Source organism: Phaenicophaeus curvirostris, chromosome 6 (genome assembly GCF_032191515.1).
Source record: "Phaenicophaeus curvirostris isolate KB17595 chromosome 6, BPBGC_Pcur_1.0, whole genome shotgun sequence".
NCBI classification, from domain to species: Eukaryota; Metazoa; Chordata; class Aves; order Cuculiformes; family Cuculidae; genus Phaenicophaeus; species Phaenicophaeus curvirostris.
The window spans coordinates 17,694,854-17,755,801 of NC_091397.1; the positions used below are offsets into that span (position 1 = coordinate 17,694,854).

The following is a 60,948-nucleotide window of genomic DNA, read 5'->3' on the forward strand; positions in this document are numbered from 1 at the left end:
CATAAAGTCTCTGTTAGATGCCTTTTTAACTCTCCCTCATCTGATTTCACCCCAAACACCCAAACTCATCTTTCTCCTCTTCTGACTTTGTAAGGGAAACACAGCACTGGATGAGCCAGGTGAGTTCATATACAGTTAATTTTTTTCCCTGGTTGTGGGACTCAACTCTTTCAAAAAAAGACATCAAAAAACCCACTATGCTGAGAAGAAACAGTTTATTCTGCTGTTCTTGAAAGCTCAAATTCTGCTCTCCATTCCACAGCTGTATATTTCAGACAATCAGTTTTCTAATTTCTGAGGTTATTAGGAGTTATTTAATGATTTCTTAACCAAATTAACCAAAATCTCTGATGTTGTTTCTAGGCTGATGCATAAATGGCTAGTTTGAGGCTGATCTGAGAATTTCCGTATTTCGTACGTATCTCAAGGGTGCTTTTGTCAGTACTGGTACCATTATCACCCCCTGGCAGAGCAGAACATGGGTTCATCAAGTGAACTAGGAATGCACTAGTGCATTCGCACAATTACCATCTGAACACAACAAATGCTAATCCTTATTTTGATGTATTGGATAGGTATTAGAAAGAATATTTAAATGAATACTGCACAACTGTGGCCAAAAATTTCAATGCAAGTTAAAACAATCTGAACCCTAGTGACCCAAACACAATACAAACAATTGGAACTAGTGCAGTACTCTTAAAGAAAGTGCTGTTAATGTCATTAATTCAAAATATAAGACTGTTTTACAGTTACCAAGTGCGTTGCCTGGGTATCGATGCCTTACACTACTCTCATCATGGCTGGAGAATATTAATAAACCCATAGTAAAGCAATGGTTGCTCAATTCTTCTGAGAAATACCGGTAACAGAACTATGAATAAAGTATGGAAGCACATGTTGCAATAATGGATTGAAACTATTACTTCTGACATAGGCAGTCTATTTATAACCAAACCGTAAGAAGCTGGTTTGTCATCAAGTTTAGTATCACAGAGTGAAAGAATCACTAGATTGGAAAAGACCCACTGGATCATTGAGTCCAGTATGTATTTAATATAAGTTTAAAAGTTAAAAGTTCAAAATGGAAAAAAAAAAATCACTTGTTATATGGGAGGCACTACTTCTATTTTGTTTCTCATGTCATTACAGTGCCCACCTCTGAGCCAACCTTTGGTTTTTCTTAACCAAATCTACGTCTGATAATTCTGAAGGATAAATAAAGTATGTGTGTATTTCAAACTGACAATTACATCCTGGCAAGACTCAGATATAGGTAAATAGCTGTTCACTTGCCTAGTCTTCATTATTTCAACCAAGTTTTCCCTCTCTTCTGGTAGGAAAACATGCATGAGTGAAGTTTCTGTGGGACTGGATTTATTTCGGAGACAACACAGAGAAAAGGCAAAAAATAAAGTTTCTTGAAAGGTTTTTAGTTCCAGGTAGATATTAGGACAACAGTATTTGTGGATTCCCTGTTTCCATCAGGACACAAGAAGAATTCCAACGCAAATCACTCGAAGTTTTTTCTTCACTGAAGTAGTGCACTGACCAGCTAGGAGGTGGTGACACAAATATCTCATTCTGCATTATTGTGAAAACCTAGTAAGAAAAGGCACTGGTTCTTGGGCAAACCATTTTTTAAAAAGTCACTTCTCTAAAATAGCTTCATACATAATGATAATTAATGGATATTTGTGTGTCATTGAATAAAAGAGCAGTATTTACTTTTTTCATTCTACATCTATGAAGCTTTCCAGTATATTATTTTTATCACTGTTGTTATAGCATTGATATACAAGCACTGCTATGCCAGGAGCCATACTAATACATGTGGAGGAGAATGGCCTCATCAAAGGCCTCTGGCCTGGACAGGCGCACACTCTCCTGGGTGGAAAACTGGTTGGATGGCCGGGCCCAGAGAGTGGTGGGAAATGGTGTGAAATCCAGCTGGAGGCCAGTGACAAGTGGGGTTCCCCAGGGCTCAGTGCTGGGTCCAGCCCTGTTCAATGTCTTTATCAATGACCTGGATGAAGGCATTGAGTGCACCCTTAGCAAGTTTGCGGACGACACTAAGCTAGGTGGAAGTGTCGATCTGCTGGAGGGTCGGGAGGCTCTGCAAAGGGATCTGAACAGGCTGGACCGCTGGGCTGAGACCAATGGCATGAGGTTCAACAAGACCAAATCCTGGGTCCTGCACTTGGGCAGTGCTATAGACTAGGAGAAGTCTGGCTGGAAAGCTGCCAGGAAGAGAAGGACCTGGGGGTGTTGGTTGACAGCCGACTGACCATGAGCCAGCAGTGTGCCCAGGTGGCCAAGAAGGCCAATGGCATCTTGGCTTGTATCAGAAACGGCGTGACCAGCAGGTCCAGGGAGGTTATTCTCCCTCTGTACTCAGCACTGGTGAGACCGCTGCTCGAATACTGTGTTCAGTTCTGGGCCCCTCACCATAAGAAGGATGTTGAGGCTCTGGAGTGAGTCCAGAGAAGAGCAATGAAGCTGGTGAAGGGGCTGGAGAACAAGTCTTACAAGGAGAAGCTGAGGGAGCTGGGGTTGTTTAGCCTGGAGAAGAGGAGGCTGAGGGGAGACCTCATTGCTCTCTACAACTACCTGAAAGGAGGTTGTGGAGAGCAGGGAGGTGGCCTCTTCTCCCAAGTGACAGGGGACAGGACAAGAGGGAATGGCCTCAAGCTCCACCAGGGGAGATTTAGGCTGGACATTAGGAAAAAATATTTCACAGAAAGGGTCATTGGGCACTGGAACAGGCTACCCAGGGAGGTGGTTGATTCACCTTCCCTGGAGGTGTTTAAGGCACGGGTGGATGAGGTGCTAAGGGGCATGGTTTAGTGCTTGATAGGAATGGTTGGACTCGATCCAGTGGGTCTCTTCCAACCTGATTATTCTATGATTCTATGAAAGAGAGTAATGTGTGTGACCACCCCTAGTTCTTTATATTAGGTTCCAGTACTCTGCACTATGGAGCTAGTTAATAGGAACAAAAGGAAGAATCAAAGAATTATAGAATAGTTTGGGTTGAAAGGGACCTTAAAGATCATCTAGTTCTAATACCCCTGCCATAGGCAGCCACACATCCCACTGGATCAGGCTGCCCAAGGCCCCATCTAACCTGGCCTTGAACACCTCCACGGATGGGGCATCCAAAGCTTCCCTAGGCAACCCGTTCCAGTGCCTCACCACTCTCATGGTGAAGAAAATCTTCCTAATGTCCAGTCTAAATCTTCCCTTCTCCAGTTTATATCCCTTGCTCCTCGTCCTACCATCTTCATGGCCCTTCGCTGGATTCTCTACAGGGCATCTAGTTGTACTGGAAAGAACAAAACTGGACACAGCACTCTAGGTGTGGCCTCACCAGTGCTGAGTAGAGGGGAAGAATCACTCCCCTCGACCTGCTAGCAATACTTGGCTTAATGCAGCCCAGATACCATTTGCCTCCTTTGCCATAAGGGCATAATGCTGGCTTATTAATAGGGATAATTTCATTTAACCTGAACTATCTAAACATTAGGCACTATAGTCTATGCTAGCCATCTCACTTACTTTTTCAAAGAAAACAGACAAAAAGCCTGCAGTGGGAAAATCAGGTCAATTTAGATGGTTAAAGTTAGATAAAACCGCTTTCACTGATGAATGCAGCAGAAGAATAATTTCCCCGTAACTAGTCTATTCTCTTCTATATGTGCAGGGATGCCATTAATTATTTTTAGCATGCACTTAATATGAGATCTGACATAAGCTGGTTATCTAACAAGACTAAGAGTTTTCTCATCAGAATCACTACTTCTCGGAAAGAAATACCACATCCTGTCAAAACCCACAACTTTCTCTATTCCTGATACGTAACATTCCTTTTAGCTATTTCAAAACATTCCCCTGGCACTTCTGCTATTGAGTAATAGTATCTGGAATCAGCACTTAAACTGAGGTCTTTAACTGTTATTTTTAAAAAAAAACAGAACATAAGTGTGCCTAAATTAGTACACTTAAAAAAAAAAAAAAGAAGCAAAACTAGCCTTGGACCATTGGGAAAAGTTACACGTAGCCTCTACAGTAAATACAAACATTTTTCTTAATATTCAAGAGCAGATAATTATGCTTTTTTCCCAATATTAAATTATTGAACAATTAAGATTCGTACTGCAAAAACAAAAAAAAATTTAAATCTAGCCTGTAACCAAAACAGTAGTAAGTATAGCATAAGTTCTCTGTCTGACAGTTGACAAATTCTGGTCTAAGGCCTCAACTAACAGCTCAATCAACTCAAAAGTGTTTCTATTAAGAAAGGCTGGTTTTCTTCCTGGCTCCTATAGAACTGTTAAGAGCCTTCAGCTAAAGATCAGTTATCACCCTTTGCAGACTGGTCGAGGCCAACTGTTAGAGGATTACCAACAGCAAACAAGCTTCCACAGAAATTGCATTTCTGGCATTACATAAGGGTCTTACGCAAGTGGTAAGGCAACCATATAACTCTGTTTAAATATATGTATGTATTACCGAAGGGAGTTTCTGAAGGGAGTGCTTTGCTGATCTTGTAAGCAGCAATATTATATTTCACTATTTTAAGAAATTTCACATACAAGATACACACAGCCCCGAACAAACACCACCTCATGAAGTGCAAAAGTCTAATGTTAGCCAACAGAGAGGCAACTAAAGTCAAAGAAATCATAGTAATCCACTTGCAGGATCTCATATACATCAAGTTCACATATTTACAGTTAAAAAAAAAAAAAAGCAGTCAGTGAACATGTAACTAGACGTGTACATAAACACTCCACTGTAGTGATACCAAAAATGTTGGCAAATAAAACTCTCTAAGACTCATTTTTGAGTTTTAGAAAGCAAGCATCCTTTATCATGCCCAGGCAACATGTGGGAATGATCTCCATCAATCATGTGCAATGAGACAAAGGCTAATTACAGAACATATTTCCCACTTACATGCATATGTATAAGTTTTCCCAGAAATCTTATGTAAATTCTATTACTTTCCAAGGTCTAATTTTAATGTTATGAAACTTTGCAACAGTTAAAACTCTTGCTAATTTGAAGCTAGCTCCAGCTGTCTGCTTGACCTTGACTTTCAGATTAGGCAGGATTCCAAACAGAGGTGATTATAGAAGAAGAGAGATAGAGACATCTGTGTAGCACAATACGTTCCTCACACAATATGTTATAATTTTCAAGGAACAAACAATGTCTAGAAAACACTATTGTAAAGAAACTTGCCGCCAGAGGGACATTCTGTCTAACTTTCAAAAACCACAACTGCTTAGACAAAATGTAACTGTACTTCAGCTTAAATTGAAATATTCCACTTTGAAATACTCTACATATTGTATCAGTAGAGACACATCTGGGACTAAGAAGAAGGCAGACAAAGAGACAGAGTTTCTCACCAGTAAAATAATTCCTAAGATGTATTATGTGTTATAGGCTTCTAGCCTATAAAAATAAAATAAGATTCACCTCAGAATATTGCAGTTCAGGGCACACTTCCAGCATTTATTTATCACGCTTAACAGCGCTGTCTCCAGCACATGGAACAAACAGGTAAACAACAGCCCAGAAGAAAGACTATTGATGAAACTACCACTCACTTGTGGGCTCGTCTCCCTGATTTCTTGCCTCCCTGCAAGCACAACTTAGTGCCATGTTAACAAAAGATGTAGGAAATACAAATTTTCATAGAATCACAGAATAGTTCATGATGGAAAGGACCTCTAGAGATCACTGGCTCAATCAGGTACACCTAAAGTTAAAGCTAGTCAGCAAAGTTCTATGTAAACAGGAAAGTAGAAATAAGGTTCCAAAACACATTAGTAATCGGAGTAGAAAAAAATTTTACTTACCTAAAAAAGACATTACATGATGTAGATACCTGCATGCAATGAACCTTTCATTTTCTACACTCCATGCTGAAATTCCAACAAAGATTATTTTTAGTTTTGATTAAAAACATCTTACAAGCACATGTTCTCCTATTGTCAACAGGAAGACAACACAGACCAGATTCAAATAAAGATTTCAAGAGCCACCTTAGGATTTCAGTGAAAAATTTACAAATTTAATTTCAACAAAAACAAACCAACCAACCAAACAAACAAACGAAACAAACAAAAAAACCCCTCAAACTTGCTCACCAGCAGTCATCTAATCTGGAAGGCGAATTGGCAAGATGCCTCTATTTTCAACTTAAAAGATTCCTGAACACCTGTGGTTGCCGTCCTGTTCACACTCACAAATGCTGTGAGCTGAAAGAGCTGAAAGAGCAAGCAATGCATTCTAGACAAGGCTATGAGGTTCTAGACAGACACACTAGACACAGTGTCCTTCTATGAATTCAGTCTGGTTTAGCAGGCCCAGAGCATGCCAGTCTCAAACAACATGAGTGGGTTATTTCAAAACACAACACTGATGACAATCATTTAGCTTTGTTGCAATTGACACTGGTGATGATGACACTCGATTCTAGCCATTAGCCAGAGTCAATAAACTGTTTACCATAATGAGGTTCCAAGTCATCTGTCCTGCAATGCTTCTCTAGGCACCACAGAATCACTAGGGAGATTTGGACCTTCTACACTGAATTATTTCAATATTTCAGTCAGTAACTGTTTCAGATAAAACCCTGGGGACTAGGAACCAGAATCAATCACTCCCACCTCCTAAAGGCACACCCTAGCCTCTAGGATCCTCTGTGCTTGGCCTCTTGTTATCCTCTTCATTCTCCAGCCACTCAGCTTAAGGGAATCATGCTCGGCTCTACCCTTCCTGCACAGAGGCTGCAACCAACAGGATGCTATTGAAGAAGCAGCTGGCACCACTTCACCTTGTTGCTGTTCACTTCTTTTTAATTCCAGGTACACAGAAGTACATATCTACAGCCTGCACAATGGGAGATGATTGGTGCCACCCAGAGTGGTCACTTCCTCTTGCTTACTAGCAGGACTTCTTCCCACTCCTTAATCTTTGCATTTGTTGTTGTTCAGCCTTCTGAGCCTCCTGTCTTGCATCCAACTGGGGACCACAGCCACCTACCTCTAGCTTTGGAATTCATTGCTAATGGCTATAAACTTATCACAGCTAGGTAAGCGTCCACCTCCCAAGTCTTCAAGTGGACCTATCCAACAAATAACAGTCTATCCCTCTTTCTGGATGTAGTCTTCCTTATAAATCCATAGTTCTCTTCAGCAAGCAAGGTCAAAATGACACTGGACCCAAAGGTTTCAAGCTACCCCTCACTTCTCTCAGTAGAATCAGTGGAGTACTACCAAAGAATCCACACAGTGCTGGGAATATCTGGAAATTTCTACTGTGTCAGAAGAAAAAATACAACAAACAAACAAAATAGGAGGCCTGCAATATATCATGGTTCCAGAGGAGCAAATTATCCCCTTACTGACTCCACACCAGGCCAAGATGACCACTGGTGCCTCAGTCACCTCCTTCTTCCTGCAGGACCTCCTTGGCCCAAAGAGTAAGGCATGTTTTTCTGCCCCATACACAGAGAAGCTGTATGCAAATCGATAGAGGACACTGATCAGGTACAGTTAGGGAGCAATTCCTCCAGAAATTCCCAGTTCACTATATTCGTTTTGGCAGGGATATAGCTAAATTTCTTCATAGTAGCTTGTAAGGAGCTGTGTTTTGGATTTGTGCTGAAAACACTGCTGATAACACACTGATTTTTTAGTTACTGCTGAGCAGTGCTTACACAGCATCAAGGTGGTTTATGCTACTCACACTTCCCTGCCAGTGAGTAGGCTGGGGGCATACAAAAAGCTGGGAGAAGACACAGCTGGGAACAGCTGACCCCAGCTAACCAAAGGGATGTCCCATACCATATGATGTCATGCTCAGCAATAAAACTGGAGAGGAGGTTGATGGGGGAGCCACTGCTCAGGGACTGGCCGGGCAGCCGTCTGTTGTTGGTGAGCAATTGCTTTCATTTGAATCATTTGTTTTTCTTGGGGTTTATTTCACTCTCTCTTTGTTGTTTTGTTGGGGTTGTTTTCTTTTCCTTTTTTAGAGTCTTATTAATTATTAAGCTGGTATTGTCTCAACACACAAGCTGCAGTTTCACTTTTACCCTTCTGATTCTCCCCACCGTACCACCAGGACAGAGAACCACCATGTCTGGTGCTACATTGCCAGCCAGGGTTAAACTAAGACATTCACCCTGGGGAGAACACAAAACAACTCACTGAAGTTTTTAAGAAAAAGTTAGTAGTAGTATCTTCTGAATTCTTCAGAAATGGTACAGGCACAGTTGCTCCTACCCCGTGGCAGAGGAATGAACTACTTACCAAAGTCCCCTCTGATGCTAAGATGGTCTGATAATAGTCAAACTCAACACTTTCAGGAGTGGACTGCAATAAAGTGGCCTTTGATTTGACATGCAGTTGCTGTGTGACGTCAGCATTCTAGGGAATGTGCTCCCAGGCTTACAGAAATTCAAGAAGCTGAAATCCTCTACCAATTTTTGGTATGCTGTATGTAAAGCGGGTTACCTGGGTAGCTTGCAAACATTCTGGCTACCTAGAAATGTTTAAAACCATGTCAATAAAAATATATAGACACAGGTAGATCCACACAAGCAGATTTCATACAATTCTGTGTTTGTATGGGCAACGAAAGAAGATATCACACTAACATGCAAAGAGATAACTTCTGCAACATCCTGTTGGCCCAGAAACAAGCATTGTGGAAGGACAATGATTACATTGTTTGTGTGGTTGGCAGAAACATTCAATTTCAGGGACGTATAAAATTACCCTCCCATAAATGAAATGAGGAAAGTTATGAAAGTTACGCAGATAACAGAATAAATGGTCCTGTTCTCCCCTTCAATATTTTTGTTGTGTATCTGAGCTCTGTAGAATCAGAGTTTGTGCGCACATCAGTATTCTCTGACACAGAAATATTCAAAATAATAAGTTAGAATTTCAAAAAATTACAAAGCCCAAACAGACACTGATTGATCAAAGCATGAGTAAGAGAGAGGCATTGTAGACTCACTCTGCAGTTTTTCTCTATAAACAATGTGCACTTACAGAAGATCTTCAAGACCTGATTGACCATTTTACGAAGAAACATTATAAACACGAGTGCAATGAAAAAGCAGCCTACAAAGATAACCTATTCCTTATTAATAAGACACTGATTAAAGGGGCAAACTTTCTACAGTTTTCATGGAAGTAAGTTCTGAAATATTTTCTATGCATTAGGGAAAGAGATATCTTATGGACTTTTTTTCAGGAAGTACGAGTAAAAAAGTCAGTTAGTTTCTTCAGTAGCCACATGTTACGTCATACCCAGAGCACACTGTAGCGATTAAGGCACAGACCCCATCGATGAGGCAACAAGCGAGATCAACTTTACTGAGAGGATGCAAACCTTATATAGTGTTTCTGTATCCAGTAACAGCTATCCCAGTGAATTTCCACCCGTGAGAATCCCGCAGTACAATGGTAGAGCGCAACCCACTATTTTCCACAGATGTGCCCCTTCTCTTCATGTTTTCCGTTTACTGCATTCTTTTCTTATTAACTCACAGGTCTTAATAAAGATTCCAAGGTCTCAACAAGCTAACAAGCATGAGAACGTCGGCTGTTTGTTCTGTGCTTGCTGCTAATATTGCAGGTACACCAAGGCATTGGCCACTTGCCCCAGCATACACGCAATACTGGAATCTTTATGCCCGCATCTGCCCCTTCTTTTGTTTACAAACATCATGAACTATCAATTGCTTGTTGTACCTTTTACAGAAGACATGATAGACACATGATTAGGCATAGAAATATCTTACTACAGATACACAGAAGTATACTAATGCAAAAAAAAAAGCGATTTTGATTAAAGCCTTTATCTACATTTCCAACTTAAGAATCCTTTATAACAAGTTTTTTTAATCATCATTGCCCCGTCCATGAGTGCTGATATAGCCCCAGCATTATTGCTGTCCCTATTAGTATTGCAGTCATCTTTGTCATAATTACTATCTCTGCTTAAATACAGATGGAAACACTGCATCCATTTAGGTCCTTGACCTGTGGAAACACAAGCGTATCCTCAACCCCATGTTATTAACTGATATGGTCCTTCCCATCGGCCTGATTCCAAAGATTTTAATAATACCTTGGCTCCTTCCTTGTTGAGCTGACCCTCTGTTTGTAAAGACAAAAAATGCCTTACTATAGGTGATTGTTCTATTCCCTGATCTTCTCGCAAATTTAAGTAATTCAATACATACAGTGCTTTCCCTAATCTGTTCTGTGGTGTTTCACCATTCATTCCCCCTTTTTGTTTTAATAACGTATTCTTCAGCGTCTGATAGGCTCGCTCTACTATCGCCTGTCCTTGTGTAGAATGTGGTATGCCTGCGACGTGTTATTCCCCAGGTCTGAAAAAACTTCTCAAGTTGGTCACTTACATATCCTGGCCTATTGTCTGTTTTTAACTGTGTGAAAATTTCCAAGGCTGCAAATACCTTGACAAAATGCTTCACTATTTCCTTTAAAGATTCCTCTGTATGTGCTGTTGCTCGTATCACATTTGAATACGTGTCAATTGAAACACGTACATATCTCAATCTTCCATATTCAGGTATGTGAGTAATATCTTTTTGCCAAATTTGTAAAGCGCTTAATCCCCTCAGGTTGGCTCCTCTAGGCTGTAATGGTGTTACTTGTTGACAATCTGGGCATATTTTTTTATGTTCTGGGCTAATTCTAATGAAATTTTAAATTGCCTACGTAGTGCCTTGGCAGACTGGTGATAAAATTATGTGACATTAGTGCTTGTTGAAGGGGGCCTTGGACGGCCCTGCTGCCAGTCTGTCTGCTGTTCTGTTCCCTTCAACTATAAATCCTGGAAGTGATGTGTGACTCTGAATATGCATCACATAGAACTGTACTCTTCTAGTTGTGACTTGAAACTATAACTGCTTTAACATTTAAATCTTCTATACACTGCACTACTCCAGCTACATATTGTGAATCTGTGACTAAATTAAAAGGACTGTGATGCCGTTCAAAGGCCTTTACCACTGCATATAATTACACTATTTGTGTTGATCCTTCTTTTATATACACCTTATTTGCCCACTGTCCATTTTCCTTCCACATTAATACTGTTCTTCCTGTTTTTCCTGAGCCATCAATAAATACTGTAGGGCCTTCAACAGGTCGCTCTCTACATAAGGGCTTCTGTTCTATTTGTAATATTTGTTGAGGAAAACAATTTATGACTCGGTAAGTGGATATCAATATTTCCTGGATAATCTGATAGAGCTACCTGTAAATTCAAACTATTTGCCGTGTACCACTTAACATATTCTTTTGTCATCGGGACATAAATTATCATGGATCCTGGCCTAATAACTGAACATTTCATTTTCCTCCCTTGGTGATTATCATTGTAGTTAGTTTGAGTCTAGTTACTACTGTTTTTTTGAGGTTGATATGGCAAAAATATCCACTCAATAATTCATAATAAATCTTTTAAATTTTCCTCTATCCATTGGCCTAATATTCCTAATGGTTGTTGTGCTGAATTTAATATAAGTAATCAAAGCCCTTCTCCTTCTATGATATGGCAAGCTTGCCATTCCTGTAGCATTGTATCAATTTTATCGAGAGCTTTAGTTGCTTTCCAGGTAAGTCGTCGTGTGGATTGTAGATTGGGATTACCTTTCAACAAATCAAAATGGTTGTAAATCATCACTGGTGATTCCCGATAGTGTTCTCATCCAATTGATGGCCCCCAAAACCTTTTGCAAATCATTCAGTGTTTGAACATCATGTCTTACATGCACTGCCTGGGGCTCAATATGGCTGTCAAATATTTTCCACCCCAAATATTTCCATGGCATGGTTTGTTGAATTTTTTCAGGGGCTACTTTCATGCCCCATTTTTCTATAGCCTTTTTTACACTTTTTACAACCTCTTTCAGTTGAATCATATCAGATCCTGCAACTAATATATCATTCATATAATGATATGTTAGTATATTCAAGTGCTTACATTGAACTCTGACCTCAGAGAATGCCCCTGCTGCATAGGTGTGACAAATTGTGGGGCTGTTTTTCATGCCCTGTGGTAAAACTACTCAATGATATTGCTTTACCAGTTCTTGGACGTTTATCAATGGTACTGAGAAGGCAAACTGTGGGGCGTCCTTTTCATCTAATGGAATGGTAAAAAAAACAGTCTTTTAAATCTATCACCACTATATACCACTCAGCTGGAATCATGGTAGGTGAAGGTAGCCCTGGCTGTAATGTTCCCATATCCTCAATTACTTCATCAACCTTTTGCAAGTCATGTAATGAACGCCATTTCCTGATTTCTTTTTTATCACAAATACAGGTGTGTTCCAAGGACTATTAGTCGGGACTATATGCCTTTGATCTATTTGCTCCTCCACTAACTTTTGCAATGCACCAAAATTTTAACTTATTCATGGTACCAATGCCTATTCGTATTGCATTTAGTACATCTCTCCCCTACAAGATTAGTGGAATGTGCACAACAAAGGGTTGCATTACAGCCATTTTAAGATGTTCTGGCTTTTCCCCTTTTTTAAAATTTAATGTGCACTTCAACATAGGACGCTGAGTTTGTAAGGACTAAACCAAACGTATTTCAGGGATTCCTGTGGACCCAAAACCTTGTGAGCCATGCTCTATAGAGTCAGCTTGGAACACAGCTGCTTTGAACAAAATTAATTGTACTATGCGGCTGTCCTTTGGTATTGATACTAGTGGAGACAGCATCCATATCTGTGCTTGAATTATTCCAGGAAAGCCTGCATCTATGACGCCAGGTAAAACAAAGATTCCCAACCAAGTTATTGATAATCATTCTAATAACAAGGCATTAGAGCCATCCCCCAATGGTCCTTTTACGTTCAGTGGTGTTGTGTGAACTGCAGATGATTGCAGCACTACTGCGATGGTGGTGGTCACATCCACTCCAGCACTGCCGTTGGATCTTGCTCTAAGGTGAGAGCTGCTGCTTGCTGCAGAGGCATTTGTGTCGGCACGCATCTCCAAATCGTGCTCTGCTGCTGGTTTCCCGGTAATGGTCTCCTGTACTTATCAAATTTTGATTTGCAGGAACTGGCAAAATGTTTACCCTTTCCACACCAAGGGCAGATTTTAGGCCCTCTATCCTGGCACTGCATGTGGCAGTCTCTTTTAAAATGTCTCTCCTTGCCACATCTGTAACAAAACGTGTTTCTGTCCTGGTTTACAGTCAGGGCAGCAGCCATCAGTCATGCTTGATAGGTAAGTGATCCCAGCTGCTGTTTTAGGATTTTTCAGACTGCACCATATCTTTCTATATTCATTAGGATTTTTTATCGCTGATCGTAAAATTAAGGCTTCTTTAACTGCTCAGTTGTCTACCTGCTTGTCGAGTGCATCCTTCATTCTGTCTATAAATGCCATATATGGGTCATGCCTGTTTCAACTTTCCAACATCGGGTACCTTTATAAGGGTTTAATAAGCCAAAAATCACACCTGCTGTAAAATTGCATTATTTAAACTGGCTTGATTCTTGAACTGCTACCAACGTTGTTTAATTGAGTCGTTTCTTATCGTATCTGTTAACAGTCCCTCCTGTAATGCCGAAACTGCCTGTCTTAAAGAAAACGGCAGCAGATGGCCCCCACAACGGCCCACAGTGCAGTTAGTACTTTCTCTACAGGTTTTCGAGTCTCTGGCCTCCCGCGAACAAATCTCATGAAAAGTTTGTAGGTGTTTAAGGTCACCACACCTCCACAGAAGAAAATAAATCAAAGTTCTCTCAGAGGCTGCTGGCCCCAGATCAAAGGGATTATCGGTAGTTGCTGATGGCACTGCACTGGGCTCCGAATACAAAATATCACTGTCCTCCTGTGTCTTTCATGGCTCCGCTAAATCTTTGCGTGATCTCAAGTGTTTTCACGATTCGATCATTAATCTCCAGGTAGAAAACAGGCTTACTGCCCCAGGGTCGCTCCTGGTAGCCACAACCCACAATTTAAATCCCAGGGCATCCCAGACTTTTATATCATATGCAGGAGTCAAATCTAAACCTGGATCCTGACCCTGTCATTTTAATAAAGTCCTGAGTCGTCGCTCAGCATACTTAACATTCTGTTTCTTTATACTTGATTTTAAGATGTCTAGTGTACTCCGCTCCTCCACTGACAGTGAAGACCCCATTATTCCCGAGTTCCCAGTTGCTAGCCTTTTTTCAAGGCTTTTACTCGTCCGGACTGCTTCAGTGCTCCACACTGGCCAAAATTCATCCAACTGGGCATTGCTACAGCCACTTCTATCCAGCGGTTCTGACCCTGAATATCAGGATTTGCCCTGAGAGGTGCGGGTCCCTCTCAAGTTGGGTGCCATTTGTAGTGATTAAGGCACAGACCCCATTGATGAGGCAACAAGTAAGACCAACTTTATTGAGAGGATGCAAACCTTATATAATGTTTCTGTATCCAGTAACAGCTATCCCAGTGAATTTCCACCCGTGAGAATCCTGCAGTACAACGGTAGAGTGCAACCCACTATTTTCCACAGATGTGCCCCTTCTCTTCATGTTTTCCGTCTACTGCATTCTTTTCTTATTAACTCACGGGTCTTAATCACACTAGGGTTTTAAAAGAATAATTTGAAGTGGTATTCATGGAAAACCTCATGATTCTGAAATCACAGTGAGGACAGGAATCTGTCTTAAGGTCAGCCTGAAAAGAAATATTCTCAGAGCTAAAGCAACAATATCTGGCACCTGACCTTTCTGGTATCCTATACTGATAAGCTGAAATTCTGTCCATCTCTAGAGCGTACAATAAAAACAGCATATCAGCCAGACAGTTAAAATACTTATGCAACTTCTTTCTTCCTAAAAATAAAACTCAAGTGAATGCAGAAATTCCCGAACAGCCTCACACCAAGATGGCCTCAGAACTTGCCCAACACACATTGGCAGCTCAGAGATGTCATGTAAGCTAGCAACAGCATTTTGCCTCTGTGTTGATGTTGTCCCCTCCTACACAATACCTGGGTTACCATAGTCACAGCAAATACCAGTCTCATCACCAAGCAGAAGAGCAGCAGACACTCATCCTGCCAGCGCTCAGCGGGTGAGTCACTGTACACTCTCAGAGTGAGGAAAAGTAGACCTTAAACATGAATAAACACCTGTTAGTTCTGGGTCCTGGTACCAGAATAACCTCTGAGTTTTCTTTGGAAACCAAACAGATAAGCTGCCCTGGAGGAAACTGATAATTCACGTCCCATCTGGCTGCCCTCACTGCTAAGCCAGCCCCATCATTCATTTGTGGGTATTTTCCTGGAGGAAACACAATTCTTTCTTGCACACTGGCTAGCGAAGGCACAGAGGACAAATTAGCAATCCCACCTGACAGACCACAGCCTGACAATTAGACTGCTCGCTCTGGATGCAAGCGTTTGAAGTGCTTCATTTCCCATGTCATCTGCAATCATGTAGTCTCAGGGCCACAGACTGTCACTGCTTAGCACGGGTAGCAAAGTCCTCTTGTTTCACCCAGGCGTGCATGCAACAGAGGCAGTATCTAGACAGCACACAGAGCACTCCTGCCTCATCCAGATGGAGGGAAAGAACGGGACAGGACAAGACAAGACAGGACAGGACAGGACAGGACAGGACAGGACAGGATAGGATAGGATAGGATAGGATAGGATAGGATAGGACAGGACAGGACAGGACAGGACACAACCTCCCTGTCATTGCTGGATACTTGGGTGGGCATTATAAAGAACAAGTTAGTCAAACTTTCTTCAGAAATGGCATGGGTATACCTGATGCTGAAGTACTGGGACAAGTCTGGTTCAACATATTCAGAATTACCTGAATGAGGGGACAGAGTGTATCCTCAGGAGACTATCCTATCAGGTACAGTCGTGGGCACTGTAAAGAACAGGTTAGTCATATTTCCTTTGGAAATGGCACAGGCATACTTGATGCTGCATTATGGCAAAGAGAATGGGATAAAAGACCTCTTGATGTCACTTTGTTTTTATTCCAGAGTCCAATGCATCTCACACAATTAGCCAAATATTTTCCATGGGCAGCTTATATACAGAAATGCCTCTCTGCCCTAAAATTCCAAAGAGAGGGGCAGCAATAAGGCTCTCTGCTTTAACTGAGAATTTGAAATTACAAACATCTATCCCTGGCATAAGCACAAATCTCTACCTTTTGAAATTAAAACACAGTGCTTTCTGATATCTGACTATGTCACACCTTACCACATAAGTCTCACACTGAGCTCAAAGACTTCATGACAGTAGATAAACAAGAGAAATTCAGTCCTGAGTTTCACGAGAGACAATCCAGTCCACACTGGCATTCATGGGAGGTTTTACAACTTTTCAAAACTACTTTTATTACAGTAAGGATCAAATCTAAACTTTTTTCACATTGAGGGTGATCATGTGCTGGAATAGGTTGTTCAAAGAGGCTGAGGCACATCCACCACTGAAGACATTCCAAACTGAATTGCGCAGTGTCCTGAGCTCTAGATGACCCTTCATTAGGACAGACTGGACTAGATCTCCAGATGCCTCTCCAACCTGAACTATTCTGTGATTCTGTGAAATTTATTTTACTTTACAATGAATTATGGTATTCCTTTTTCCCCAGTTCTTGATTTATAAAATAAAGCAAAACAAACAAAAAAAACAGTCATTTCTCATTTATAAGCTAAACATTCCAAACAATGGAACAAAGAAGCCAGAATTTCTGACAATGTTTTCAAGAAAGCAGGAAAAATCATATGAAATGCTAACTCATAGCATTCTATCTCAAATAACATGATTCTAAAAGATCCTTGCAGTTGTATATGGAGATTACTTTAGCCTACAGGGATTTCTTGAAAGGACAAAAATCAGAGATAACTTCTGCCTGTGAAACGCAGAGCGGATAAGGATTTTCATTAATGCAAGTTTGAAACAAATATTCATGGACCTGAAAAACTAAATAGTGCTGAGCTCATTGACAACTCCTCCACCTGATTTCACAAGAATTTACACATTAATTTTATTTTAAGCTACCCCGACCACCCAGACAACTGTGTGAGTCAGAAGTGTATGAACATGCGTCAACAACACAACCTTGTGGTGGTGATGGTCAACCGCACAGTGGGCTGAATCAGCAGCACTTCAAGGGAAGTGATTATCTTTTTCCATTCAGCACACAACACCTCAGTACTGTGTCTGAGGTTGGGCTCCCCAGTACAAGAGAGATATTACTGCAGAGACACCAGTGAAGGGCCACCGTGACGGCTGGGTCCATCCATCGTGGAGAACACAATGTAGCAGGCCGAGAGAGCCAGATTCAGTCTGCAGAAGACCAAGAACAAGGAGAATCTTCTTGCTCTCCTCAGCTATGTGATGGAAAAGCACAAGAATACAGAACCAGACCATACTCAGAGATGAGCTGGGAAAGGACCCATGTCACAAGTTGTATCCAGAGAAATTCCAGGAAAATATTGTCATGGGAAAAAGCTGGTTATGATTCAGGGAATTTCCATTAATGTAATTTACTTCCCAATTAGCAACCTATGAATTAGATTCTAGTGTCAAAGAAGACCAAAACCAACCACTCAATCATCAGGAGAAACACCTCTGCTTCATTCCAGATGCCTCTATCTTCGCCCCACACACCTTTTTGTTCTTCAGTCCTCTCACCACACGTTATGTTAAGCCCCTTTGGTGAGGCAGTGAGCAGCACAAGAGACTGGGGGACAGCATGTGTATGGTGGCTGCTTCACCAGAGCAGTCCCTTTGGGGCTGCATCTCTCAGCTCCCGCTCAAGCAGCCCCTTGCCTCCAGCCTCTGCCCAGTCGTGTTCTTCTCTCTTCCCTCCTTCCCACTCCAGCCGGGGCTTTTCTCTGGTTTCTCCTCCTGCTCTGGCCTTGTTTCTCTTTTGCTTGCTGTTTACCATTATTTTAAGACATTTTCACAGAGGTGCCCCAGACTCCCCTGAGGATGGATTGCCCGTACCTGCAGTGGCTCCACTGGAGCCATCCAGAGCCGGCATGGGATGCGACCAACCCAAGGCAGCCCCTGGCCTCTCCTCACAGCGGCCATCCCTGCAGCCCTGCTACCAAACCCTTGCCAATTATAAGGGGGAAAAAAATCACAAGAAGGTAGTCAAACACTGGAACAGGTGGTCCAGAGGCTCTGGAGTCCCCGTCCTTGGAGGTACTCCACACTCAGCTGAACGAAGCCCTGAGCAGCCTGGTCTAGCACCCACACCAGCCCTTCTTTGAGCAGAGCCCATGAGGTGAGTGCCAGAGGACCTTTATAACGCCAATTACTCTGTGGTTCTACACAATTGTTTGGATCACTTCCAGTCCCAGTAAATGTTTGGAAGGCAGAGGAATACAGAGACCGACCAGAACATCCTTGTCTCCGCATTACTGAGGAGAGCAGACCCTTCAAAATCAATCATTGTCTACAAAAGAGACAAGGAGGTGTAGCTAGAGAAGGAGATGGATCCTGTCCCAAGTAAATGAAAATGCAGGCTGAGGAGACAAACAGAAAAAAAGCTTTCACACACCAGAGGTTGCAAAGTGGGAAGTCTCACCAGCCAGGCATATGTTGCTTCCTAATTACAAAGCACTGTGCAGAAAGCTCCACACACTAGAAACTGCATTGCTCTCGCTATCCTGCTGTCTCTTTAGCCAAAAGCTGGTTCAGCTCTGGAGCCATCATGACATTTGAGCCATGACCAAAGTCTTGACTGCATCTGCCAGCCTTCCTGAGCGGTGCCTGCAGGAGAACTGAGCTGAATGCTCCTTCATTCTCCTTGCTTCTTGCAGGGTACAAATGCCCCAGCGCCGGTCGGTGGAGCCCGCTGTGGAAGAGAGAAGGTGCCTCAGTTTGAGGATAGGGTTGAACCTGGGTCTCCTGACCTCCTGGGAAATGGTCTGACCATGGCCGCTATGCAACAGGGAGGCAACTCAGCCACCTGAATGGGCCCTGCTGGTTTGAATGTTTGTCACTTGGTTTCTTACAGATGCTCTTGATGGGTTTATTTGGGCATGAGGTGGATAACGTACCTGTCTTAGGCACATTCTGACACTAACTAGAGATGAGGCCATTGAGGATATCAGAAATTAATTGACTGTATTTCTGGGTCCCCACAGATCTTGCAAAGATGCAAGTACAAGCTGCTTAAACATGGGCTACCAGCTATCCCTCTCATCTCTCTGCTAGGCACATCAGGTATACATCTGCTTTGCTTGTCACCATTTCATTAGCGTTGGGAAATACAAAGAAATATGGTGCTATGAATATTCACCTATGTGGCAATATTTCCAAACAGCAATTCACTGAACTCTCAGTTTGAAACTTCCAGCAAGTCCAAGGTAACCATCAGGATAAAGGTCATGCCTTCATCCACAAATACAGGGAAGACATGACTTGCTGGGGGTCCTATAGTTCAGTTCCTGGCCCTACCACAAGAAGTAGTTCAGATTTTGTCCTATTAGGAATTAATATAAAATGCATGAATAGGCCAGGGAACAAGGACAAGAATCCAGATTCTTGGAGAGAACACTGCCACCTAACTCATGCTTGAAGACCACTCTGAAGTGAGAGTTAGCAGAGCTGCCTTCCCATGCAACTAGTCAGATCCTCAAGCGTCAGGAAGAGTTAACCTAAAGGCACCTACTTGTGCCCAAGGTACTGGGTAACCTGACTGAGTAGCTCCTGCCACCAGGCAATTTCCTTCTTCCTGATCACTACCAGAGCTTGTCTCCAGCTCCTGAGGAGCCAGGAAGAAACTGGCTATGACAAGGAGTCAGTTTTTATTTTCTGCCTTGTTGAACTAAAAAAGTCAGAAAGCCTTTATAGCTGTTTTATACAGTGAAAGCATTTGCTGCACGCCTTCATGTCTGCCGCAATGCCAGTGGATCATCCACAATCCAGTCCACTGCCAACTTATCCTAGAAGTCTTCTTGGTGCCTGGATATGGGGATTGGTGTGCCTCTGGAGTTTATTCACAGCTGCTGGTCTGTTTTTCTCTGGAGTGATCTCAGCATAAGAGAAGCCAGCTTATTCAGCTGGGTCACTCTTTGACAGGAACATATTAAATAGCTCGCATTTGACATCAAATAGCTCACCCCTTTTTTTCTGAGGACAGATTCCCCATGTGAAGAGCTCTTACCCTAACACAATATAAATCCATTCAAGGGAAATGAGAACAGAACGTGGGAGAAGCTTTCTGTTTGGAGTCAGATTCATTAAGAAAAAATTTTGTCAAGTCTGTAGCTACAGGGAATAGCTCCTAAGTGCCTGGTCTCCCACGGGGAAATCCAGAACTGATGTACCTTCCTCAGAACATGGAAAAGGGAACCACCTGGATCCAACGTGTGCTAAAGGCTGAGCACAGCGGAGGATGCGGAACGCTGCTCAGAGCCTGGCTGGCTGTTTGATGCCCGCACACAGCAAGCCTGTCAGGATGAGAGAGAAGAAAGCCCTACAGTTTTGCTTTGCAGAAAAGAAAAAAGTACCAGCAGGAGAGGAGCGAGTCGCTTCTTTCAAAGAAGGGTGAGAAGTGCCTGTCCGCGAGGCATCAGCTAACTGGCAAGACCCCTCTCCACAAGCGTCACCTCCGAGCTGCACGTCCTCTCAGCCAGAGGGCAGGCAAATCGCTGCCACCGCGTTCCAGAGCGCCGGGCTGCCGGGCTCCGGGGAGCTGGTTAGATGTTTTCCACCACCGTCACTGCTCAAGGCTCGGCCGCACCGCGGGCTTCTTGCGGTTTGCCCGCTGCCATCGCTAAACCCCGTCTGAGAGAGGTTCTTCTTTCCCTCCTCCAGCTCCCACCGCCCCGTCCCGTAAACCGGCTTGCCAGCCCCGATTACTCTGTGACTCCACACAACTGTTCGGATCGGGCCCGGTAAATGTTTGCGAGACGGAGGAACACAGAGACCGACCGGGACAGCCCCGTCTCCGCACCAGTGAGGAGAGCGGCCCCTTCAACACGAGCCGCTGCCGGCAAAAAGGAGCAGGAGGCACAGCCCTCGGAGGGGACGGATCCCGCTCCAAGCGAAGGAAAGCGGGAGCGAGGCGAGCAGAGAAGGAGCTTTCGGGCACAAAAGGCTGCGGAGCGGGATCCTCCCCAGCCAGGCACGTGCCGCCCCTCAACCGCAGCGCTCGGCCGCGAGCTCCGGGCCGCACGGGGAGCCGGGGAGCCGCTGCCCGTCCCCGTCCCCGCACGAAGCTCGGTCTCCCCGGCCCCTCGGGTCGCGTTCGGCCTCGGGGCCGCCCGCGGCCCTTTCCGCGCCGCGCTCGCGGCTAAAGCGCCGCCCGCCCCCGCCCCGCGGCTCCCCCGACCCCGCTCCGCCCGGGCTCGACCCCCGCCGGCACCCCGCGACGGCTCCGCCCGGCCCCGCCCTGCGAGGCGGAGCGGGGAGCGGCCCCGGCCGCGCGGCTCAAGAGCGCGGGGCGGCGGCGGGCGGAGGGCGGCCCGGGGGAGCGGCCGCGCGTTCCCGATGGCGGAGCCGCCGCGACGCCGCTGCCGCCGCGCCCCCGACTGCGCGGAGCGGCCGCTGCGGCGGCTCTTCGAGGCGCTGGGCGGCTCGGTGGCCGCGCGGCCCTGGCCCTTCGCGCTGGCGCCGCTGCTGCTGTCGGCCGGGCTGGGCGCCGGGTTCCTGCAGCTGCCGCGGCGCCAGGCGAGCGACGTCGAGGCGCAGTTCACGCCGGCGCGGGGCCCCGCCAAGGCCGAGCGCGCCTTCGTGCGGCGGCGCTTCCCCGCCGACGCCTCGGAGCGCTTCTCCGCGCCGCGGCTGCCCGACGAGGGCGCCTACGCCGCGCTCGTGGCCGTGGCCCCGGCGGGGGGCTCGGTGCTGGCCCCGGCGGCGCGGCGGGACGCGCTGCGCCTGGACGCGGCCGTGCGCGCCCGCGGCTACGAGCGGCTCTGCGCCCGCCGCGGCGGCGCCTGCGCCCTCGCCAACCCGGTGCTGCCGCTGCTGGGCGACGCGGCCGCCCTGGAGAGCCTCGCGTTCCCCTGGCGCGGCCGCGAGTTCCTGGGCGCCGCGCTGGGCGGCGTGCGCGCGGGCGCGGGCGGGCGGGTGCTGGCGGCGCGGGCGCTGAAGCTGCTCTATCACCTGCGGGAGGACGGCCCCGCGGCGGCCGAGAGCCGGCGGTGGCTGCGGAGCTTCGTGCGGGACGTCCCGGCCGAGCTGGCGGCGCTGCGGCTCGGCTCCCTGCAGGTGACGCCGGGGGCGAGCCCGGGGCGCTTCGGCTTCTCCTCTGCGGCTTTTCCTGGGGAAGGGCGGAGGCCCTTCGGCTTCTGCTCCTCATCTTTCCCTGGGAAAGAGCGGAGCTGCTTCATCTTTGCTTGGGAGAAGGTGGGAGCGCTTCATCTTTCCTTGGGAAAGGGTGGAGGTCTTCATCTCTTCATCTTTCCTTGGGAAAGAGCAGAGGCACCTTGGCTTTTACTCTTCACCTTTTCTTGGAAAAAAGAGCGAAGGCGCCTCATCTTTGCTTGGGAAAGAGCAGACATGCTTCACCTATTCTTGGGAAAGAGCACGTCGACTTTTACTCTGTGCTTGGAAAAGAGTTCACCTTTTACTCTTCACCTTTCCCTGGGAAAGAGCCGAGGCGCCTCAGCTTTGCTTGGGAGACGGTGGGAGCGCTTCATCTTTCCTTGGGAAAGGGTGGAGGTCTTCATCTCTTCATCTTTCCTTGGGAAAGAGTAGAGGTGCCATGGCTTTCCTTGGGAAAAGGTGGGAGTGCTTCATCTCTCCTTGGGAAAGAGCGGAGGCACCTTGGCTTTTACTCTTCACCTTTCCTTGGGAAAAAGAGCGGAGGCGCCTCATCTTTGCTTGGGAAAGGGCAGACGTGCTTCACCTTTTCTTGGGAAAGAGCATGTCGACCTATACTCCGTGCTTGGAAAAGAGTTCACCTTTTACTCTTCATCTTTCCTTGGGAAAGAGCAGAGCAGCCTCAGCTTTGCTTGGGAAAAGGTGGGAGCGCTTCATCTTTCCTTGGAAAAGGGTGGAAATGCTTCATCTTTTACTCTTCGCCTTTCCTTGGGAAAGAGTGGAAGTGCCTCATCTCTCCTTTCCCTGTTGCTTTAACCACAGGTGTCCTACTTTACCTCGCTGTCCCGACAAGAGGAATTTGATAAGAATGCCAAGAGTGTGATCCCACTCTTCTCCGTAACCTATTTCTTGACCATAACGTTTTCAATCGTCTCCTGCCTAAGGTAACGTGTCTCCTAAGCTATGGGTGGATGAGAAGGGACCTCCGCTCTGCTTGACCTTGCCTGAGCTGGTTTCTGCGCTTGTCAGGGGAAGTCCTTCTTGAAGCCGCAGACTGTGTCTTACGAGGCCACATCAGTTTCTTTGCTGATTCTCTCCTCGTGTGCTTTTCCCAGCTGCTTCAGTGGGGTTTGTGACAAGCACCAGGCGAATACCTGAACACGTGCTCCATTCACACGTGTGCAGCTCAAGTGCTGGTATCCGTGTGTCTGCTCTCTGAAGCCATCAGTCCTTTCTGTAGTCCCGGACTCATAAGAATCCTTTTTGCTGCTGATGATTTTGGAAATATCTAAACAACTTAAGCCCCAGCTCTTTGTCTTGTGAAGAGGTCTGAGGGGCTGTGGCTTCGGCACTGAAAAACAGTGTGCCAAAGTAAATGCTTTTAGTTATGAAGGGGTTCTGCTTTATTGGTAGCTTCTACCCTCCTCCTGCCCCAAGGCAGTAATTCTTTGTGAGGATCAGTTGCAAAAGGGAAGGAAGCAGAGGAGGGAGGGGGGAGTACACCATATTAGGAACTGTTTGCACCTTGTGTTTGCCAGCTGCTTGGTTAAGGCAAACATGACTGAGTGCTACCTTCAGAGCTTGCTGCAAGTCTAAGGATGGCTTTAGGTGCTCTGCTTTCTCATAGAGTCGGAGCCTTACCTGCTCCCGCAGAGCACTTGGCCTGCCCTTTCCTTATACTGGTGGAAGATGAACCATTGTACGTTTGATGACCGTACAGGAGTATTTTTGTGCTGTGCTTGAGAAGTAAGGTTCTGCTCTGAGGGTGGGCTTTTATTGGTTTAGTGGATGTAAATCCAACATCATTCCCATTAGGCTATACAGTTTCTGGATATCGGCTGTCCCATGTCCAGTGGTTTGTGAGTACAGACAAATCAAGGGCAGTTCCATTAACGCATGCTTCTTGCCTTGGAAGTGAGAGATTGTCAAGTTCAGAATTGTTCTATAGCCTGGAAAATATTACTGATCGGAAAATATTACTGCTTTGCATACTACACTGATGCTACAGCAAGAACCCTTGTAACAGGAAGAGCTTCTAAGAATTCTTCATCTTTTGGGGTCCCTCTAGATCTGGCCTCACATTGGTAATGCGTACGTATCCTCCTCTTGCCAGCTCTTTTGTTATTGATGCAAAGATCTGTACACATCTTCAATGTATATAACTGGCCAGTAGTTATATATACTGTGGGGCCAGGTGGTGATTTGTTAACCAAAACCAGTAAAGATATTATTGCCTTGGTAGGCAGGAGACCATGAGATATGGAAGGGAGGAGACTGCAGGACCCTGGTTGTTGCTAAGAGCTCTAGATAAATGTGCTAAAGACAGACTTTGCAAGGTTGGAAAATAAGAAAGTGTAACTGAGCTATTTGGGCAAGTGGAAAAGCACTGCGTCAATGAGGCAGGGGTATAAAAGGGATTACTTTTGCTTAATAAAGGTCTTCGATCAACACTTGGAGTCCGTGCCTCAATATGCCACAATATACCTCCTCCATATATTATTCATGTTCAGTGGTGACACCTGGGAGCTCTGCTTGCTGCTTTCCTCGGGAGTGCTTTTCACAGACGGGGCATCATTGGTATCTGCCCACTTGTCATGCCAAATGCCTTGGTGAAATATTTAACGTGTAACCAAGATATTCCTTAAAATTTTCAGACTGAGCTGTATAAGAAATAATATCTGGCTTGCATGCTGTGGAGTGGTTTCTGCTGGTTTAGCTGTATTGAGCAGCTTTGGATTGATGCTTTTCTGTGGAGTGCCGTTTGTGGTCACTGTAGCAAACGCACCATTTCTTATTCTGGGTAAGTAGAAAAAGCAAGTTGATTGTTATGTGAAGACTAAAGCAAAGTTAAAACAACCTGATGATCTTTTTTTGGTGTGAGCATCAGATCATCCACAGGTGTGACCTGCAGTGAGGGATGGAGACATCTGGAGGTGCAGCCTCCTCTGAGCTCCTGCAGGTGGGTGAGCCGTTCAGCTCTGTGTACGCACACTGGGACTGGAGCTGGGCTCTGGTGGGAGGGCAGCTTTTCCCAAAAATCAATGCCTGCTCTAGTTCCACTGCTGCGGCATGAGAACTGTAAATGAGAGGATGGTACGGTTAGCACCTCTGCCATTGCTTGGGTGTCCCTGGCGATTTAGCCATGCTGGTTAACCATTTATCGATCTAGTAGTTCTAATACTTGAAGTGAGCTCAACAGGGACCTGCCGCTGCACACGCATTTACCATCCCCTGCTGTTTTCCTCAGGCATTCTATCAGCATTTACATATCTCATTATGTCTGAATAAGTCTGCCTACGCCAAAATTGTTAGTACTGTTCTCTGGGACCACTGAATTTGTCAGCAATTTAAGCAGGTGAAGAGTGCTTGGAAGCCATCCACCCCTTGACTGCCTCTTTTGCAGAACATGGAGCTCCCACTTCTCTGCTGTTAGTCAGCCTCAGGGTAGCTCAACAGCAGCACCATGGAACACGTGTCCAGTGTGCAGCTTGTGCTGCACTACAACTGATTTAATGCAGTCCTCATATTATGAGGTAAATGTGGGAATTGCGTTACCGTAAGTTTTGTATCCTGTTTTCAGAGTGTAGTCTTTAGTCAGATAAAATTTGGCCTGAATATGACTCAAGCAATGGGCAGGACTGTCTGTAATTCCAAACAAGAAATCCGTCTCATTTAGTTAAGATGTAACGTGTCCTCTGCAGTGTAATGGCTACACAGCAAGCAGTCTCATCTAGTTCTGCACCATTGCTACAACCTTGGCCCCCAAACCCACAGGGAAGTTTGTATCATTCCCTCACAGCTGCGCAGACTGTTTGACGGCTGGTGCTGAGCTTTCCAAATACCATGAGATGGTGTTGCTGCAGATGAAGTACTGCTTGTAAAATCCTTGTCTACTCTCCTCTATGATAAATTCACATGGTGTTTTCTTGGTCTTGGCCTCAGTCTCATGCTGAGGAAGGCAGGTAGAACTCCGAGTTGATGGAGGCTCTGTGTCATACTAGATGTCTAATACAGATGCTCCTTAGGATATGCGTAATTTCTTTATTTCCTGCATATATCAAGTGCATTTTGTACTTGCTTTCCTTCACACTTATAAGGAATAGGTGTGGATGGGAGGGCTGCGCACTGAGATTGCTCCTCAATCCTGATATGCTAGAAGTGGCTTTTTAAAGAAAAGCACCTAGAAGGGGAGGCTTGGAGCAAACCTCCAGAGGTCACCCTCCCCGCTGCAGGGCAGGATGTGGCTAAACCACCCCTGGCAAATGTTTTTAAGAACTTCTTGAGAGTTAAACAGGAAACTGTTTCTAGTAGTTAACTATCTCAAGAACTTTTGCAGTTCCTTGTACTTCTATATGTGTGGAAGACAGTTGGTTTTATTATTATTTTTTAACAGCACTTTATTCATTAGAGGAGTGTTATCGTTCTGTCTTCCATTGTGTTGAATATTCAAGTACACAAACAGATTAATATCAAAGAGATAATATAAGTCCTGCCTGGTCCACCTTTTTTCTGGATGCTGTCTTGCTCAGTAGGGCTGGTGGAACTGCACTTTAGCACTTTCTGGTTGGCTGTGTTTTTAAAGCCAGACATAGCAGAATTAACTCCAAGTTTGGTTTGTCTGTGTCAGCCATTATGTTCAGCCGTTCCTGCTATGCAGAGTGTGGTTTCTGAGTGAGGTTCAGGGAAGACAGGCAAAGGTAAAAGTAGTTTCAGCTGCCTGCCACTAATCTGCCTGTGTTCTTGGACCAGCATCTGCCCATGTCTTCCCTGCTAATGGATTCTAACCATCTCCTGCACATCACACTTTTCTTATGTGTTTGTGATCTAACTCTCCATTTCCTGTCCTTCCTGCATCCACCCAGATCTTTCTCTGCCACTTACCCAGTTATACTGTTTTAAATTTGTGCTGTCCTTGTTTGTTTGTTTCTGAAGTGGAGTGCTTTGTTCATTGATTGCTGTAATTCTAAACCCAATTAAATTAGTATATCTCCAGTTTATTTCTTCAGTTACCAAACTTGCTGTGAATGGATCGCACCCCTTGAAGTTCTCAGAACTTTTCCATACATCACTAGGAATTTAAGTGTATTTTCTATTTTTTTTTGTTTGAGACATTGACTTAGCACCATGCTAGTGCTTTCCCTGACTGCCTTTGACTACAGGAGGGAAGTGAGATCAGGCAGGGAAAAAATCAGGAGGGCTAAGGCCCAACTAGAAATCAGATTGACCAAGTCTGTGAAAGATAATAAAATCTTTCTGTAAATATATTAACAATAAAAGGAGGACTAGGGAGAATATACAGTCCCTATTGGATGCAGAAGGAACAACAGTGACAGGGGATGAGGAAAAGGCTGAGGTACTTAATGCCTTCTTTGCCTCAGTCTTTAATTGTAAAGAAAGTTGTTCCCTCTGTGTACAAACCCAGGAGTCAGAGGAGCAAAATGAGGCTCCCATGATCCAAGAGGAGGTGGTCAGAGCCTTGCTAGCCCGACTAGACACCCACAAGTCTACGGGGCCGGATGGGATTCATCCAAGGGTATTGAAGGAGCTGGCAGATGTGCTGGCCAAACCCCTTTCCATCATCTTCCAACTGTCCTGGAAGACTGGGGAAGTTCCACTGGACTGGAGGCTGGCTGATGTTGTGCCCATCTACAAGAAGGGTCGCAGGGAGGACCCAGGGAACTACAGGCCTGTCAGTCTGACCTCATTGCCAGGGAAAGTGATGGAGCAGGTGATCTTGAGTGCTATCAAGAAGCACATGCAGGAGAACCGGGTGATCAGGCCCAGTCAACATGGGTTCACAAAAGGCAGGTCTTGCCAAACTAACCTGGTAGCCTTCTATGACAAAGTGACTCGGCTGCTGGATGAGGGAAAGGCTGTGGATGTGGTCTTCCTGGACTTCAGTAAAGCCTTTGACACAGCTTCTCACAGCGTTCTGCTTCGGAAACTGTCAGCCTCTGGCCTGGACAGGCGCACACTCTCCTGGGTGGAAAACTGGTTGGATGGCCGGGCCCAGAGAGTGGTGGGAAATGGTGTGAAATCCAGCTGGAGGCCAGTGACAAGTGGGGTTCCCCAGGGCTCAGTGCTGGGTCCAGCCCTGTTCAATGTCTTTATCAATGACCTGGATGAAGGCATTGAGTGCACCCTTAGCAAGTTTGCGGACGACACTAAGCTAGGTGGAAGTGTCGATCTGCTGGAGGGTCGGGAGGCTCTGCAAAGGGATCTGAACAGGCTGGACCTCTGGGCAGAGACCAATGGCATGAGGTTTAACAAGACCAAATCCTGGGTCCTGCTCTTGGGCAGTGCTATAGACTAGGAGAAGTCTGGCTGGAAAGCTGCCAGGAAGAGAAGGACCTGGGGGTGTTGGTTGACAGCCGACTGACCATGAGCCAGCAGTGTGCCCAGGTGGCCAAGAAGGCCAATGGCATCTTGACTTGGATCAGAAACGACGTGACCAGCAGGTCCAGGAAGGTTATTCTTCTGCTGTACTTGGCACTGGTGAGGCTGCACCTTGAATACTGTGTTCAGTTCTGGGCACCTCGCTACAAGAAGGATGTTGAGGCTCTGGAGCGAGTCCAGAGAAGAGTAACGAAGCTCGTGAAGGGGCTGGAGAACAGGCCTTATGAGGAGCAGCTTAGAAAGCTGGGGTTGTTTAGCCTGCAGAAGAGGAGGCTGAGAGGAGATCTTATTGCTCTCTACAACTACCTGACAAGATGTTGTGGAAAGGGAGCTGGCCTCTTCTCCCAAGTGACAGGGGACAGGACAAGAGGGAATAGCCTCAAGTCCCACCAGGGGAGGTTGAGACTGAACATTAGAAAAAAATATTTCACGGAAAGGATCATTGGGCACCGGCACAGGCTGCCCAGGGAGGTGGTTGAGTCACCTTCCCTGGAGGTGTTTAAAAGATGGGTGGATGATGTGCTGAGGGGCATGGTTTAGTGTTTGATAGGAATGGTTGGACTCGATGATCTGATGGGTCTTTTCCAACCTGGTAATTCTATGATTCTGTGAAAACATCTACCCAGTTTTGCAAAGAATTCATCTTTGTGTGCTTACTGGCAATTGGTTATTCAGGCAGCAGATAGTGATTTCATCTATTCTTTTAAACTTATCTAATTTTACTAGATGTCTAATGCAAGTGCTCCTTAAGATATGCATAGTTTCTTTGTTTCCTGCATAAATCAAACGCATTTAGTATCTGCTTTTGTTGCTCATCAAATGCACATGTTCTTAATGTCACAACGACCCTTTTGTATGCTTGGGGAAGGGCTTTAAGCCAATCTCTTCAGGTTGTTGTTCATAACTTCTGTCTTCCTTCTACTAAAGCAAACAAAACATCAGTACATTAGATTAATTCCTCTTGAAGCCTGCCTGCTTTCTGCCATCCAGCATTACATTTTCACTCACTGTGTGATTCATCTTTGCGTGTCTACTGGCAATTGCCTGTTCAGGCAGCAGATAGTGACTCCATCTATTCTGCTATGCTTAGCTATCTGATTTTTGCATACTCCTCTATCCACACACCTCACTTGTAATCTACCTGGACAGCGGATATAACACACTTCTCAGATGGACGAGGTGTGCTTAGTCACTCAGCAGCATAGGGTGAGGGATCAACAACCCATAAGGTCACCAGGAGTTTCTGAAATGTAATAAATTCAGCTACACACAAAGGATCTGTTTACTTGTATCTGTTTAACCACTAAAGCAATGTCAGTAGCCTAACTTTCTTTTCGAAATGTTATGCAGACTTAAATGGGATTCATCCAGCATGACTGTTGGATGTTAGTGGAAGCTGCCATTTGCAATGCAGCTTTAATTTTTCTTTTTCTCCTCCTGCAGGAGTTGGTGTTGATGACATGTTCATCATGATCGCTTCCTGGGAACAAAGTTTAAGAAAAAAAGATAAATCTGATGTGAAATCTCTGCTGGCTGAGACTTACGCAGAAGCAGCCCTTTCTGTGACCATCACCACCCTCACAGATGTTTTGGCCTTCTTCATTGGCACCTGGACTCCTTTTCCATCCGTGAGATCATTTTGCCTCTACACAGGCACAGCTTTTGTCTTCTGCTATATATATACTCTGACCTTCTTTGGGGCAATTATAGTGTTAAATTATAAAAGGGAGCAAGGAAACCGACACTGGCTCACTTGCATGCCTGTGAGAGTAGATGAAGACGAGACTGACAAGTCCTGCTTGTATAATGCTTGTTGTGTCGGCAACTGTTCTAGGCAGTCACCTCAGCCAGAAAGTGAACATCCAATGAGCATATTCTTTAGGAAGTATTATGGCCCTTTCTTAACAAATAAATGGGTCAAGCTACTTGTGGTCTTGCTGTACGGAGCGTACTTGGGTGGTAGTATTTACGGATGTACTCAGATTAGGGAAGGCATCGATCTTCGAAATCTGGCGATTGATGACTCTTATGTTGTTAAATACTATGATGACAACGACAAATACTTCTCAGAATATGGACCCAGGGTCATGGTTATCATTACAGAAAGTGTAGATTACTGGAATGAGACTGTTCGTCTTGGCATTGAGAACTGCATGCAGAATTTAGAGGGCATTTCCTATGTGGATAAGAACCTCACAGAGTCATGGCTGAGAGTATACACACAACTAGGCAAAATAGGTTTGATAAATAAGACTCTCTTCTTCAATAAGACTCTCTTCATCAGTAACTTGCCTGTGCTGTTCCAAATTGTTCCCAATTTTGAGTTGGACATTAACAAGACTGAGGATGAAATAGAAGCTTCGCGTTTCTTCATCCAGACAGTGAACGTGACCTCAGCCGTTGATGAGAAGAATCTTCTCTCTCAGTTAAGAGAGACAGCCAGGCAGTGCAGTGTTCCACTAATGGTGTACCACCCTGCCTTCATCTACTACGATCAGTACCTGGTGATTGTGCAGAACACCATTCAGAACGTGGTCATTGCTGCCGGGGCAATGCTCGTCGTCTCCCTGTTGCTAATTCCCAACCCGTTGTGTTCCTTGTGGGTGACATTTGCCATAGCTTCTGTTATAGTTGGTGTTGCTGGTTTCATGACCTTTTGGATGGTCAATCTCGATTCCATATCCATGATCAACCTGGTCATTTGTATAGGGTTTTCAGTTGATTTTTCTGCTCATATTTCCTATGCCTTTGTTACAAGCAGAGAGTCATCAGGCAACAAAAGGTCAGTTGAAGCTCTGTCCCTGCTAGGTTACCCAGTACTACAAGGTGCAGTTTCTACTATACTAGGAGTAGTTGTCCTGGCTGCAGCAAAAGCCTACATCTTCAGGACATTTTTCAAGATCATGTTCCTTGTTATTTTGTTTGGGGCTCTTCATGGTCTTATTTTTCTTCCGGTGTTTTTAACTTTTTTTGGGAACTTTGGCACATCACCCCACAGTACAAAACCCAATGACAGATCACCCCACAATACCCAGTCTACAAACCTAGAGCTTAGGTTTAGAAATGATAAAGACTGTCCATGACTAAGTTAAATGTGAAATAGCATATATTTATTGTATGTAAAATAGAATGCATTGACATTCAGGGAATATAAGGAATTAAAAACATGAAGGACAGCAAAATAAATGCAACAGGGTAGCAAAGGCTTCAGAAAACCCAGGCAAGAAAAATAAGAGAAGAAATGAAAATGCACAGAATAGATTTTCCTTTTCTTATTTGTGTGTGTGCCTGTCTATAATATGATAATGCTGTTAATTATTTTTTTGTATGACTTGTTTATTGAATGTATTAAAATTATTAACATTGTTTATAAACACTGACTACTGCACCAGCTTAACGGCCTGGGTTACGAGTGTGTCAGGCGTTGTACGCAGGAGGGAAGAATAACTCCCACAGCTTTGCATTTCCTGCCTGTTGATCTTGATGCTGTAACTCTGCCCAGCACTGAGCCTGAAGACAATTTTCACCCAAGAAGGCTCAGACTCGGAGGTTTTACAGCAAGATTGCAAGAGGTCAGAACTGCCTTTGGCTGCGTGGAGTCATAAACCTTCAGGAGACAAGTTCTGCTTCACCTCCTAATGCAGCATGAGAAACCCTTAGGGAAGACAAACTGACTCACATTTTCTGATAGAGCAGAGGAGCTTCCACTGAAAAAGAGCTAAGATTATATGAGGTGATCTTTTATCCTGCAGGGACAAGACATTGTATAGAAAGACAGCACATGATGTGCCCTCAGTTTAATGATCTAACTACCTGTGGGAAATCAAATGAGTGATAGTGACTGACGTTTGTCATTTTGGAAAAATTGGTTTAGGGGTTATTAAACCATTCAGTCCAAAGCTGCAGCTTTGGAGTGTTTCTTCTGAGAGGTGCAGTGAGTGTGGCAAAAATAGGGTCTGCCTCTGTTCCATGTGTGTGAGACCAAATAAACAGAGCAGAATCGTATTAATACATACTTGATGATGTTTCTGTTTATGGGGACAGTGAACAGGAAGCCAAATCATTCAGATATTAATAATAGACTTCCTGGGCAAACTGAAAGCAATACTGATTTTTGTAGTAATGAATCGGAGTCTACAGGCATTAAATTTATTTTCATTTAAAGTCACTATGAAAGCTATGTAACAAAGCTCAAGATAAAATCATTGACAGCTGAGAAGAAATTTTGTGACCAGTTATTAAATATTGGCTGAATCTGGAATGGAACAAATGCATTCAGCTAAGAACACTGGCAACTTTCTCTCTAAAAGCCATTATTAACCAAGTTACCACAGAAAAGGAAATAAATACCAACCCCCAGAACTTCTCAAATCTGATTTGGTGCACGCTCTCAGATTCAGGGAGGGAGGGGGGAGGAGGGGGAATGTGCCAAAGACCACATGGAGTTTACCTGGAAGTTTGTTATGGATATATGAATACTACTTTATATTACTTGCTCAGAAATCACAGTGATGAGTGAAAGCAAATCCTTCAGAGAGACACTCTGAAGAGTAACAACTACAGTCATCATTAAGACATGTTAAGAATTGCACTTCTGCTGATGCGTCTTTCCATATCTGCTTTAATTGCTAGGTCCTAGAGCAATAGGCTTTTTCTCTCTGTGGAAATCAAACAAACCCACCAGTTCCCTACCGCCCCCATCTCTACCTGCAACAGCCTGAGAATTCTTACATGAAATTGTTTGCAAAAGGTGTCCTGAACTTTCCTGCTAATTTCTGTCTCCAAAGAATGTTACATTTCCTTCACATTTAGGTTTTTCTGTAGAACTTCTCTATCTGGAAAGAAACTCAAAATCTGGGTGCATTGTTTCATCTCTAAGGCAGCTGAATATTCTGCTGTGAAAGTAACTGTAATTATGGGAAAATGTTTGTGAAAAAAAGGTACGGGTCTTGCAATGCTCTAGAGTTGAAAAGCCAGTCTTGTTCATAGAAGGAGAATCAGTTCTTAAAACAGTAATCAAAGACTGAAAGCTATTATCAGTCTTAGAAGAATTCTGCTCCCGAGGTGGAAGTCAAACCCCAGTGCTACTACAGCCCATATGGTACATCACTGAATCTCACTATTTTTTTTATATATATATATGATTTAATATATATATGTAATTTAATATATATATATTATTTATCAAATATATTTCCAGGACAGGTCACCAACCATAGAACTAGATTTAAGAAAAACAAAACAAAAAATCCAACTCCATGAACCAGAGCTCCCCCCCTCTTCCATTAAATGTTTCAATGTCTGTATTAGTGCTTTTATTATGGCAATTGTTACAGGTATTGCTGCACCAATGAAGCTGCCAAAGGAGCAGATGATGCACTCAATGCCAGAGGAAGGCATCTTAATAAATACCAAACAAAAGGAATGGAGTCATGCTCTTAGAAAATGAGAATGGAAAGCTACTTCTGAGGGAAGTAGAATGAGTGGATACTTTCACCTCTGGCCTTGTTCTTTGGCCACCTTTTAGAAGCAAAAATATCTCTGCTTGCTTCTAGGAAAGGTTTCCAGGGAGATCAAGAGACCAGACAGCTGCCAATGGCTCGATTGCTCTGTTTGCACAGTCAGTTTAAGGCATCAAGAGTTGTTGTGATTGTTGTGACAGTTGTCACTGTTGTGACTCAGGTCGTCAGTAGGAAGCAGCCAGAAGGAGCAGGAGGCCACACCTTTCACTTTCATTGTATTAAGCTTAATAACAGAATTCTGACATAAGTCAGTCTTGGGAATGCAGAAAATTCAGAATCGTGCCCAAGTTTAAGGTTCTTATTTTATGTGCCCCTGTGCTTGTGACCAGTTTAGAGCTATTTAAAAAGCAAATGGTCCATCAAAGCACCTAGCTCTGCCCTGCTTTCAGCATGAGGCTGTGTGCTTAGAGGGAACTGAGGTTATTCTCACCATCCGACTGATGTTTGGAAGCTGCCTTTTTGGTTGTGGTGGGTTACCCTTGGCTGAATGCCAGGTGCCCACCAAAGCCACTGTATCACTCCCCCTCAGCCAGGCAGAAAAGAGAAATAGGATAAAAGGCTTGTGAGTCAACTTAAGGACAGGGAGAAATCACCCATTACCATCATGAGTAAGACAGACTCTACTTGGGTAAAATTCATGTAATTTACTACCAATCAAATCAGAGTAGGGTATTGAGAAATAACACCAAATCTTAAAAGACCTTCCCCCCAGCCCTCTCTTCTTCCTGGGCTTGACTTCTACTCCCAGTTTTCTCTACCTTCTTCTCCCGAGCAGCACAGGGGAATGAGGGCTTGGTCAGTTCATCACACCTTGTCTCTGCTGCTCCTTCCTCAGGAGGAGGCCTGCTCACGCTCTGCCTCTGCTCCAGTGTGGGGTCCCTCCTAGAGGAGACAGTCCTCCACGAGCTTCACCAATGTGAGTCCTTCCCCCAGGCTGCAGTTCTTCACAAACTGCTCCAGCACGGGTCCCTTCCACAGGTTTCCACAGTCCTTCAGGAACAGACTGCTCCAGTGTGGGTCCCCTGCAGGGTCACAAGTGCTGCCAGCACACCCGCTCCAGAGTGGGCTCCTCTCTCCTCGGGTCCTCCCACAGGGTTAACAGCCTTCAGGCATCCACCTGCTCTGGCATGGGATCCTCCCTGGGCTGCAGGTAGATATCTGCTCCACTGTTAACCTCCAAGGGCTGCAGGGAAATCTCCACTCATGTTCCTGGAGCACCCCCTCCCACGCCTCTTCATCCCTGACCTTGTCTGCAGGGATGTTTCCTTCACATATTCTTACTCCTCTCTCCAGCTGCAATTGCTGTTGTGCTGGGTTCCCCCCGGCCCCTTCTTTGTTATCCCACAGGCACTATCACTGTTTCTGATGGGCTCGGCCTTGGGAGCAGTGGGTCTGTCTTCACGCAGTCTGGCACCGGCTCAATCAATCTCGGGGGCAGATTCCTGCAGCTTCTCACCAAAGCCACTCCCGTAGCCTCCATGTCACGGAGTGTGGCGGTACAAACTTGCAAGACCTCACGGATGGCAAATACCAAACTCTGCAAAAGGGAGCAGTTCTACTTGACCAACAAATGACTTCTTGTAAAACAGATGCATTGTCTGGCAGCCTCTCAGATCAGCTGAGGGATGCCTGGGGTGAGGCAGCAGCCTCACAGCCTGATGCTGCTTCAGTTAAACACAGAAACATTCCCGAAAGCATGCACTGAGCTTCCCGCCAGAGCAGTGGCGAACTGCCAAATCCCTGCTCCTGGCGATCAGCAGGCCTCGCCAAGACCCAGTCAACACGTGCAGATTGACTTCGCCCTGCCCCATCAAGAGGCGCCAAAGAGTATTTCAGGAGGAAAAATGCCCACCTTACCTTACGGATGGGTTGATGGGTCTGTCTCGCAGCCCCCCAACCCCTGCAAGAAGTGACACCTGTTGGGTAAAAATATCATGCCTCTGACTGCCAGATGTTCCCTAGGAAAATAACTAATTTGAGTTTCAATTGTTGCTTCCTTTGTGTGTGTGTATATATACACATATATATAAACCGGTTATAATCATTTAGCACTAACCCAGTGAGCTATCGACAGCAATCCCAAACTTGTTTTTATCTGTCACTTAAAATAAATTACCTACTGCTCAATTCTGACTGGTGGCTAACATGCATATCACGTAATCCTTTAGTCATAAATCATGGAACAAATCTGGGACTACAGATAAATCCAGCTGCACCTAGGCTCTTCTCTGAGGGGAAGCTTAGAAAGCCCCAGTTTGTGTGTCTTTGGCCAACCAGGCTTCTGTCAGGTCCTTAGCAGGCCCTGATCCTTATTGGGTCCTTGCCAGGGTGGTAACACCTGCCCCCCACGCCCCCACCACTAAAAAAACCTTGCCACATAAATACAATACTGTGGTCTTCTACCTCTGTCCAGTGATTACGTGGGGATGAACTGCAGCTCCTAGACGTACTTAAGATCAGATGTCAAACCCAAAGCCTAAACAGACAAGTTTCTGTGTAACCCCACAGACCTCGCATGCAACAGCCATTCAGGCATTACGGTAAATGCTTCAATCTCACCTCTGCTGTCAAACTGATGGGAAAGCAGAGATACTTTTCACTCATGATGGCTCATCTGTAACTTCTTTCATAACCCAACAAGAGATCACCTTTTCTTTGTTTTGAGGCTGTGCTCACTTCTTTTCACATAGAAAGATGCTTTTGAGTGAGAATAGTAACTTAGACCTCAAGGACTTGCCCCCAAACCAGATTGTTCAATACAGATTTTAGAGACCTTTGCTTTTGTTTGTAAGTGCAGATTTGCATCATTTAGCTGGAAAAGTTCCCATTCAAGTCTCTCCACTAAAGCAGCAACTGAAAAAAAAGGTCTTGCTTTCTAGGGAGAACATTCCCTAGAAATCTGATTAGAGAGAGCGCAATTTTGCCATTATTTTTAAATTTATTTACAAGTTGAAATGTTTTATACACCTCAGTCTACACAGTAGGGAACTTGGTGCTATATTTGACAGCAATTTACAGTGAACAGAAAGAAAACCAATATGCATAATTAAAAGTAACCTTTATTACTCCAAAAAAGATGCAAAATATGCGGTATACTTCTGTTTCTGTTGGCATATTCCTAAAATACATGTACAACTGTAACTAGTCAGCCTAGACATTTGGTATACTGTTTTTTAACATCTGGAATTCCTCCTGCACTGGGATTTCGCTATAGTAAGCTGACAAAAATAAGCAAATAGAAATTTATCCTGGTTTTGAAAGACAAAAAAATGCATGTGCTGTCACTAAAAAACTAGATTATAATCAAGCATTACACTCAGAAAATTCTAAAATACTATGTTAATTATAGTTTTAAGTGTAGTTCCCAATTTCCACTCACATTTGTTAGCATCAACCCAACTATTTTAATGTCCAATTATGGTAACCTTCAACATTAATATGCTAAAAGGTGCTCTCTGCAACCAAAGTCTATAGTCCCAAGTCTACAATTAATCGTGAAGAAAGATTACCATCAAGATGTGTTATTTCTAAAAACCAGTTCCATGAGATCAGAAGAACACTGGCATACAATCACTAGCAATCACTTCCACTTGATTGGAAACTGCTTTTGTTTTCAAAAAATTGTTATTATCTTAGAATTTCCAGAGGTTTCTGTAAAGGTTAAAGGAAAAGATTTTATTTCCCTACTTCTAGTGTAGAACAGAACATTTTCTGAACTACTCTTCAGTGAACTATATTGCCCTCTTTGAAGAAATGATCTGTTGGATTATCAAACACGCATCCATAGTATTAGTAGAAACTAGTTCTGTAGAATCTCCTGCAGTCCAAAAGCGCCGCCATCAAAGTATTGCTATCCATCTACCGCAGTAATAAAAAATCTTAAGAATCTTGTCAGCAGCACATCAGAGGTCACAGGTATTTATCCCTGCCACAGTTCTGCCCAAAACATGGTCCAAAGAGCCTTAGACATGTTCAGCCTGTTCATTTTGCTTTAAGATGTCTTTCCCAGACACACACGTGTGTACTTTAACCCCAAGAGCGCTGAAAACACAGTCACTAATGATTTTGTCAAATTCAAAGCTCCCAAAATTCCCTTAGAGAATCACTGTGTAGACACTTCATTCTTAGAGATGTTTGGTTACATTTCTAAATAAAATGTCTTCTTTAAAAGTGATGTCTAGCCTCAGAGTATGAAGATTCGCTAGAGTACATACTATTGTACAAATCAATGTGCCATCATCCAGAAAACATCCCATAGCACATACTGTGGGGTATCCCGTCAAACGCACATGTAGCAGCACGAGCCAGGAAGCTCTGCAAAACCACACCAGCACACCTGTGTGGTTTTCTTCTCAGTTTCAACACAAGACTGAACCAAAAGGCTGAATTCAACCCTGAAATTTAACTTTCTGAATAACTTCTTGTGGGAAGAGCATAGGGAGCAGAGAATGAGAAATTTGCTTTATTTTGTGTGTCTTACTCTGATGACACAACAGAGAGATGAGTAACAGAAGCTCACGAGAGACAGAATAATATTAAAGTGTCACTAATGCCATACACACATCAGGAAGGGAAAAAAGGCTACGCTGCATAAGACTACTGCATTGTTGGATGTACATTCTTCAGATCAACAGTTACTGCATCTCAGAAGTTATCATCTTACTTCTAGTTTTTTTCCCTCTAGAACAATTTGGATTTCTTTGGCATCCAAAGTCTCGTATTTCAATAAAGCTTCTGCTAAATTCTTGTGTTCTTTTGCATGAGTCTTCAGGATGTTCTTTGCTCGTTCATATGACTCCTAGTATTAAAAAAAGGCAGAAGGATATTTTTAGACTTTACATCAAAAACAGCATGATTCCACTTTAAATACTGTTTCAGGCAAATACAGCTTTAAACAAACATTTAAAGTTATGCCTTACATTTCAGAGCTAGCACAGCTCCTGTCTCACCAAGATTTAAAATCTACCTGGCATAATAAAAAAACAACCAACCAACCTCTATGCCACCTTTGCATTTTACAGAAGGACTGAAAATAAAATCCTGAGACAAATCTTAGCATTTTTACATGATTTAGAAAAGACTTAATAGATTTGAAAAGTTTCTGATGAAATATATTCAATTTCCCAGTATAAGCAGTGCTATAGTCTTTAAGGAATGTTCCTCAAAGACTCAAGTTTTGAAAAGGTTATAAAACTCTAAGTATTATTTACTTTTAGAAAGCTGAAAGCTACTCAACAAGTTACCAGTTGCTGCACGTATATGCACGCTGCCAGCATTACCAGCTTCAACTTCTAGGTCTACACAGATAGTTCTTACGTGACCAAGTCAGTTCAAAAACAGCTACAGCAAAAGTGTGGATCTGCTGGAGGGTGGGGAGGCTCTGCAAAGGGATCTGAACAGGCTGGACCGCTGGGCTGAGACCAATGGCATGAGGTTTAACAAGGCCAAATGCCGGGTCCTGCACTTGGGGAACAACAACCCTGTGCAGTGCTACAGACTAGGAGAAGTCTGTCTAGAAAGCTGCCTGGAGGAGAGGGACCTGGGGTGTTGGTTGCCAGCGACTGAACATGAGCCAGCAGTGTGCCCAGGTGGCCAAGAAGGCCAATGGCATCTTGGCTTGGATCAGAAACGGTGTGACCAGCAGGTCCAAGGAGGTTATTCTCCCCCTGTACTCAGCACTGGTGAGACCGCTCCTCGAATACTGTGTTCAGTTCTGGGCCCCTCACCACAAGAAGGATGTTGAGGCTCTGGAGTGAGTCCAGAGAAAAGCAACGAACTGGTGAAGGGGCTGGAGAACAAATCTTATGAGGAGTGGCTGGGGTTGTTTAGCCTTGAGAAGAGGGGACTGAGGGGAGACCTCATTGCTCTCTACAGCTACCTGAAAGGAGATTGTAGAGAGGAGAGAGCTGGCCTCTTCTCCCAAGTGACAGGGGACAGGACAAGAGGGAATGGCTCAAGCTGCACCACAGGAGGTTCAGACTGGACATGAGAAATAGTTTTTCACAGAAACAGGACTGGAACAAGCTGCCCAGGGAGGTGGTTGGGTCACCACCCCTGGAGATATTTAAAAGACCGGTGGATGAGGTGCTCAGGTGCATGGTTTAGTGGTTTATAGGAATGATTGGACTCGATGATCCTGGAGGTCTTTTCCAATCTAGTGATTCTGTTACTCATTTAAGCGTCAAGACACAAATAATCCTCCTGCCTGTACCAAACTAATTCAGATTACCAGAACAGTGATCTGTGTTTATTGAATGTTACACATTTCCCTAAGCCTCTGATACTGATCACTGTGACGAACAGGATACTACAAAAGGCAGCTCTCTGGTCTGCTGATGTGGCCATTCCTGTGATCCAGCTGCAAGTTATGAAATGTGGGAGTAACATCAAACATTCATATCTGTTCTAAAACAATTTATAGCCATACTTTTTTCCTATTAATTGAATAGGCAAAATACAAGCTCTGAGCAAATGTAAGAGGCAGTGTTAAAGTGCATATTAAAGAACTCAACACCATCAGCTTGTTTCTCACTGCTTGTCCATGACAATCACCAAAAAGTTTTAATATGTAGAGATTCAAAGTTGCAGCTACATTAAATACTTGGGAATAATTTCATCCACCTGCAAATTTTCACCAGCAGACATTACCAAACTGAATACTCAAGCAAGCTGATGCTCAATTAATCCCAAAATAAATATATCAGAGTGGAAGGGAAGGCAATCTTACCCGTAAAAGCGTTCTTACTTCCTGTTCAATTGCAGATTGAGTTTCAGGGCTAACTTTCCCTGTATCAGTATAGGTCATAACACCAAGCTAAACAACAACAAAAAGTATTTTATCATACTGCCACAGCTGCGGTAATACACATAAAACTAAGAGCTTCATCACCCATTGCTTCTACCTCGAAACAAGCAAAATCATTAACCAAATGCTTGCTGAAATGCTTGCAACAGAGGCAAAACAAGAAGCCTGTTCACGAGCTATGTAGTCACTGCAGAGTTCTAATTCAACAGGTCACCGTACAAATCCTGATTAAGCATTTTTTTATTAACAAAAAGCAGAACAAAATCCAGACTACTAACACTTGACAGGTAATAAAGACAACTAAAGAAGAAGTTTCTTTAGAAGTCTAAAAAACTCGATGTTGTCACACACACCTCAACCCCAAGATTATCCCCAATTCCAAAGTGCTTGGGTCGATTACACACCTTTTCTGCAGACATTAATACCTTCCAAGGTGGTTTTTAGGTGAAGATCTGGCAAGTTAACTTTTTAACTGTCAAATATACAATTTTTCTAACTGTGTTCTTTGTAGCAGAGCCAGCCTCTGTGATCCCTGACAGCCAAACAGGCATTTATTTACAGAGCAGAATATTTTTTGTACCATACGAATATTTAAGAGTGACAATACTACCTTCTCGCTCATTCCAAATCTAGTCACCATCAGTTTTGCAATTTTAGTAGCATTGTCAAAATCACTGGAAGCACCTAGATAGCAAATAAATTTAAGTTACTTATTGAAACCAAGTTAAACATGCCAGCCCACAAGCTTTAATTGAAAATTCCTGTAACTACCAATCAGCTGACCTGTTGTGATGTGATCACTTCCAAATATGAGCTCTTCTGCTACTCTTCCTCCCATACAGACATCCATCTGTGCAAGCAACTGGGATCTAGTTTCACTCCATCTGTCATTTTCTGGAAGCAAAGATACCTGTAAGATATCACAGAACTGTGGTCAGGTAACAATAAACAGAAGAAATACTGAAATAATCTGAAACACATTCTTACTTATATCCATAGCAGATAAAAGGCTTTTATGCAACAACGTGAATGCTCTGGGCCTCGCCTTAAGTCTATGCACTCATCAGGTTTGCCTGGAGATGCTTAGTCTACCAGCAGAAATAGCCTCCTACGCGCCATGAGCACCACATAAAATCAAGCAACTTAAACCTACCACCACAAGAAACAGAACAATCTTGCTATCCATTTCTCTTTATTCCATACATTTTTACTGAGCACAAATCAACTTGACTGGAGGATTCAGGCCAATTATTTTCTTTAACTGAAAACATTAAGTTGGATGAAGTTCAACAGAAACAGACATAATAGAAATATTTTTCTGTTCAGATGCTTGGCAGCTCAAGGCTAGATATCTCTGCTCGAAACACAGTAGGTAACCAATTAGGTTTAGAAAAAGTCACACAGAACAAAGCACAACTTGATAAAGGATGTTTGTGTTTCAGTTGACCAATGCTTCTACTTTCCAGTCCTTCAGATGTTCTTCAAAGTTTCACTGTTGGGTGCTATTTTAAGTGAGTCAGAATCAAACATACTTACATTTCTTTCCTGATACACATCAGCTATTATACTAGCACGTGCTATTTTATTTCAAAATTAAGGATGAAAGTTTTCTGTCACACAGAAAAGATGACCAGTGAGTTTTCCAAGAGATTGCTCGTAACCAAGTATTTCAACATACTACAATATGCATCAACATGATTACAACCTATAGTATTGTTTGCAAGTTCCTCTGCAGCACTAAACCAACATAAAACTCTAGAAATACTCACATGTCCAAGTGTTGTTCCTCGTGTCATAATTGTAGCTTTGTTGATTGGCATTGCATCCTTAGTGTAATATGCAATGATAGCGTGTCCAGATTCATGGTAAGCAGTGATGGTTTTGTTTTTCTCATCAATTTCAACACTTCTACGTTCAGGTCCTTAAACAGAGAAGCATTAAGTAAACTTTTTGTACACTTGACCACAACAATCCACGTGACGTCTACTCAAACAGAGCACAAAGTAGCTGAAGAACAGCATATAAGCAGTATTAACTAACTTTAAGTGCAAAATGTTTACAAGTAGGATTTTAATGTCTAAAATGGACTTCAATATACTCTACAAGCAAGTTGCTCTTAGAGGAACAGATTTCAAGCACAGCCTGGCTATCTGAAAAAATTCCATTTCTTCTCTCAAATATTAACAGACCAAATTCTTAGTGTATACATCTCAGATAGTTTTGTGTTAGCACATGACAAGTTAGTTAAACAGAAGTTCCAGGTCTCTGATCTTTTATTGTCCCCCCTCCTCAAAGAATAAGCAGGGGAAGGGTAAGAAATCAAGCCTGTGTCTTCTTCAAGGCTGAAGGACAACATGCAGCATTTTTTACAAATAAGTATCCAGTCCTAAAGAATGTATTCCATACTAGATTTTACATACTGCTCCCTGGTCTCTAAAGGTTTCAGAATCAACTAACAGGCGATTTGTCTATTGTGTCTGGGTTTTTTTCCTTTTGGTCTTTGTTTGTTAAAAGAACCAAAACATACCCAACAACAAACCAACAAACAACAGCATAAAGACTTCTCTCTTTCTCTGCGAGACTCAACCACACAAAAGTAAAGGCTTAACCCCTTATTGTAACACATATGTATGCATTTTGTATGAAGTCCTACCCATTAGAATTTTGTCCTTGGAGAATTCTAGTTCTTTCATCGTTACCATATCTTTTCCATCAACAGCTGCCTTTAAGGCAGCTTGATTTACAAGATTCTCAAGCTCTGCTCCAGAAAATCCTACTGTGCCTCGTGCAATTATTTCTGGATCGACAGCTATGGGGAGAAAACAAACTTGTCATTAGGGTCCATATTGCTCCTGAAAAAGCTTGTGTTATTACGAAATACGCATAAATAATCGAATTATAAGCAAGAATCATGGGCTAGCCAAAATAACGTGTAAAAAACCTCATCAGCTTTAGAAGAAATAAAGTCTAATTCTTGAGACACTATGAACTGCTGGGGACTAGAAAGAAACACTGCCTCAGATAACTGTCATAACATGTACTAGACAATTTTTGTATTCATTGCTTAGATACATGGTAAAGCCACAATAGCTGATGGAATAAAGGACCAATACATGAGTGGGCTGAACATACAAAAAAAAGTTATATAAAAAGATGTTACAGTAAAGTGTTTACTTACATGGATCATACTTTATTTTATTAAGGTACCACTTCAAAATTTCTGTTCGACCTCTTACATCAGGCTTGGGAACAGTAACTTGCATATCAAAGCGACCAGGACGTATTAAAGCACTAAGGGAAAAGATAATTTAATACATCGACTTAAAAATGCTGCAGTAAACTGTTACTAATTTAATACATCGACTTAAAAATGCTGCAGTAAACTGTTACTAATACATACAAAGCCCAAAAATCCATCCGCTATTCCTAAACGCATCTACGTAGGCTCTGTCTGGAGCACAGATACAAAGAATAAATTTTTCTTGTCTGTTCATAAAAAGAGAGATGAAAGATGTTTATTACCAAACCTTCTTAAAGGCTTTTTAGCATTTGAAAATTTTACCTTGCAAGAACAAGGAACGCAGATGGTCAATTCAAGTAGAAAAACTTCCAGAACTTTAATCTGTAGAAGAATGTTACTTATTTCTCTATATTTAACTCAAAAAACTTTCAAATGCCAAAACTGGTCAGTACACATCCTTTTTAACAAGGGAAAAACCCCAGCTATGACATTGTAATACCTGAAGATTATCACAAGCAACTTTGTTGTTGTTGCAGGGTTGATTTTTTTGTGTCTTTGTTTTTTAATACGTGTTCTTTAAAAATGATCAATACATTATACTCACTTATCTAATGCTTCAGGGAAGTTTGTTGCACCAATAATAACAACACCTTCATTAGGTTTAAAGCTGTAAAGAAAAAAAGGGTGAGAATTTTTTTGAGACAGAATTTACAACTTTTTTTTTCAGTACCTACTTCTATTTATTATTTCAAATGAGCTTAACTGGCCATTCAAAAACACCCTATCAAACTGCAACATGCAATCCAAGAACGACCACATTTAACCCAGCAATGGTTAAATTTAACCCAGCAATGGGTTAAAAACATACCCTGATCTCCGAGTTGAACTTCTCCCATTACATATATAGCCAGCCTAACAAAACTGAGTAATTATTTAAAATAACAGCAGTTGTTGTGCTCCTACAACTCAGAAGCTTCTCTATTCCTCATAGGAAGGCTATTAACACTACTGTTGACAGTACCAGAAAGCAGTCATAATAATATCTTAATTTATATCCTTAAAACCATTACAAAAAATTATGAAAAATATCAAAGCTGCTGAAGAATAAAAATTCAGCCAAATATTCAAAATACTAGTCAGTCAAGCATCTTTTGTGCTCTCAGAATCCGTATATTTACCCATCCATTTCAGCAAGAAGTTGATTAATGGTCTGTCTGGAATAAGGATGCATTGGAGATTCAATTCTCTTCCCACCAACAGAGTCCAACTCATCAATAAATATAACACATGGTGCATTTGCTTTTGCTTCCCCTGACAAAAGAAAAATAGCAGAAAGACACTTCAACCACACAAAGGAACAGACAGTGTACCATGTAATTTAGGATTACACTACTTCTATTACTCTTGGATCATAAAAGTGTTCTGTAAGACATCACCAGAACTGCTTTGATATTAGCAAAAAACAAACAAAAAAAGAAATATATTTTTGAAATGAAGTGATACAAAGAGAAGCGAGCTTCTTCATCTTCACATCAGCTTATTCTTACCAAGGCACAAGAAATTACTAATAAAACAGATGAAGAAATTTGTTATGCTTCATATCAACTCCCTATGACAGTCTGTGCTTCAGCACAGAATATTGACCTATTAAGTACAAGTAGTATGAAACATCATGGCTCTAAATGCTAACTTATTTTAATAGAACCAGCTTGTTATTTAACATTGAAGACCTTGCACTCAAATTTACATGTATTAAAAACACAAAACAGAAACACAATAATAAATTGTAAGACCACAGACTGCTACATTCACACCAGGATGCAACTCATCTCACTCAGCAAGACCTATCTGTAATGTTCATATCAAGGTACAAGTCAGTCATCTAAACTTTGGTAGTTAACAGAAGGAAATGCACATTTTAAAGTACAACACATGTTACATTTTGCATCCTTTCCATGTGAAGCAAATCATACTTTTTCTACAAATGCAAAACTACTTTTGACATTTTGCATGCTTGACACTATCAATCTTCCATTCCAGAGATTCTCCTCTCCCCTGACAATATTTATTTGCATAGTTCAAATCGATAACTTTCACAGAAGAGGTTTTCTATCTAAACATTTATTTTAAAAGATTCATAATGCCCTTTATTCTGGGCCTGTTGATGGTTGTGAGAAAAGAAGTCTCAGTTTAGTGCTAACACTGTGATTCCACAAAACTCTAATTCAGATTAAAATAAAATATCAAAATATGAGGGAAGTAATTGTATAAAAAATTTAACACTTTTTATCTTAAATTTACAATTTAATCCAAATTTACAATATTTTACACATGACAGTAAGTAAATTCTCATTTAAATATTCCATTTAGTTAATTGGACATTATTTTTCTAATTAAATTGCTTCTATTCTCTCTAGGAGTGTTGCAATATCAGTTATAATTCTTGCTATAATTCTGTCTGACAACCAGCAAGAATCTACAGTTAATTGATGCTTACAGAATTCTGAGGTTTACCTACACAATTTAAGTTTTACTTATTAGCCTCATACACTACTACTTACCAGTAGCCAGAGTTGTATCTATTGAAACCTTGTACACAACACCGGATACTTAATCTCTTATGTGAACAGATTACAAAACCATAAATATTTAACTTACTGAATAGGCTTCGGATGCGACTGGCTCCTACCCCAACAAACATCTCGTCAAACTCTGATCCGGATGCATAATAAAATGGAACATCAGCTTCGCCAGCTACAGCCCGGGCAAGAAGAGTTTTACCAGTACCAGGTGGCCCAACTAACAGAATGCCTAAAAAGATAAACAAAAACACAAACAACAAAAGCACCACACCCACAGAATCTTATTATACCTGTACTGTTTGTTCAGTAGAAGAAATAATCTACACTTGGCTTCAGAAAGCTGTTAACACCCCATTTCAGACACCACTGATTACTTGCAGTCTGAAAAAGCTTCCTGTGACAGGCACAGACACTGATCCATACTGAAACAACAACAGACTTGCAAGGCTATCAAACAGAAACAGAAGTCTAAAGTATTCTACAAAATTACCACCGAGTTTAGGAACTGAATCCCTATGCCTTCTTCATACTGACATTTTCCTCATCATTTCTGGAAGTGGAACATTTTTTTTTTTTAAACTAAATCAATCCAAGTAATTGACTTTAAACGGTGCGTGGGGGGAGGCAGCAGTGACCAATTTTTACGTAAGGGGAACTGAAGGCAAGACAGGAGGCATGCAACATAACCTTATTAACCCCCACTCCCACACCCCCAAGTACCTCATTTAAATATAACTTTTAATAAAGAAAATTTCACAGATCGATGAAGGTTCATTTGTTCCTCAATTATTTTAAACACACAAGGAAATCCACCCCTTACGTCTATAATCACATCACTATTTTTCACAGACACAAACTAAACACAACAGTAGTATTTAGGCCCATTTTGGTTCCACGATTTTTGATTCCTTAACTAAAGGAAAAAGTATTCAAAAGCTAAGCTCCATATTAGTCATTCAGTATGAAACAAAGCTACAAAGACAGCCACTGCTACCTATGATTTTCACTTCTGCTGAGCAACGATTCTTACCTTTTGGAAGTTTACCTCCTAGTACAGTAAATTTATGTGGGTTTTTCAAGAATTCCACAACTTCTTGCAATTCCTGTTTAGCCTCTTCAACCTACGCATTAAAGACATGCCACAAAATATAACTAAGCATTTATGAAATACTGCATCTTTTTCATAGGTGAATTTTGTATGAGAGACTTAAGCCCTTATTTGTGCATTGATCAAAAATACACCAAAGAAAGAGGAGATAAAACTGTGGATAGTGATTGTCCATGAGTTTAATACAACCCATTTCCTAGAACTGTTCAGAGGAATCAGTAAACACTAAAGTTAGTAATACTGAAGGAATAACCAAACAGTTCAAGATCAGATCTGACTAACAAGATAAATACAGAATCCAAAATTCTACATCTAGATATTAGTCTAATTAGTTAAAAAAAATTAATTCTATCTGTTTGTCCAAGGGGAAGGAGAGGGAAGGGTCCTCATTTTGTCACTGACAGCTGAAGAAATAAATCTATCCCACCAGCAGTGACATGCCCAGAATGCCCAAATCTCCTGTCCTAATATCAGATACCCCAAAGTGATGGCACTACAAGAGAGAAGACCAAATAGCATTACCATCTTCTTGTAATGGTCAGCTACAAAAAAACAGATTAATATGCATACTTATTACCTGCCTTTTGCTATTCTAGCCTTTAAAAATGTGACTCAATAAGTCAAGAGTGCACCTTTTATAAGGTATTAAATATCATGAAGATATAAAATAGAACAAGAGTGACTAAAACTCTGCTTGATCTTGGAGTGGTCAATATAGATAAGGCTTCAGTTCCAACAAAGAAATTTCTTGAACAGAGTAAGACATTCTTCAGGTTTACAATGATAAGCTAGGCAAGAACTCACACACTTTACTTCTGAACTTACCCCTTTCACGTGTTCGAAGGTGACATTTTTCAGCTGGATTGGATCAACGGCTGCATCAAAGATACTTGATGTTCGAAAGCGTACTAATAGCAAACAGCAGATGATAAACAACAAATTTACACACAAACTCACTTCATTCCAAGACTGAACTGTGCACATAAGTGCCTACCATTAAGATTTTAACTTTACACCTGACCTTTTAAAAGGGGCATGTTTCCATTTATAAGTGCCCAGTAAGAATAAGAATTATTTTAAAAAGTTCTTTAAAACATTTGCAATTCATTCAGTGATAGAAGTGCTTTTTAGTCATTTGTAGTGCTGAAAGCCCTTCATGCAAAAGCATGTACACAAAGTCAAAATTCTCCCTCAATGTTTCTGTATACACCCTAAGTTTCTTGAGACCCAGGTGAAAAACCAGTACGCAGATGATATCCTCCATTTACATTAGCTCAGCCTTGTTCCACTACTTCCAACAGATTTCTCAAGATGACAATTTGGACATGCAAGTATCTAGTCACTATAAACTAGGCTATTGTTACAAATAAAAATCAAATAATTTTGCCTACTGCTGACCTAGGTAACACACCCTCTAAATCCAAAGACAAATACATGACTGGTGAGTAGTCTGATTTCTTTTCTGCTTGGTTCCATGTAATTGTTTCACCAAAATAATCTCAATAATTATACTAATCGACAACTTTGTTTCCATAAACATTTTTTCACACTATTGTCTGAAAGGCTGTAGCCAAAAGTAGTAAAAACCTTCTCCCTTTCATTAGTACATTGAAATGTTATCCTAAAGCAATCAAAGTCAAAACACATTTAATTTGCGCTAAACCTGCTGGAAGAAACAACATGAGCGAAACAGTGTGAAAAAAAATTAACTAACCAGCATCAGAAAAGGAACCTTTTCCAGGTAAAAATGACGAATATATAGCAAGATAGAAACAAAGAACAAAGAGAAAGAAAGAAAGCAAACGTGATCTTCTTAAGGAATCTGTAAAAGAAAACAAAAACAAAAATTTAATATGGGCTGAAAGAAACTACTTTCTGAATGAAAAGACAAGATACATGAACTAAAATAACTTACCAAGTGTTTTCTGCAGGAATACCTGTGCTTTCAAAAAGCCTTCTGCAAAACCAGTTTTAAAAGCATCCTGGTGTGCCTCTGGGATGTTTTTTGTTTTCATTAATGCATCTAAGTTTTCAACATCAATTCTTCGCTTTCTCAGGATAAAACCCTAAAATATTTTCCACAGCAGTGTTAGTATATGCTAAGTTTTGATACACAGTTGTTAACGTTCTATCTGGCTACCATGGGTGAGGGGAAAAAAAGTAAAAACAAAAAAGCCTATAATTCAGATGGTATGGGGTTTGCTCAATGAGACAGGGCAGTAGCTTGAGTGTAGAATCACAACAGCTCCAGCAGAGGCACCCTGATTTTTCCTGAACAGGTCAAGTTCAGAGCATTCCTGGATCCCAGCTCCAAACAGAAAACCCAGCCTAAGGCAGATCTGTATACAGCTAGCTCTGTACACTGGATTTGGTGGGAGTTACTAGCTTAAGCTTTTTGCTTCATGAAATCAACTTGGATTACTTCCAAACGTGAAATATCTTTTTAAGTATAGCTTTGATAGGGCTTGATCAAATACATCTCATATGCCCTACCAAATTTAAAAGCAGCACAACTCTGGTGTTTGTCTTCATCCACAGTACACCTAGTCCACATAATAAATGAACCACATGCCTAGACGAACATGAGAGTTCAAAGCTAATTCACACAGATGAAGATCAAATGCTTTAATTAGAGCTACTTCTGTGCAACCAATTAGAAGAAAAGTGTCCCTAGGTTAGCTTGGTTTTGTGAAGTGCTCTGCTACCACAAGCCTGGACAGTTATCTGCTGAATTAAACGCATGTAAGTGAGTTTGTAACCCATCAAAATAACAAATTTAAAATGTTTGTATCTTAAATATATACTAGCCACAAGTAAATCTATTCTTGAAACATCAGTCACATGCTCCACTGCTTGAAGAAATATATACTTTTATATGCTAAACTAGCTGTATTTGTGTAAGTGAATATTTCATTTGATTAAGCTATTTTTAACAAAGTCACAAAAACAGAATATGAAGGATTTTACTTCTACAGCTTAAAATAACTTCTATACTCTGAAACTACTCTCATAAAAAATGAAATAATCTTTATATTGATGATGTATGAAGCAAACCTGTGTATTAGTAAGAAAAAGTTGTTGTCATTGGGTCAAGTTTTAGAATTAAAGAACTTTTTTCACACTAATGAAACACCACACCCTTGATAAATTCTGAGGTTCATTCAAGAGAAACAAATGGTCTGAATAAGCCCAAACCACCTTCAGAGCGTTACTCATATTTACCTTTAGAAGTGAAGAAAGTGAACTTTTTGTTTCTGTGAATTGTTCAGATGTTGACTGCAGCCGCCTTGCTCTTGATCTCAAAGTCTTAAAGTTCCGTGATTGTATGTAAACTTAAAGTAGTAGTAACAAATAAAAAGTTAAAAACTATTCATTACTTCTACTACTAGAAAGAAGGTGTAAGAAATTTCAAAAACTATTAGATGAAAAACACTATAGTGAATGAACTGAATACAACCTTCACAACATACACACAGCAGTGAACAGAGTTGCAAACAGTTTAAGATGCCTGACCAAAGCAGTATAAAACAGAAAACTGTGTGAAAAGACGCTTTGGGACCTAACAGTAATAAACCGGACAACTAAACCAATACATTTTAGTACTATAAATGTATAGTTACGTGATTGTGAAACATGTTTGTGATCTGAACTTGCAATCAAACTGGTTACTGTTTCACAACATTTTTTTCCCACAAAAGTTGTCATTAAAATAACCAGGAGTTCCCATTGTGAATTACAGACAAACCCTATCACCATCCCAGGGAACAGAAGAGACATACAACTGAATTAAATCCAGGCAGGCTGACAAACATGAAGCTAATCCAGAAGGATGGGAATGAAGGTTCCTACTCCAAGATAAGCTTTATCTATAAGCTCAGTTTATCAGGTTCCCTGAACAGGTTTGGAAAGGTTATGATGTGCAGTTAACTTAGAAACTCACAAAAGAAGTCAGACCATTTAAACACTTAATGTTTAAACACATGTTAAACACTTAATGTGAGCTTATAGCACCCTGTGTCATCCATCACATCAGAAACCTTGTGATGTAGACTATATCCCATAAATCACAAAAGAATATTTAAATTCTTTTACTACTATGTTTTAAAATAATTGCCAATACCAGTTTTAACTAAGCCTTCTGTTACCACAGAACAGCACCAGATAAAAGGGACTTCTGGAAGTGATCTAGACAATCCCCTGCTCAAAAAAGGTCCAAGACCAACATCAGATCAGGTAGTTCTGGACCTCGTTCAACTCAGTTTTGAAAATCTCCAAGTATTAAGATAATACAGGCTCTCCAGACAATCTGTTTCAGAACTTAGCCATCCTCTGTGAAAATTTTTCAACACAAATTTCCTTTGCTTTTACTTGTAATTGTTGCCTCTTCTGAGGTGCATGAGAGAAGCTTAACTAATATGGCTCCAATAGCAATTAGACCTCTCCTTGCTTTCACTTCCACTAACTTTAAAACCTCAGATCCTTCAGCTTCCCCTGCACTTTTAATGCTTGAAAATCTGCACTCTTCCTCATAGCCCATAACCGGGCTACCTGCATTCTGTCAGCATCTCTCCCTTAGCCACAGGACACAGTATCCAGAGCATCAAAGAACTGAATACCTGAGCTCCACACCCTGTTGTTATCCATCATACATCCTACATCCAGGAGTAGTTTAAACCAGTCACCTAACAGCTTTGAAAGGTCATCTGGATGAATATCAGATTCAGTATTTATTCACTCAAAAGCAGTTAACTCATTTATCATATTTTAAGAATACTATCCACAAATACTGACATCCCTGAACAACATTCTATAGTTAAACCATGTTTACTAACTTCATTCTGGAAACATACTACTCACATGCAAAAATAACTTCACGTTACTATCAATGAAACGTTCTTCCTGCAAGTTTACTGGTATTTCCAGAATGATGTCTCTTAAGACAAGAGTAAAACTACTTTTCCCAGAGTAAAGAGATAAAAAGAAACCAGTATAGTTTATTTTTTATACCTGGCCAACACCGAACATCTGAGCAGAAATTATGGAGAGGACTGGGATGCTGTCTGTACAAACAAGATGAGCGTAAAACACTGAAAATATCCACGAAACCTGTAAAAAGATACAGTAAAATATAAATATACCTTATATTAAAAGCAAATAAACACTATGTCTTGCATAGGTTGTTTTTAATTTCTTAAACACTTATTCTATTTTACTACAGTCTTCCAGGCATCTGTAATTAAACAAATTAAACATTACCAGTATACAGGTAGTCAACTTCTTTGCATTAACCTAATGTCAAGCACTTTGCAATGTACCAGATGTTTTTCTAATAAGAACTTCCAAAAAAAACTGGTACCCAGAATCTTGAATTTGAAGCTGTATCTCAGAGAAAAAACTCTGCACATCTATACAGAGCTTAATAAAGTTATCTAGGCTGGACAGAAAATCAAACACTTCCATGAAGCTGAAGTATCAGCATTCTATCATTCAGTTTCAAAGGTTTTAAAGAACAGATTGCTCATGGGCATTTTATAATGGAGAAGGGTAACAAAGCTAGTGAAGCATCTGGAGCACGTCTTACGAGAAACTGCTGAGGGAACTGGAGCAATTTAGTCTGGAAGAAAAGAAGCTGGGGGGACACCAGATAGCTCTCTACAACTGCTTGAAAGGAGGTTGTAGTGAGGTGCGTGTTGGTCACTTTTCTTAAATAACAAGAGATAGAGAAAAAGGAGATGGCCTCAAGTTGCATCAGGGCAGGTTTAGACTGGATATTAGGAAGCATTTCTTAACCAAACAGGCTGCTCAGGGAAGTGGTTGAGTCACCATCCGTGGAGGTATTTAATAGACAAGTAGATGAGGTGCTTAGGGGCATGGTTTAGTGGTGGACATGACAATGTTATGGTAATGGTTGAACTTGATGATTTTAAAAGGTCTGTTCCACTAAACAACTCTATGATTCTATTCTAAGTCTACTTAATTGTACAGTTCTCATGCACTACAGAAACAAGAAAAAATAGAAGGGAATCACAGTGAAAATTCAGTGGCAGATACTATTTCAAGCAAGCTATAGACTGCAAGACAAGGGGACTGTCATTTATCTGGTTAGTTACCAAAACACACTGCTCAAAGAATTCATCCTCATTAAGGAGATAAGACTTATTTAAGAAAAATCAGAGACCAGAGACGAAGGAGAAAAAAATGAGGCCAAGCACAAAAAGGTGCACAAAAAGGGTTGGGGGCTTTATTTAACACATTCTGAGAAAGTTAACACATTAATTTGCTTCCTGTATTTTAGATTTATCCTAACCAAACATCTTTAACTGTAGGGATCCATTAAAGAGGTTTATTTCAGCAATTAAATACACCAGATGGACTGTTAACAGTTTGCCACATTGCGTAAAGCTGCTTCAAGAAAAAAGGAATAAGCTAATGTAAGCTGGAGATTTCCATGGATGTTACATTAGTAGATCAGCAAAATCTGATTTCTTCTATTTGATGAAACAAACTTGTGAAAAAAAATCATCATTAAGAGACAATGCCCTTGTACTACAGCCAAGTTCACACAAGTTTAATAGCAGCCAACTTCAAATCTGAATTTGAAGGAATAATTCAAAAACCCATGTTTAATTTTCTAAAATTGCCCAAACTCAAAAGCAGCACTCTAGAGAAAACCTGTGTTTAATAAAAAATATACTAATACTGGTTTTATTAAAGATTTTTTTAAATTTCAAGTTATCTGTAGCACAAGACATTAAAGAATAACTGTTCACTTTTATAACCTGACTCTTTCCAATTCTCATTAGCATTTTACTCTGAAACATACCATGCTTATTTTCGAAGAAGGACTCAGCAGAGATGTACGACGTATGCCACTGCGAAGAAGCTTTGTTTTCTGCACAGTAGCTGGGAAGCAACCTGTTCACCAATTCTTTGAACTGGTTAGCTTTCAAATCAGACAATCCCAGATCTCTTAAATTAAGTACAGACTGCAAAACAAAAACAATTGTTCAAAATTTACTTATGACTACCTTAGCGGGAAAAAATTTAGAATAACTAATTTAGCTTTTTGGCTCGATACAGCATCTATATTTCACAGTTCAGACTGAAATAAAAAAAAATGCTAAATGAAGGTAAGTAAAAGAAAGGACATGATTAAAAAAAAAGAATATTTGCTGTCAATGCAAAGTAACTTTGTCATTTGCACACATTGATATTTTCACTGTCACAGTACCTATACAAATATATTTTCTTCCCAGTTCAGTCTTTAACACCTTCCTTCTTCCTGATGGAAGCAGGCACAGAAAAAAAATGCGTCTTTCCAAGTCTTTCTACTCTTTATGTCAGAGGAAATGGAAACTGTGAGAGCAGAAGATGTACAAAAGCCACCCATTATATTTCATCCAAGTGAGCAAACAGCAAAATCCTCCCCCAAACTCTTTTCTCTTTTTTGGCTAATCTTTTGGCAGATAGTGCAGATTTAGCAGCACAGACTGGATATTTAGAAATTATACCTGGAGTTAAAAATCTTAAAAAGCCACAAGCTGGGCAGACACACAATGAAAGGCAAAAGTCTCTATGGCGAAAAGGCTAAGTACTATGATCTGGAATTTCCTACAAAGCAAAGAAATATTGAAAAAAACTAAGGAGGTAAGGCATATATGCTTTACTAATGAAGTAACCTTAAATCAAAGTAATTTTAATCTTTTGTTTTACAGATAGAAAAAGCATTTTTATGGGAAAGCATGTTTTAAGCATATATATTAGTTTAGACCCTTTAAAATATCTATTAACTTCTCAATATTGCTTCTGCAGTAACATTTTCTTAACTGCGAACTAAATATTCTATTCTAAATGTATTCGCACAGATGCTTAATTACTGGGTCTTAGAACATTATCGATTATATTTTTGTTTTTATTAAATTGTTTTTATGTAAACCGACAGTTGATCTACTTTCAAGGTGAAACAATTTCAAATAAAAAAAAGTACATGAAAAATACTTCTGAAAAAAACATTTTCAGAACAGATTCCCAGATGCATCCAGAACACTATCACGTTCAAAGTTTAACGTTTAAAATGGATTTCTTAAGTAAACAAAGTATTCTGTTTTAACGGCTAGGGTAGACTGCTTCTGGCCCACTTAAACTCAAAATAAGTACGAATGCTTTTTTAAACTTCATTTGACTTGTACACATAGTTTAAAGATCAAGTCTTGCTACTTCAGATTAGCAATTGCTTGGAAAATCGCTGAAATGCTAAGAGGGGGAGAAGTTTAAAAATTCTTTCTGAAAAGTCACATTTTCTGTGACCCTGCAGAAGAGGTTACTCCTTCCCACCACAGAATTAACTTCACAGCAAAAAGGCTTCACATTCTCACATAATGATTTTTGCTATTCTAGTAGTTCCATTCTCTTCAGTACTAGAACTGCACATACTGTGTCAATATTCACTGATTTTAAATTTGAGCTTAATCTTTATTGAAGCATAGATAATTACAGTCCAATTAACCTGCTTTAAGAACTTTCTTCAAAAACACTTTGAGACTTTTTTAATTATTACTTTTCTACTTTTATCATGCTATAAGGAAGCAAACAGGTGATGAATTAGAGAGAAAATATTAAATGTGAAAAATCCTGTTTTTAAAAGAGACCACATTCTCCTGCTGAGTAGAAAGACAAATACAGAACTGAAGAAATGAAACACACTTTTAGTTTCAGCCAATAATCCAGCTATCCCACCGAAATCCATTTTTATCACCAGAAGCAAATTCAGAATCACAAAGAAACCCTGCACAACAACAGAATCACAACAATGAGATGACTCGTACAATCCATGCTGACTTCTAAAGTTCTGCAGTTAGTGAGAGACTATTTTTTCACATTTTCTTAGTTATGAAGTTTGTTGTAAGAAATTAGCTGAAAGAGAAGTTGCAAGATCTGACAGTACTTTGCACTCTCTTTATTTTAATCTTCAGTATCAAGAACAAAAAAATACCTAATGATAATGAAAATGCTTTAATAGAAAATACGCTATTTAATACCTCAAAACCCCTCAACATATTTTCAGTCCATTTTTTCACAAGCAATAATGGAACAAACTTTGCTTGAACTCATAGTGCAAAGACAATATGGGTTTTATTAACCAAAAGCTATTGTTACTTTAGGGCAAGAAACATTAAGTTGAATGTGAAAACAAATCCTTTTCTTATTTGCAAATTATTACTCAGACAAGTACTAGCTTTTTTCTTATTAATGAAATACTGTATTTTCATAGAACTCTTATTGCCAATGCACCAACAGACCAGGTTCTGTCAAAAAGTTACATTCTATGCGTTAACATTGGTTCCCTTAGTCACATAACACTTCTTTATAAAACATATCAAATATTAAATTAACTTAAACTGATATTATCCAGATTTATTTCAGTTATAAGCAAGCATCACTTTTCTCGAAGGTCTTTAGTACCTCAGTCTTCTGAGGATCATGCTCTGGGGAGGCATCCCTCTGGACTGGCTTTACAGATGCTGTGTTGGCAGTAGTAGTGGAGCTTTTTGGTGAATGAAAGGCATTGATAAGGTGACTTAGAGGAACAGTAGCCTGAAAAAAAAAAAATAAAAATCATACAACTATTTGAGCTTCTTTAAACTATTTAAACATATCTCCATTACAAAGTCTGACTTATAATTGCACTTCTTGTGCACTGACTTTTAACTCAGTTCTTCATAATAAATCATATGAACTTGGCTTCAACACCACAATGTTACCTGATAACTCTACACAAAGAAAACAAGAAAGTTTAAGTATGTATGTCAGATTAGAAGGTCACAAAGCTTGGAAGAAAAAAAAAAACCAAAGTGACATTTCTGGTTTTCAAAGATAAGCAAAGTTTAAAGAAAATTAAAGAAAATAATAACTAGATTTGCAAATCCAGAAGTAGGTACAGATTATGAACACTTTGGAGATGCAAAGACTGCCCAATTTGCATTTAAGACAATGTTTAGTTACAAAACAAATAATAGACAACTTGTTATAGATCGTTCTCAGGTGAAACAGAGGAAAACAAAAATGCTACACTTAACACTTCCTTCAGAATTTTTTTCCAAATTTTTCCTTTTTTTATGTCTCACTTGTTTATTCTGTTAGATACGTGTTGTTGCAAACAGATTACAGAACAGTAAGGAATACTGATGTATTCCAATAAATATTACAAGCTTAATAATTTCATGCAATTAAATACAAAACTTTGTGAAACAATGTTTCTGCTTTGCAGTCACCACACCCCCATCACAGTCAATTAACTTGCATTCTAAATAGGTAGGTCTTCCCCAAACATAGCAATAAAACACACAAAAAAGGGAACACAACCAATACGGGGAGAAAAAGAAAGGAAAACCAACAGCAAATGACTTCTACACTGAGAAGTCTGCAAGATGACACCATCTCTTGAAATGTTTAAAACCTATTTAAAGTTACTGTCATTCAGAAACTCTCTCTTCTTTGGAAGAAAGGCTCACTTAAAATAATCCTGAGCCTGTCTTGGTGCCTGCCAAGACAAAACTAAGATCACCATTCTGACAAGACTTCACAACACAACCACAGAAGAGAAGGCTCTTGACATAACATGAACAGAAAAAGAATGGCAAATGAGGTGCTCCATCTATTTACTGGTAGGCCTTAATTTCAGACTTTAATATGAAGTACTCTAATATAGTCTATTCTAGATCATCCTTGGACAGATATCCAAGCAACAGATCTCATCAAGCTGGTTCCCCTTCAACCAACTTGAACAGAAAGCTCAGTGGCTGCTTTTGAATAACATTGAATCATGAAGATCTATGAACACATTAGTAATTTAGCATTCACCATTCTTAAGTACTAGTGACTTCTGCATTCTTTTCCAAACACCGCCTATTTTCTTCTATAAAGTAATACTTTGATAACCTGAAATATCTATATTTTTCCCTGCATTATACAAGTTACTCCCAAAAGTTTCCTTTATGTTTCCTTCCTTGGGATTCCACATTAGCAACATATCTAAGTATCAAACGAACCTATATAAAGCATAAACACATATCACAGTCAGTTCTGCAATTCAGCAGCCCTCAGCAGGCTCAGTGACACAACCTCATACATCACTACAGAAGCCCAGGTACACCACGCATCAGGGATCTCCTCTAGCACATGACTGCCTATTGTGAATATACAATAAAAATAATTCCAACATTTCCAAACACCGCGCTCTCGCTACACATCACTAGGGAAGATAGTTGGTTGCTGGAACAATACCTGATGAAGACTCTGCCTAAGAAAATCTTTCTGCAAGAACTTTCATCTTTGTGTTGACCAGACAGAAGAGCAAGAGACACAACACTGTGAGACATGAAAAGTGCCTCAGAATTAAATGACCAGAGTTATAATTAAACTCTGGGAGTTTGTGGTAAAACAGTAAGGCCTCCAGAGGTCAAAGCCAGCATTCCAACCACTAATCAAGCTTCCCTCCTGCGTTTCCCACTATAAAAGGGAGAAATTACACTTTCCTAAGAGTTCTGTATCACATCAAGAGTTCTACATCTCAGCACACTAACAAGAGCAATTAACACATTCTTTTCATCTGGAAAGAACAACCAAATCCCTGTGGAATAAGACTGTCACATAATAATCACTCTAGTGCAAAATACAAAACCAAAACCACTCGTTCAGATCCAAGTCCGTAAAACCAATAGTCCCATCCAACTCACCATCTAATAAAAGACTCCTTCCTGATTCATATTAGCTGTTCTATATAGAAAATAATCAAGAAACTTTTCATCCACTAACTCCTCTAATTTCTAAGTCACTTCGAATCATAGAATAGTCTGGGTTGGAAGAGACCTTAAAGAACATCCCGTTCCAACCCCCCTGCCATGGGTAGGGGCATGTCCCACTAGCTCATGCTGCCCAGGGTCCCATCCAACCTGGCCTTGAACACCTCCAGGGACGAGGCAGCCACAACTTCCCTGGGCAACCTGTACCAGTGTCTCTCCACTCTCATAATGAAGAAATCCTTCCTTATATCTAGTCTAAACCTGCCCCGCTCTGGTTTATACCCGTTACCCCTAGTCCTATCACTACAGGCCTTTGTGGACAGTCCCTCCCTAGCTTTCTCGTAGCCCCTTCAGGTACTGGAAGGTTGCTATAAGGTCGTCACGCAGCTTTCTCTTCTCCAGGGTGAACAACCCCAACTCTCTCAGCCTATCCTCGTACGGGAGGTGCTCCAGCCCTCTGATCATCTCTGTAACCCTCCTCTGCACCCACTCCAGTAAAAAATTTAATTTTGGTTTCTCCCACAAGCTGTTACGACTAAGAGCGCAGGTTCTCTCCAGCTGTAGCAGCTCCCCACCGCTTTGCTTTCAGAGTAGAAGCAGACTCTCAGAACGCCACCTCCGAGCGTCTCCTCTCGGGCTTCACCAGCTCTGCCGGTGCCTCCCCGCCCCTCCCGCCGCGTCCCAGGCAGCCCCCTCGCCGGGGACGCCCCCCGCCCCTTCGCTCACGCACGGCAGCCGCTCTCCAGAGCCCCAGCACCGCGACGGCCAGGTGCGGCCTCGCCCCGCCGCGCCTCACCTGGGGCTGCACGGTGGAGAAGGAGAACATCCTCCCGCCGGCGCCTCCCCCGCTGCCCGGCCCACCCGTCAGCCCCGCAGCGGGAAGATGGCCGCCCCCCCGGCCGGCAGCGAGCGGCGCCCAACCGGAAGCGGCTGGAGGGGGGCGGGGCTTCCGGGCCGCCGGGTGACGCTTCCGGGCCGCCGCTTCCCGTCGCGCTGCGGCTGCCGGGGCTGGGGGCGGGCCCGGGTGGGACACGGTACATGGCACGGTCCAACGGGATGAGGTTCAACAAGGCCAAGTGCCAAGTCCAGCACTTGGGACACAACAGCCCCGTGGAGCGCTACAGGCGTGGGGAAGAGTGGCTGGAAAACTGCCTGGCAGAG

General features: G+C 41.9%; 2 protein-coding genes across 2 annotated transcripts; one reads left to right on the forward strand and one right to left on the reverse strand.

Annotated features, from left to right (window-relative positions):
- The first annotated feature begins 21,558 nt into the window (after positions 1-21,558).
- Positions 21,559-32,096, forward strand: LOC138721893 (patched domain-containing protein 3-like). Its single transcript, XM_069859454.1, has 4 exons — positions 21,559-22,278; positions 23,155-23,276; positions 24,987-25,132; positions 30,172-32,096. The coding sequence occupies exons 1-4, from the start codon at positions 21,559-21,561 to the stop codon at positions 31,809-31,811; spliced, it is 2,628 nt and encodes an 875-aa protein (XP_069715555.1). The 3' UTR covers positions 31,812-32,096.
- A 5,195-nt stretch (positions 32,097-37,291) lies between these two features.
- Positions 37,292-60,687, reverse strand: YME1L1 (YME1 like 1 ATPase). Its single transcript, XM_069859476.1, has 19 exons — positions 60,584-60,687; positions 57,449-57,580; positions 54,810-54,972; positions 52,994-53,092; positions 51,209-51,318; positions 49,902-50,052; positions 49,701-49,808; positions 48,812-48,894; positions 47,909-47,999; positions 46,955-47,107; positions 45,475-45,607; positions 44,901-44,963; positions 44,234-44,346; positions 43,709-43,864; positions 42,825-42,976; positions 41,839-41,965; positions 41,666-41,739; positions 40,978-41,064; positions 37,292-39,048 (listed from the first exon to the last, which is right to left on the reverse strand). Exons 1-19 carry the CDS (start codon positions 60,611-60,613, stop codon positions 38,905-38,907), a joined length of 2,169 nt encoding a protein of 722 aa, XP_069715577.1. The 5' UTR covers positions 60,614-60,687; the 3' UTR covers positions 37,292-38,904.
- Positions 60,688-60,948: the final 261 nt, after the last annotated feature.

What these genes read in the sequence shown, in the direction of transcription:
- YME1L1 (XM_069859476.1), bottom strand. Translation starts at nt 60,613, where the DNA reads ATGTTCTCCTTCTCCACCGTGCAGCCCCAG. An exon ending in CTTCTTCGAAAATAAGCATG is followed by an intron (nt 53,093 to 54,809) that starts GTATGTTTCAGA and finishes ATCTTTTTACAG; the next exon opens with GTTTCGTGGATATTTTCAGT. An exon ending in ATTCCTGCAGAAAACACTTG is followed by an intron (nt 49,809 to 49,901) that starts GTAAGTTATTTT and finishes TTTCTTTTACAG; the next exon opens with ATTCCTTAAGAAGATCACGT.
- LOC138721893 (XM_069859454.1), top strand. Translation starts at nt 21,559, where the DNA reads ATGGCGGAGCCGCCGCGACGCCGCTGCCGCCGCGCCCCCGACTGCGCG. An exon ending in TGCGGCTCGGCTCCCTGCAG is followed by an intron (nt 22,279 to 23,154) that starts GTGACGCCGGGG and finishes CTTTAACCACAG; the next exon opens with GTGTCCTACTTTACCTCGCT. An exon ending in TCAATCGTCTCCTGCCTAAG is followed by an intron (nt 23,277 to 24,986) that starts GTAACGTGTCTC and finishes TAAAATTTTCAG; the next exon opens with ACTGAGCTGTATAAGAAATA.